This window comes from Bufo bufo, chromosome 4, assembly GCF_905171765.1.
Source record: "Bufo bufo chromosome 4, aBufBuf1.1, whole genome shotgun sequence".
NCBI classification, from domain to species: Eukaryota; Metazoa; Chordata; class Amphibia; order Anura; family Bufonidae; genus Bufo; species Bufo bufo.
Window position 1 is genome coordinate 97,489,968 of NC_053392.1, and position 72,089 is coordinate 97,562,056.

The window sequence follows — 72,089 nt, forward strand, 5'->3', positions numbered from 1 at the left end:
CCAATCCAAGAGCAGGTTAGATGGAGACCAATGGGTTAAATAGTGAAAGACATTCTGCTCCTCTTGAAGTTCCAGTCTTTTTTTTCTTTTGTTAACATTACCTAAATGATTACATGAAGACTATATTTAGTAAACGGGTTTTCCAGGTTATAGATATTGACACAATATCAGATACTTACAGTACAGACCAAAAGTTTGGTCACACCTTCTCATTCAAAGAGTTTTCTTTATTTTCATGACTATGAAGGCATCAAAACTATGAATTAACACATGTGGAATTATATACATAACAAACAAGTGTGAAACAACTGAAAATATGTCATATTCTAGGTTCTTCAAAGTAGCCACCTTTTGCTTTGATTACTGCTTTGCACACTCTTGGCATTCTCTTGATGAGCTTCAAGAGGTAGTCGCCTGAAATGGTCTTCCAACAGTCTTGAAGGAGTTCCCAAAGATGCTTAGCACTTGTTTGCCCTTTTGCCTTCACTCTGCGGTCCAGCTCACCCCAAACCATCTCGATTGGGTTCAGGTCCGGTGACTGTGGAGGCCAGGTCATCTGGCGCAGCACCCCATCACTCTCCTTCATGGTCAAATAGCCCTTACTTTCAAAGTTTTCCCAATTTTTCGGCTGACTGACTGACCTTCATTTCTTAAAGTAATGATGGCCACTCGTTTTTCTTTACTTAGCTACTTTTTTCTTGCCATAATACAAATTCTAACAGTCTATTCAGTAGGACTATCAGCTGTGTATCCACCTGACTTCTCCTCAACGCCACTGATGGTCCCAACCCCATTTATAATGCAAGAAATCCCACTTATTAAACCTGACAGGGCACACCTGTGAAGTGAAAACCATTTCAGGGGACTACCTCTTGAAGCTCATCAAGAGAATGCCAAGAGTGTGCAAAGCAGTAATCAAAGCAAAAGGTGGCTACTTTGAAGAACCTAGAATATGACATATTTTCTGTTGTTTCACACTTGTTTGTTATGTATATAATTCCACATGTGTTAATTCATAGTTTTGATGCCTTCAGTGTGAATCTACAATTTTCATAGTCATGAAAATAAAGAAAACTCTTTGAATGAGAAGGTGTGTCCAAACTTTTGGTCTGTACTGTAGGTGGGGGTCCAACACCTGGCACCCCTATGGATCACAGCAGCCACTGATGCAAGAACTTACATGAGAATTAAAGATGAGCGAATCGATTCCACTGAAGTGGAATTCGATCCGAATTTCGCGATAAATTCAAATCGCGGCAAAGCCGAATTTCCTCGTGCTTTGTGGCAGCGAATCGATTTAACCTGAAATAGTGTAAAAAAAAAAATAAAAAAATCATATTTACCTCCTCCATTTGCTCGCGACGTGCCAGCCGCCACCATCTTGATTGAAGATTTAGTCCGAAATCCCGTATGCTGGCTAGCGTGATGATGTAATTTCGGGCCGCTCGAGATTTCGCACCAGATCTTCAAGCAAGATGGCAGCGGCCAGCCCGTTGCGAGCAAATAGAGGCGGTTAGTTTGATTTAATTTTTTTATGTAAATTTTACACAGTTTTTACTCTCAAAAGCCGCGATCATGTATGAACGTGGCATCTCAGGGGTACAATGATGGGGGTGGCGGCTCTATCGCAGCTCCCAGTCATTGCACCCGCTACTTTCAAAAAAAGCTCTTTTTGACGAAGTAGTTCGTCACAAAGCAATTTTTTTTTTTAACTCGGCGAATCTAAAACTTCGCTCATCTCTAATGAAAATAAAGCAAGAGGCACAGCTCCGTTCTTAGTGTACTGGCCGTGCTGGGTTACTGCAGAAAGTAGATGAGATGATGTATGAGGGATTACTAATGAAGATAAGGCATAAGAGTCAAAATGATGCATTCGCCACGATATCTACATCATCAGTAAATTTTCCTCTCCGACATAATGGATTATCCTAATATCAGTGAGTCACATGACAAATCATCAGTGATAATAAGTGATTAAATATAAATGAGGAATATCTGGGGAGTGATTCAAGATAGGGAGCAAATGATGAGTGATCTTCCTGCTAACAACTGGGGAGCGATTAGTGACGGAGGAGAATAGATAAATGATGAGTCACATGTCATAAGCGATAATTGTGAAATATAAGGTCATTTACCGTACACCTAGACTGTACAATAATCAATATAGCGTTCACCAAAGCCATTATTAACAAGTCCTAATCCTGTTTTTTTTCTCTCTCTCTTCTCGTGTCGGATCAGAAGAACGGAAAGGTAAACGGTGATGTGAACTCAGCCTAACTTGAGATATAAAATCTGAGTCCCAGGCGACCTTAGAGCAGTGATGGCGAACCTTTTAGAGACTTAATGCCCAAACTGCATCCCAAAACCCAACACGGCAATTTAACCTGAATACTACAGTCCAATATAGTATATAGTCCATGTACTTTATCACTTAGCTATAATAGCCTGCCTGCATTCAGTGCGCTGCCTGAGCTGTTCATAGTGCGTCCTGCGCTGATGAATGGCAGGAAGAGTCTAAGGCATATTGGTACACCATAGACTTTTTCCCACAGAGAGGGCTCTGAGTACCCACTCTGCCACCCGTGCCATAGGTTTGCCACCACTGCCTTAGAGTGTCATATGCCAATTTTCAGACCAATTAGAGCACTTTTGATTCGCGTAGGACCACAAAGAATTCTTTGAATCAGGCACAAAACTGATTTTAAGAAGACTGACTAATCTTTAATCAGAAGGTTTCTTATATTCACCTATACTATTGATTTATGCAAAGTTTAGGAAAGTACAGTGACAATTTAATCAGAACTGCCTTTAATGTCAGGTCTGTAGTTGAGCTTCAGTTCTCAGGGGAAAGAGATGAAATGGATACACCAAATTTACTTTTTCTGATTGATTCTTACTATTGCGTCCTAAGATAAGTGGCGCCATTTAAACAACTAATTCACTGCAGACTTAAGAAGCCAGAAAATAAAAAAAAGTTATAAGTTTAAGCATTTCCAAAGGAAAAAAGGCAAAATTCTAAAAATGATTTATAGATACAGTATGTTGCCAGGGAAAAAAATAATTTGTTAAAAAACAAGTGGGTCCCAACCCTAGAACAGTATTTGTACAGACTAAAGCATTTGGTACAGCAAAGGATAAGTGTGCAGTAAGCACCCTAGGCTATTATATGTATTGAATGTGCAGCTGCGGTTTTGTGGCCACTATTACAGCTTACAACAGTAATCAGCGCACAACACAGATGCCCAGCGTGGAAATGACAGTAGAAAATACTGCATACGGTACATCTGTTTCCTCTTCTACTCTGTTTATGTTGATTCTGTGCCCTAAATGTCATATTATGCAGACAAGAGATGCAAAGTGATTGGTAAAAAAATTACCTGAACAGATGGAGTATAGCCGTAACTTGCATTGCAGCCATTGTGATCAAGAAATAGGATTTCCCCATAGAAGATGGCAAAGAAAGAAGAAAAAACATCAAAGAAAACACACAGGGAAAACTAAACAAGTCTTCAAGGAGTGTTTCAGGATTAGAAATGTATGGTTGCTTTCTTCGGAAAAACAGCGGCACAAGTGTTCATAGATTGTGTTTGTGTCACGAGAAGGGGAATAAGGAAGGTGCAAACTGACTCCACCCACTCCTCTGTCCCTTCCTACTTGCACTTACCCGTCCTAGGCAACGGAGCGCAACTGGGCGGCGATCCCTAGCCTGCATAAGTGTGGAGAGACAAACAAACAGACAAACGAAGAGAGGTCGAACTAGCAAGGTCAAAACCAGGAGGAGCAAGTATAACACAGGGAGCAAGCGAGGACAGGTCAAAGTCAAGCCAAAGTCAAATACCAGGAGATGCAAAGTACAATAGGAGCAAGCAAGAGACAAAGTCAAGTAACAAGCCGAAATACCAAAACTGAGTAAAATGCCAACGTAGTATACACAAGGCATAGGACCTTAATCACAGGCAACCTGTGGCCAGCAGGCTGCCTGTTTAAATAGGGTAGAGAAGGAGTCATGTGACGTGGCCAGCGTCACATGACTCATCCCCCTGCAAACTGCTGAGCGCCGAGTGCTCAGTTCGGCGCTCAGACATTTCGCCGAAAGTACGAGAGAGGAGGACGCCGACCACGCTAAGAAGGCGTGCGTGGCCGGGTCCTCTTCGCCCCCCGTTGCCCTGGAGACGAGGACGCAGGGCATGTCCATGCTCTGAAGTTATCGCAGGGCGCTGGCAGCACCTAAGGGAAGGAGCGCGAAGCCGACGTCCTGTGACAGTTTGGTATTGCAGCTCAATCGCATTCACTTCGAAGAAGCTGAGCTGCAATACTGGACACAACCTGTTGACAGGTGTGGAGTTGTATTTACAACCTCAGGAAGCGCATCAGAAGCCGCTGATGCTCCTGCGCATGACCGTATCCATTTTTGCAGTATGTAAATCGCAGATCCGCAAAATACGGATATGTTGCATCTGTCCCTATTGTAGAAATGTCTATTCTTGTTCTCAAAACGGACAAGAATAGGGCACGTTCTATAATTTGCGGCATGGACAAATGGATGCGGGCAGCGCACAGATGACATCTGTGTGCTGACTGCATTTTTTGCGGCTGCATAGAAATTAATGGCTCTGCATTCGGTCTGCAAAAAGAACCGATTAGATGCGGAGCGAAAATACAGTTGTGTGCATGAGGCCTTATTTTGGGCACCATTCTCAGATGTCTAGTTTGTTTTCTAATGTGTACTATAACTATAAGATCATTTTGAAGGATTTTTTTTGTATGGTAGCAGGGGTGGTGGAGGGATGCTAATAAAGTCAATCAAACCCATGTGATGTGCATTCCCTGATACTTTCAGCTACTCATTAGGAAAGATTTATCAAAACTAGTAGGGCAGTAAGGTTCCAACTCTCAAACTTTTTTGAAAATTAAAGCAGAATCCTGATTGGTTGCCTTGAACAACTGCTTCATTTTTTATTATTTGTGCTGGACATGGTCCTCAGAGTGCGTGAACACAGGACATTTTTCAAAAATATAATAAGGTTATGTCCATATGACTATGTCCAAGGCTAATTCAAAGTAAGGATACCCACCCGCGGATTTCACACTAAGAAATCACATGAGGCGTTCTTCCCTGTGAGCATTTTCTAAGCACATTTCAGACATAGAATATGGTGCCAAAATGAAAAAAAAAAAAATGTTCATGTGAACATATCCTAAATAACATCCATGCTCCTGGATTCTTTATTTCTCTTATGCTTACCGTATTTTTTGCCCTATAACACACCTGCCCAAAATACACATCTAGGTTTTAGAAGAAGAAAAATATTTTTCATCAGACCTCAGCTCAGACCCCCAATGTTATTCAGACCTCAGATCATGTCCCCAATGTTAATAAGACCCCAATCAGACCACAGATCAGACTCCCAATGTGAATAAGGCCTCAGATCAGACCCCAAATGTGAATGACCCCCAATCAGACCTCAGATCAGAGCCCCAATGAAAATGACTCTCAATCAGACCTCAGATCAGACCCCCAATGTGAATAAGATGTCTGATCAGATACCCAATGCGAATGACCCCAAATCAGACCTCAGATCAGACCCCAATGTGCATAAGACCCCTATACAGACCTCAGATCAGAGCCCCAATGTGAATAAGACCCAAATCAGACCTCAGATCAGACCCCCAATGTGAATAAGATGTCTGATCAGATACCCAATGTGAATGACCCCAAATCAGACCTCAGATCAGACCCCAATGTGCATAAGACCCCTATACAGACCTCTCCTGCACTGGATGTTGACGCCACTACTTACATCCAGCGCTCTTCCTGTTTTTCGTGCAGCGCACTGTGCTGTGACCCAATGTGCACAGAGTGAGGTCACAGGACAGCGAGCGGCTGAGGAAGTCCAAGAAGCGGTGAGTACAAAGCCTGGGGAGCGCTGCAATCACCGCTACTAGGTCCTCCTGTACTAATGAGTACTAAATCATTGGTATTTGCCACATAAGATGCACTGACATTTTCCCCCCACTTTATATATGCTATATATTTATACTTTTAAATTGCTCAAGTAATATGCCACACTTAAGTACCCTTTGTACACTATATTCTTATTGATTAGTATTGACCAATTCAGTGGTATGACTTTGTAAACTATATTGCTATAAGGGCAGTGTCACCGTTTTGTTTTGCTTGCAGCATTTTAACATTTTTTACCTCCATTGTTGACAGGGCCAGATGTTATTTTAAAGTGTATGGCGCATTATGAAATGTACCATATACAAATAATTTGTTAGGGTACTTTTTTGTGTTGTGTTGAGCTAGAGATGAGTAAATCGATTCGTTAGAATTGAAATTCGACCCAAATTTTTTAGAAAATTCTTACTCTTTTAGATTTGTTTTTAGATTTGTTTGGAGAGAGAAAGAGATTGAGAGCAAGAGGGTTATCCAGGCATTTAAAGCTATTTTGATTTGGGTACAACCAGTTCATATCCGAATTGAATTTCATGGCAGATTCAAACCAATTGAACTGAAACCAATTTTAGGAAGATCGTTCTTCTTTAGGCCTCTTTCACAAGAACGTGTGCGCCTCGTTGCCGTATTGCGGACAGCATTTGCGGATCCGCAATACACGGGTGCCGTTCCGTGGGCATTCAGCATCACTGATGCGGACCCATTCACTTGAATGGGTCCGCAAATCCGGAGATGCGGTATGGTGCGGAACGGAACCACGGAACGGAAGTACTACGGAGTGCTTCGGTGGGGTTTCGTCCTGTACTTCCGTTCCACAAAAAGATAGAACATGTCCTATCTTTTTGCGGAACGGCCGGATCGCGGACCCATTCAAGTGAATGGGTCCACGATCCGCTGCGGCTGCCCCATGGACTGTGCTCGTGCATTGAGGCCCGCATTTTGCGCACCGCAGCACGACCACGGGGCACACACGCCCGTGTGAAAGAGGCCTTAAATTGAGATTTTTCATTACTTTTAGCACAGTTTTTTTTTAAATGGCTGTAAGGAAACAGAGATGAGGAAGAATACAGGATCACCACCTGGGACAACTGTGGGCAAAATCTAAAGCTGCTACCTATCTTCACCACTTTATTTTATAAATCTAAAACGACTTCTCTATATTCACCATAACTCGACATAAGACCAGTGTTACTTGGCTGGTTTCATCTGCAGAGTTAAGGAGCAAAAAATTGGTGTAAGCTCACAGGTAGCATACCTATCAGATGCCAAAGAGTAGCAGGAGAGTAAAACAAACCTGAGCGAGGAGAGTCAATTGCAGCTAAAACAGAAAACAAGGGGTTAAACCTGGCGGGAATATGTCACGGCACAGTCTGACACTAGCAGCACTGATTGGATAGTGTCAAACTGTTCAGGGACACACCCTTAACCGATAACACTCCTCTGGACCTTCACTGCAAACTTCTAATAATTCATTCATAATTCCTAGTGATGCTATGGGTAGAATAACACTTTAATTTTATATTTTTTACATTTTGTATGTATAAATACCTCATGATATGCAGTTATATCATGATAATAGTACATCAGTGTAATGGTGCAGGCCCAGGAGCACAATGCGCAAAGGGTGCAGACTGAAATATACAAACTCTTAGGCTGGTTTCATGCGGGAAAGGTGCGGGTGCGTTGCGGGAACATGCACTATTTTCCCCCGCGAGTGCAAAGCGTTTTAATGCGTTTTGCACGTGCGTGTGAAAAAATGGGCATGTTTGGTACCCAGACCCGGGTTCAGTATTCTGTAAATTTTATTATTTTCCCTTATAACATGGTTATAAGGGAAAATAATAGCATTCTTTAATGCAGAATGCTTAGTAGAAGGTCAATTGAGGGTTAAAAAAAATAAAAAAAATTTACTCACCTCCTCCAATTGATCGCGTAGCTGCCGGTCTCCTGTTCTTTCTTCAGGACCTTTCAAAGGACCTGTGGTGACGTCACTGAGCTCATCACATGGTCCATCACTATGGTGATGGATCATGTGATGTATCATGTGAAAAGCACAGTGATGTCACCACAGGTCCTTTGACAGGTCCTGAAGAAAGAACAGGAGACCGGCAGCTACGCGATCAATTGGAGGAGGTGAGAAAAATGTTATTTTATTTTTTAACCCCCAATTGACCTTCTACTAAAAATTCTGTATTAAAGAGTGCTATTATTTTCCCTTATAACCATGATATAAGGGAAAATAATACAGTGAATAGACTTTCATCCTAGCAACCATGTGTGAAAATCGCACCGCATCCGCACTTGCTTGCGGATGCTTGCGATTTTCATGCAGCCCCATTCACTTCTATAGGGCCTGCATTGCGTGAAAAAGCACAATATAAAGCATGCTGCGATTTTAACACAACGCACAAGTGATGCATGAAAATCACCGCTCATGTGCACAGCCCCATAAAAATGAATGGGTTCGAATTCAGTGCGGGTGCAATGCGTTCACCTCACGCATTGCATTCGCGCGGAAAACTCGCCCTTGTGAAAGGGGCCTTAGATGCATGGGGAGACCCGCAGTGTTGTCATGCTGTCAGGAGCCTAAAAATGGCCCTCAGGTCTGCCATCATACTACATGGGTTAGACCCTGCTAGAAGTATTTCAGTGTAATATATAAGCAATCAGACGAAGTGGGAAAAAGCAACAGAGCTGTGTTTGTTTATGTATGTTAGGTGTGTGTGTAGTAGTGCTATGTTTGTCAGCTGTATACGTAGCCATGCTGTATGTGTGCATATATACACTCACCTAAAGAATTATTAGGAACACCTGTTCTATTTCTCATTAATGCAATTATCTAGTCAACCAATCACATGGCAGTTGCTTCAATGCATTTAGGGGTGTGGTCCTGGTCAAGACAATCTCCTGAACTCCAAACTGAATGTCAGAATGGAAAAGAAAGGTGATTTAAGCAATTTTGAGCGTGGCATGGTTGTTGGTGCCAGACGGGCCGGTCTGAGTATTTCACAATCTGCTCAGTTACTGGGATTTTCACGCACAACCATTTCTAAGGTTTACAAAGAATGGTGTGAAAAGGGAAAAACATCCAGTACGCGGCAGTCCTGTGGGCAAAAATGCCTTGTGGATGCTAGAGGTCAGAGGAGAATGGGCCGACTGATTCAAGCTGATAGAAGAGCAACGTTGACTGAAATAACCACTCGTTACAACCGAGGTATGCAGCAAAGCATTTGTGAAGCCACAACACGCACAACCTTGAGGCGGATGGGCTACAACAGCAGAAGATCCCACCGGGTACCACTCATCTCCACTACAAATAGGAAAAAGAGGCTACAATTTGCACGAGCTCACCAAAATTGGACTGTTGAAGACTGGAAAAATGTTGCCTGGTCTGATGAGTCTCGATTTCTGTTGAGACATTCAAATGGTAGAGTCCGAATTTGGCGTAAACAGAATGAGAACATGTATCCATCATGCCTTGTTACCACTGTGCAGGCTGATGGTGGTGTAATGGTGTGGGGGATGTTTTCTGGGCACACTTTAGGCCCCTTAGTGCCATTTGGGCATCGTTGAAATGCCACGGGCTACCTGAGCATTGTTTCTGACCATGTCCATCCCTTCATGACCACCATGTACCCATCCTCTGATGGCTATTTCCAGCAGGATAATGCACCATGTCACAAAGCTCGAATCATTTCAAATTGGTTTCTTGAACATGACAATGAGTTCACCGTACTAAAATGGCCCCCACAGTCACCAGATCTCAACCCAATAGAGCATCTTTGGGATGTGGTGGAACGGGAACTTCGTGCCCTGGATGTGCATCCCTCAAATCTCCATCAACTGCAAGATGCTATCCTATCAATATGGGCCAACATTTCTAAAGAATGCTATCAGCACCTTGTTGAATCAATGCCACGTAGAATTAAGGCAGTTCTGAAGGCAAAAGGGGGTCCAACACCGTATTAGTATGGTGTTCCTAATAATTCTTTAGGTGAGTGTATATATGGCAGGGGTGTATGTATCAGAGCTGTATTTGTCAGCTGTGTATATAGCAGAATTGAGTTTCTTAGCTGTATATGTAGTAGAGCTAGATGTGTGGGCATACAGTGGCATGCAAAAGTTTGGGCACCCCTGGTCAGAATTACTGTTACTGTGAACACTTAGGCAAGTTGAAAATGAAATGATTTCCAAAAGTTATAACATTAAAGATGACGCATTTCCTATGAATTTTAAATAAAAATATTTTTTTATTTTTATCTTTTACATTTTCAAAATAACAAAACAGGAAAAAAGTCAGAATCAAAACTTCCGGCACCCTGCATGGTTATTACCTAGTAGCACCGCTTTGGCAAGTATCAACTAGTAATAACTTTTTGTACTCAGTCAAGAGTCTTTAAACTCTTGTTTGAGTTTTGTCATCCATTTTTCCTTGCAAAAGTCTTCAAGATCTGTGAGATTCCTGGGCCATCTTGCATGCACTGCTCTTCTATCTATCCACAGATTTTCGATGACTTTCAGATCAAGGAACTGTGAGGGCCATGGGTAAACATTCAGCTTGTGCCTTTTGGGGTAGTTTTAGGTTGCCATTTCCTCAGTTTGAAATGTAATTAATATTCGGCAGTAAACAGGAACAGTGGAGGTTAAGAGAAGGTCTGGAAGACCAAGAAAGGTTTCAGAGACAGCTGCTTGTATGATTGCTAGAAAGGCAAATCAGAACCCCTGCTTAACTGCAAAAGACCTTCAGGAAGATTTAGCATACTCTGGAGTTGTGGTACATTGTTCTACTGTTCAGCGACACCTGTACGAATATATGGCCTTCATGGAAGAGTCATCAGAAGAAAATCTCTCCTGCGTCCTCACCTCAAAATTCAGCGTCAGAAGTTGCAAAAGAAGGGAAGCTATTCTTTGTTAAACCCCCTCAAAAAACAAGGGGCCACAAGCATTCTTTACTGTAAGGGCTGTGAATCTCTGGAATAGCCTGCCACAGGAGCTGGTCACAGCAAATACAGTAGATGGCTTCAAAAAAGTTTTTAATTACTTTTTAATTCAAAATAACATTGAGGCTTATCACAATGTATAGAAATCATTATCTAAACACCCTTTCCCTTTGGCCCAACCCCTTTTTAAAAAGAAGATGGACATTGATCCAGGGATTTGCTCCATGGATCGATATAGCAGGATTACAGGTTGGACTTGATGGATTTTTGTCTTTTTCCAACCATAACAACTATGTAACTATGTAACATCCAAACAGGCCTGATGCATTTTGGACCAATGAAACAAAGGGCACAGAATTTTATGAAAAGAACACCTCTCCAACTATTAAACATAGGAGTCGAACAGTCATTATTTGTGATTGTGTTGCAGCTAGTGGCACGGGGAACAAATTTACGGGTAGACGGTAGTGTTGATCACGAATATTCGAATTTTGAATTTTTATCGCGAATATAGGTACTTCGAAAATTCGCAAATATTTCGAATATAGTTATATATATTCGTAATTTTTTTTTTTTTTTTATCAGTACACATGATCCCTCACTGCTTCTAGCTTGTGGGCCAATAAGAAGGCTGCAATATACTTGACTTTAGGAGTAGTAGTGTTTGCGAATTTTGCTCTATATTTGTTTTTTTTTAATATAAGCTATATTGCTATATATTCTTGTTTTAGAATATTACGAATATTCGAAAAAACTAAGTTATGGCAATACAGAGAATATTCGAAAAAAATCGAATAGAGCAATTTAGCTAATATAGTGCTATAATCTTTTTTGTCTAATAGTTGTAAGTTGAAAAATTTGCATATTACACTATAAATATTACATTATTTGAGTAAAAAAAAAAACGTGAATTTTCGAATTTGCTAATTTTCGACGAATATTCTACAAAATATTCGCGAAATATTGCGAATTCGAATATGACCCCTGCCGCTCATCACTAGTAGACGGAAAAATGAATTCAATAAAATTCCAGCAAATTCTGGAAGCAAACATCAACTGTAAAAAAGCTGAAGTTGAAAAGAGGATAGCTTCTTGTTCTGACTCAATATCCTGACAATAAGTGTTATGCTCAATGGCTTCATGTTACAATGGCAGTCTGTATTGAACTGTATACTTACTTCAGACTCTCATCTGACAGTGTTCAACTTAACTGCTCAGGCATGTGTGAAGAATCCAGATGAACTTTTTCCAAGCTGAAATCTTGTAGTTATGCACCAAAACAGTAGGTGAAAAGATGATAATTTGGCAGAGTTGAGTTGCACATGAAAATATCAGTACAACAGATATAACAAAAATGGCTACTTTTGGCAATAAGGAGGGAGGGGGCTGCAAGAATAGGGCAACATACAGGGAGATGATAGGGACAAACTTATGCAGCAATACAAAGCAAAGATGACATTAATGATAATGAACCATGAAGACATGGGACATGACACTTCTACAAATGGATAATGATCCTAAAAACATCTCAAAATCTACAATAAACTTCCTCAAAAGGTCCAACCTGAAGGTTTTACCATGGCTCTCACAGTCCCCTGATCTAAACATCACTGAAAATCTGTGGCTAGACCACAAAAGAGCAGGGCATGCAAGACGGCCCAGGAATCTCACAAAGCTGGAAGACATTTATAAGGAAGAATGGATGAAAATCCCACAAACAAGATTTTAAAGACTCTATGCTGGTTGCAAAAAGCGTTTATAAGCTGTGATACTTGCCAAAGGGGGTGCTTCTAGGTAATAACCATTCAGGGTGTCCATAGTTTTGCTTAGGGCCTTTTTCATTTTTTTGTTATTTATAAAAATAGTTGTGTCATCTTTAACTTTATGCCTTTTGAACATAGGACGCACCTGCCCATAAGACACATCTAGGTTTTTGAGGAGGAAAATACGAAAAAAAAATTTGAACCAAACGGTGTGCTTTTGGTGGGTTTTGAACTAATGGTGGTCTGTGGATGACACTATTATGGGGGATCTGTGGATGACACTGTTATGGAGGGGATCTGTGGATGACGCACTGTTATGGGGGTGATCTGTGGATGACACTGTTATGGGGGGGATCTGTGGATGACACTGTTATGGGGGGGATCTGTGGATGACACTGTTATGGGGGATCTGTGGATGACACTGTTATGGGGGATCTGTGGATGACACTGCTATGGGGAATCTGTGGATGACACGTATATAGCATCTTATGCTATATATGTGTCATCCACAGATCCCCCCATAACACTGTCCTTGTGTAAATAGTGACCCCAAATACAGGGGGTGGAGGCCGGCAACTTATGTTGGAATCGCAGCGGGGCCCGGTGCAGTCACTGTTCTCTATTACACCGGGCCCCGAGCAGTATTTATTAAGTGAATTCATGGGTAAAGTGATTGCACCGGGCCCCGCTAAGATTCCAACACAAGTTGCCGTCCTCCAGCCCCTTTTCCCTCCCCGTTGATACATTGCAGGCCACGCTGTGCAGCATCGTGGCCGGCGATGTATCCGTGCAAAGTAAAAATGGCAGCATTCGCCCCATAAGACGCACTGCCATTTTTCTCCCGCTTTCAACCCACTTGCGTCTTATAGGTCGAAAAATACGGTAATTTCAGCAGTCATTGTGACCTGAAGTACCCATACTGTGTGTGTATATGTACAGTCGTGGCCAAAAGTTTTGAGAATTACATAAATATTGGAAATTGGAAAGGTTGCTGCTTAAGTTTTTATAATAGCAATTTGCATATACTCCAGAATGTTATGAAGAGTGATCAGATGAATTGCATAGTCCTTCTTTGCTATGAAAATTAACTTAATCCCCAAAAAAACTTTCTAATGCATTTCATTGTGTCATTAAAGGACCTGCTGAGACCATTCATGTGTGGGGTTGCTTCTCATCCAAGGGAGTGGGCTCACTCACAATTTTGCCCAAAAACACAGCCATGAATAAAGAATGGTACCAAAACACCCTCCAACAGCAACTTCTTCCAACAATCCAACAACAGTTTGGTGAAGCATTTTCCAGCACGATGGAGCACCGTGCCATAAGGCAAAAGTGATAACTAAGTGGCTCGGGGACCAAAACGTTGACATTTTGGGTCCATGGCCTGGAAACTCCCCAGATCTTAATCCCATTGAGAACTTGTGGTCAATCCTCAAGAGGCGGGTGGACAAACAAAAACCCACGAATTCTGACAAACTCCAAGAAGTGATTATGAAAGAATGGGTTGCTATCAGTCAGGGATTGGCCCAGAAGTTGATTGAGAGCATGCCCAGCCGAATTGCAGAGGTCCTGAAAAAGAAGGGCCAACAATTGTCGATAAAAGCCTTTGAAAGGTATGAAGTGTGTGTAATTATATTTCACTACATCACAGAAACAACTGAAACAAAGATCTAAAAGCAGTTTAGCAGCAAACTTTGTGAAAACTATTATTTGTGTCATTCTCAAAATTTTTGGCCACGACTGTATAATGTCATGAACATGGAGAATGAAAAAAAAAAACTAAAAAAATAAATAATCTAGCAGAACAAGCATGGTGAGACACAACAGAGCAGGAGACACATTTACTTGGATACTGTATGTACATTGCTGTTTGTTACAAGGTTTAGCAGATGACACACTAAGGGTAACAGGAGCTGACCAAATTTAGTAACCCAAAGACACCAAAAGTTAGTGACCTTGATCCCCCGCCCCACTTTATTCAACAACGAGGGAAAGGTTAGTAAGTAGAAATTTTTTTTTTCAAATTTTCTGTTGTCTAAACCTGGGGTATGTCTTATAGTCCAAAATACGATAATCAGTATCTACAGGATAGGTCATCAATATCAGATTGGCGGGGGTCTGACTCTCGGTGCACTTGCCAATCAGTTGTTTGGAGGGACTGCGATACTCACACAATGCCACACCATCTTTAATGTTTACCTTCAAGCCGCCTACATTGTAGCGACGGTGCTGTATAATTACCGCCCCCACCACCTAGACAGTGTACAGGTAAATATTGAAGCCGATGCTACGCTAAGATGAGTGCCGCCGTCCCTTCAAACAGCTGATTGTCTTGGGTCTGATATTGATGACCTATCAATAGTGTGAAACCGGAATACCCCTTCAAGGAGTTAATAACTATCTTTAAGACATTGAATTTTATATCAAAACTTTGCTTAATTTATACTTTCATCCCTCAGTGACACAATACGAACATAAATCTACAATATAATAATATCTCACTGCTCATGTACTTACCTCCTACACATGTCCCATTTGCTTTCCTCTGGTAGATTTGTAATCCGTTGCCTGAATTCTCTGCTCAGAATCACATTTGAAAAAATATATAATCTCTATAATCTGAGTTGAACAATTTTCATCCTTTAATCTGAGTTAAATCTGCTATCTAGGAAAGCCAAGCCAAGCCATGAATGACAGATCGGAATAAGTCTTTAATCTGTGATACATTCCCCACATGCTAAACTATTTCCCATAACTCCGCTCTCCCCGGTAGTAATGTCTGTGTGATAATGCTCAGATAATATATACATTTCCCCTGCTGTCACTGTTTATAGATATTAGTATTTTTCCAACATTAAAAACATGGTATAACGTGCGTTTTGACACTACACTAATGTTTTGTCCATCCTGTAGGCTTAAAGGGGTTGTCTCACTTCAGTAAGTGCCATTTATCATGTAGAGAAAGTTAATACAAGGCACTTCCTAATGTATTGTTATTATCCATATTGCTTCCTTTGCTGGCTGGGTTCATTTTTCCATCACATTATACACTGCTCCTTTCCATGGTAACAGACCACCCTGCAATCCATCAGTGGTGGTTGTGCTTTTAATTGATGTGAGTTACACATAAACATTGTAAACCAGTCTAAAGTGCCAAGTGCCATAAATACAGTCCTGATCAAAAGTTTAAGACCACTTGAAAAATGGCAAAAAATTACATGATTTTCCTATTTTATGACGTAAAGGTCATGATTTTATTAAAGACACGGAGGCGAGTATTGCTTTTCTCCTTCTTTACTGAAACCAACAGCAGCAAAGAATTAGCATAAAAAATTAAGGACAACCCCAAACAACCCCTCCCAATAGATAGTCCATAAATAGGTCCTCCTCTGTCATCTCTTCCTCTTTCTTTGATGTGGACCACTTGAATACTGGACCGAACATCCTGTAACAGAAACTCCAACCGGAAAACACGAACCGAGAAACTGGAACCAGAGCTCAACCGGAACAACGGCCAACTGGTCCTAAGAACTTCCTGGAAACCTCACTAGGTATGTAGGTATGTATCAGGAATCAACCTATGGAAAGAAAAAATAGGATAATACGAGGTAATTCTGAGAACTTAAAGTCTTACCAAACATGTGGGAGACAAGTGTCAGTCACAAATAACACAATAAATAACATAATACAGTCATCTGGTTATCTGCAATAAATAACATATAAGCAAACCAAAATAGGGAGGGAAAAAATTAGGGTGGGCAATACTCGCCTCCGTGTCTTTAATAAAATCATGACTTTACGTCATAAAATAGGAAAATCATGTAATTTTATAACAAGACACGGAGGCTTCGTATTGCAAGTTTAAAGCGACGAAATCACCGTAGAAAAAGCATGTGGAGGTGGTCTGAAATAAAATTCCCTAAACGTAGAAGCTCTAGACCAATCAGCTAAACGTAGAACATCCTCCAGACGGGCACCCGCAACGGTCATGGAGGTAGCCGAAGCTCTCCTCACCGAATGAGCCGTGAATACCGACGTATCAACTCCAGCTAGAGAAAGATTCCACTTAACCCAGCAGGAAAGAGTGACACTAGTAACCGGGAGAAAGGGTCTGCGGAAAGAAATGAACAATTGCGGGTTAGAAGGAATACGCAAGGAAGTAGTGCGGTCCAAATACTCTTTCAAACATTGCACCGGGCAGAGGGCTAGGTTATCCGGAAAAGCCGGGTATGATACCGACCGAATATTAGTCTTTGTGCGGCGAGAAATATTAAACAAGACACGGCTTGGAATAAAAGACAGAGCATCGAAATCCAAAGCTCGCACATCTGAAACTCTTTTGCATGAGATCAAACACAGCAGGGTGACCAGTTTCGCCGAGAGTTGGCGTAGAGACAAAGAAGAATTGAGGGGCCAACTAGAGAAAAATTGAAGAACCAACGTAACATCCCAAGAACTAGTGAAACGGGGTCTAGGAGGACGAGATAACCGAGATCCCCTCAGAAGCCGACACACTAAAGGGTGTTGACCCGCCGGGCAACCCGCAAAACCTTGGTGTCGAGAAGATATGGCTGAACGGAAAAGGTTAATGGACCTATACGCTTTACCCTCATCATAAAGAGACGTCAAAAACTCGAGCATGTCAGTCACAGGAGCCGAAGAGGGATCCAGATTCCGCCCCACGCAAAAGTCAGACCAACGCTTCCAGGCTGATTGATAAGCGCGTCGGGTGCCAGGGGCCCACGCGTTCTCCAGAAGGGTATGAGCCGATCCCGATAAGCCTGTGACGCCCCAATGTTCCCTGAGACTCTGCACACGAGTAGGCGAAGAGAGCCGTCCGCCACCAGCGGATGAAGTTGGTCCAGAGGTCCTCGAAGAAGATCTGGAACCGATGGAAGAAGACAGGGGTCCTCCACTAGAAGTTCCAGGAGTTGAGGGAACCATGATTGGGCTTGCCAAAAGGGAACTATCAGCACCAAGTCCGCGAGTTGGCGACGGACCTGAGAAAGCACTCGCGGGATGAGCGCAAACGGGGGAAACGCGTAAGCTAGTTGACCCGACCAATCCTGTAGAAGGGCGTCCACAGCTACCGACAGAGGGTCCGGTCTCCAACTGTAGAAGTACGGGAGCTGGGCGTTCCAACGTGAAGCAAAAAGATCCATAGAGAGAGGTCCCCAAATCGACATGATGGTTGAGAATACCGCTGGATCTAATCTCCAGTCGTTGAAGTCCGATGAGTGACGAGAACTCCAGTCCGCGAAAGTATTGTGTAGCCCTGGGATGTATTCCGCGACCACCGTAAAGCCTTTGTCTAGGCAAAAGGACCAAAATTCCTTCGCTAGATGGGTTAGGATCGATGAGTGGGTGCCCCCCATGGCATTGACATACCGTACGGCTGACACGTTGTCCATCCTGAGTCTGATACAAGCCGAAATTCTGTCGTTGGTGAAGCTGCGGATGGCGAAGGAGCCCGCCAACAGTTCCAGAGCGTTTATGTGGAGCTGAGACTCGTTGCCTGACCAGGGTCCTCCGGTGGAAACCCCGTTGCAGTATGCACCCCAGCCAAGGAGACTGGCGTCCGACTCCACGATCAGATCCGGTTGAGGTCCCACGATGGCCTTGCCATTCCACGCGTCGAGGTTGGAGATCCACCACATGAGTTCGTCCCTCGTCTCGCGATCCAACGTCACCATGTCCGCATAGGATGCAACCGCTTGCAGATGAGCGATCTTCTGCCGTTGTAATGCTCGATAATGAAGAGGAGCTGGAAAGATCGCCTGAATAGAAGAGGATAGAAGGCCGATAATGCGTGCCAGGTGACGCAGGGACATCTGAGGAAGTCTCAGGACGTGACGTAGTTCCTTGCGTATAGATCTGATTTTGGGTCCAGGGAGGCATAGGGTCTGCTCGCTGGAGTTCACCACAAAACCCAGAAATTCCATCGATCTGGACGGATGAAGGCAGGACTTCTCGGTGTTGATGACGAATCCAAGACCTGTAATAAGAGACATCGCAGCCTGTAGGTGAGTTAAAAGCTTCGATGGGGATTGAGCCATGAAGAGGATATCGTCCAGGTAAATCACAAGACAGATACCCTGACTGCGAAGCCAAGCCACCACTGGTCTCATCAATTTGGTGAAACACAAGGGGGCTGACGATAGGCCAAACGGGAGGCACGTGAACTGCCATAGGAAGTCGTGCCAGCGAAACTGGAGGAGCGTTCTGGACTGAGGAGCCACAGGGACCGTCAGATAGGCATCCTTCAGGTCCAACTTCACCATCCAGTCCCCTGGCAGTAAAAGGTCCCAGAGCAAATGAATCCCTTCCATTTTGAAATGGCGGTAGCATACAAATCTGTTCAGATTCCGTAAATTTATTACTGGTCGGAATTGACCTCCCTTCTTTTCCACTAAGAACATATTGCTGACCACCCCCAAAGAGTGAGGAGGAGCTCTCTCTATTGCTCCCTTGTCCAAAATGGAATAGAGCTCTTGGTCCATGCAAGACCGGGCCGGTTCTGAGAGTACTAGTGGATGAGGATCTGGGAGTGACAGATGAGAAACCACAAGATCTATTTGAAATCCCTGGACTGTGGCCAGTACCCACGGATCGGAGGTAACCCGGTTCCAAGCAGGTAAAAAATGTTGGAGTCTGCCCCCGATACAAGGGTTGGAAGAAACACACAGGTTTTGAGGACTTACCAAGTGGACGTCTTGATCCAAGGTTGCCTCTGAATCCTCTGGAGCGAAACTGCTGACCCCTGGATGGGAAGAAGGAAGACTGTTGTCTTTGCTCTTGGAACGATGGTCTTTGATTATAGGGACCTCGAGCGTTTCCACGCGTCTGGAAGTGGACACGGCCGGACAGTCGGCCCATGAAACTGCCGGCCCTATTAGAGACACGCCCGTGGAACACCCTACGCATGGAGCTCTGAGCTTTATCAAGCGCAGTAAAAGCTCCCACAAATTTACCTAAGTCTTTAATAAAACTATCGCCAAAAAGGACCCCCTGAGCCTCCTTACCCGTCTCCGTTAGAGCCATGTTAGTGAGTTTGGGCTCAATCTTCATGAGCAATGCTTTCCTTCGTTCAATGGATAACGAGGAATTAACGTTTCCTATTAAGCAAATGGCGCGTTGCGCCCAGCCACTGAGTTCTTCTGGGTCTATGGCCGTACCCTCAATTCTGGCAGTTTCAGCCAATTCAAATATTTTTGTCATGGGACCTAGACTGTCCAAGAGCTTGTCCTGACAAGCCCGAAGAGCGGAGTCTAGGCCCTTACGGGGGTTAAAACCCGAGTTAGAAAGGAACTGGATCATTTTAGGATCCACATTGGGCGTCTCACCCACCTTTTTCGGGATCAAGGGACGGGGGAATTCAGCCTTTAATTTATTCCGGGTTTCCTTGGAAAGAGGTTTCCTCACCCTATTCTCTAGATATTGTGCCACATGTGGAATGGGCAACCATTCGGCCGACCTTGGATGGTGGAGGCTGTCTGGATCAAACAGGGGTTCGCCCTGCGGATCAATCAGGGAACTAGATCCAGGAGGATTAGCATCTGGGCCCACACTAGAAGGGGGGTGAAGCGGTGGGGAAAACCCTTCTAATTCGTCAGCAACCCGGACCCCTTCCAGATCTACATCAGAGGTATAATGATCCTCACTAAAAACCTCCTCATCAGACTCAATTTCAGAGTCAGAGCTGAGTTCGGGACAAGCCCGAGCAGACTTCCAGGGGCGCGCTTTTTCCGCCTGGCGCGGGCAGGCTCTCTTGCGTGACCTATGCACGCTGTCTTTTGATGGAGCCAAGCCATCATTGCAATCATTTCTGGAGGTAGTCGGGGTAATATCAGCAGATGGGGTGGTGACAGGGTTTTGCGCTCTAAGCGCCTGAGAAATAGATTGTGAAATCATGGAAGAAACATTGCCCATGGCATTAGCAATTGCTGAAGATATAGATTGCTGCAAATCTACAACATGGGGCTCTGCATGGATCAGATTTGAAGCTGCAGGTCGCAGGGCAGAGGTAGTGGGGGGACCCACTAGAACAGAGGGCACAGAGGGAACATCGTTAGGTAGGGACATGATAGGAGTTAGTCACTCCTGACAGAAGCAGAGAACAAAAGGGAAAATAAGCACCTAACTAAGTTCAGGGCAGACAGGAGCAGGCACCGACCGTGTCCAAGCATGCGGTGAGATGGCGCCGACGGAGCAAGGGAGGCGGAGAAGGGGAGGAATCCGACACGCCCCCTTACACCCAAGATGAGAAAGGTGCACTAAGATGGCTGCTGAGATGACCAATCCCGGCGCCGCAAGGTATACCAAGGGAGCAGCAAGATGGCACCCGAGAATCCCGTGCTACGTGCGCCCCGCCCCCCCCCCCCCCCCCCGGCGACTGCCCCCGAAGTCCCGCGAGATGCGAGACTTCGGGCGGCAAGAAGCGCGAACGGCTAGCCGAACAGGAGAATGGCGCCTGAAGTAAGTAGAGAAGGGGGATGGTAAGGGGGAGACGGAACGGAGTGCACAATGAAGCGATAAGTATACCGGCGGAGGAATGCGCCGCAACAGAAATAATAAAACCCAGGTGGAATAAAGTAACAAGACAAAAAACTAAAAAAGACAAAACGTCAATTCACAAGAGAAAAAACTGATAAAACCTAGGGACATAGACAAGGTTAGCGGATAAACATTAAAGATATTCAAACTTTCATACATTAAAGGTAATAAAACCCTCATATAATCTAGGTTAAGAATAAAGCTAAGACAAATCGAGAGGTACTTATCTGCTGTGGGCAGCAGCAAAGAAAGAGGAAGAGATGACAGAGGAGGACCTTTTTATGGACTATCTATTGGGAGGGGTTGTTTGGGGTTGTCCTTAATTTTTTATGCTAATTCTTTGCTGCTGTTGGTTTCAGTAAAGAAGGAGAAAAGCAATACGAAGCCTCCGTGTTTTGTTATAAAATCATATTTAGCATGGCTGGATCTTAACAGGGTTCCAAGTAGAGCTTCGACATGCAACAAGAAGAAATGGGAGTGAGACAAAACATTTTTTGAGCATTCAATTTAATGAAAACAACGAGTAAACTGAAACAGGCTGTTTTTCATCTGATCAAAAGTTTAGGATCACACCTCCAAAAAAAAACTAAACCCCCCCAAAACAGAAATCCAACTTCCAAACATGAACCCAGTAATGAGTAGCTCCGCCGTTATTGTTTATCACTTCAAAAATTCGTTTCGGCATGCTTGATGCAAGCGTTTCCATGAGGTGAGTGGGAACATTTCTCCAAGTGGTGAAGACAGCCGCACGAAGGTCATCTACTGTCTGGAACTGTTGTCCATTTTTGTAAACTTCCCTTGCCATCCATCCCCAAAGGTTCTCAATTGGATTTAGATCAGGGGAACACGCAGGATGGGCCAAAAGAGTGATGTTATTCTCCTGGAAGAAGTCCCTTGTCCTGTGGGCATTGTGTACTGTAGCGTTGTCCTGTTGAAAAACCCAGTTGTTACCACACAGACGAGGGCCCTCAGTCATGAGGAATGCTCTCTGCAACATTTGGACATAGCCAGCGGCCGTTTGACGCCCCTGCACTTCCTGAAGCTCCATTGTTCCACTGAAGGAAAAAGCACCCCAGACCATTAGGGCGCCCCCTCCACTGTGGCGCGTAGAAAACATCTCAGGTGGGATCTGCTTGTCATGCCAGTAACGTTGGAAACCATCGGGACCATCAAGGTAAATTTTTTTCTCATCAGAGAATAAAACTTTCTTCCACCTTTGAATGTCCCATGTTTGGTGCTCTCTTGCAAAGTCCAAACGAGCAGTTCTGTGGCGTTCAATGAGACGAGGTCTTTGAAGATGTTTTTTGTTTTTCAAACCCTTCAGTCTCAGATGCCGTCTGATGGTTATGGGGCTGCAGTCAGCACCAGTAAGGGCCTTAATTTGGGTCGAGGATCGTCCAGTGTCTTGACGGACAGCCAATCGTATCCTCCGGCTCAGTGCTGATTAAAAAATTTTGGGTCTTCCACTTGACTTTTTTGTTCCATAACACTCAGGATCATTTAAGAAATTCCAAATAACTGTCTTACTGCGTCCCTCCTCAGCAGCGATGGCGCGCTGTGCGAGACCCTGCTTATGCAGTTCAACAACCCGACCACGTTCAAAAAGGGAGAGTTTTTTGCCTTTGCCATCACAACGTGTGACTACCTGACAGAAAATGACAATGAATCCACATCTTTGCACAGATTTGGCCTTTTAAAGGCATGTGGTCCTAAAATTTGGATCAGCTGAAAAACAGCCTGTTTCAGTTTATTCGTTATTTTCAATTAATTGAATGCTAAAAAAATGTTTTGTCTCACTCTCATTTCTTCTTGTTGCATGTTAAAGCTCTACTTGGAACCTTGTTAAGATCCAACAATGTAAAATATTATTTTTTGCCATTTTTCAAGTGGTCTTAAACTTTTGATCAGGACTGTAACATGTAAACAACAAAAAGGAGTACTGATTGTAACGAGTAATACCGACCAGAATGGTTCAAAACCCCAACGCGCGTTTCACACACAGCTTCCTCAGGGGAAACGAGCGTCAGGGTTTTGAACCATTCTGGTCGGTATTACTCATTACTAGTGATGGACGAACATCGGCCGGGACGATCACGTTCGCAAACCGCAAGTTCGCGGCGCGCCCCATTCACTTTAATGGCAGCCGAACCTGAAAAACCTTCAGGTCATATTTGCAGCCACCAAATTCTTACTAGAAGTGCACAAATAGTCCCACAACATGGACAGTGACATACCAGATGTATTATGCAAATTTGCGATCTCCATTCATTATTTTTTTCATTGCGAAATATCGGCAATATAATTTCCGCGTATGCGCATGCGCAAAATAGGCGTGGCCTACTACAGCAACTGGTTTCCACCGACCCGAAGTTGGATGTGATCCGTTTTTTTCCTATCATTTGCATGGCAAACCTGTCTTAGACTTACATTCCTTTATGTCTGGTGGTCCTCCAAAAATAGAAATGGATCACGGAAGTAGGGTTGCCACCCGTCCGGGATTCACCCGGACAGTCCGGGTTTGTAATCCTGTGCCCGGGTACAAGCCTTTCTTAGACCCAGGCACAGGATTCATTCAAACTGCAGTGTGTCCGATGGCATAAGCTGTCACTCACTGCGGCAGCCGGGTGATCAGCTGAGCGCAGCGCTCCCTGAGTGACAGACAGTCCCTCCCTCCTCTAGTCTACACTAAACAGTGATGCCAGGCAGCGTGCGCACTGCGCAGCCTCAGAGTCAGTCAGTCAGAGCGCTGCCTGTGTTCACTCACTGTTCAGCAGCTTCAGTTCACTTCAGTCTCCCTCGCTCCTCCTCTGCCTCTCAGTCCCTCCCTCCTTCTCTCTAATAAGGAAGTCAGGTCCACAGGAAGTGACATCAGAGAGAGAGGCAGGGAGCAGAGCCCCGTGGGAGAATTGAAATCATTCTTCTTCTCCAGACTAGTCCTGTCCAGCAGCCTGCCCAAGTAGACAGTAGTGCCCACTGCCCAGCCCTGTGCCCTGCCTGCAGACAGTGCTTGCAGCAGTGGTTTTTCGTTTTTCAACTGTGACGAAAAAGACAGTCCTGAGTCCTGACACCTGTCCTAGTCTGTCACTTCTAAAAAGGTATAATTATAAAACATTTGAAGTGTGTAATGTAACAGTGTTTAAACAGGTTTCTGATTCTGAATCTGTCAATCATCAGAAAAAACGTTATATTATGTAGCTGACTGACATTAGTGATGGACTGATGTCAGCAGTACATAACAGTGTGTTTTAACTCCCTGACCCTGCCGCCGTTCTATTAAAATAAAGACTTATAATATGCTAATGAGCCTCTAGGTGCTATGAGGGCGTTGCTGCAGCACCTAGAGGCTCTGTCTATTCACCCTTTGGCAGTGGCACGCCCATGTCCAGTTGATTAACGTCCGAGTTCTCCTCTTCATCCCGTAAATCCCACGCCTGCGCCGTCCCGTTTAGTATTCGGTGCAGGCGCAGGATTTACGGGACGAAGAGGAGAACTCGGACGTCAACCAACTGGACATGGGCGTGCCACTGCCAAAGGGTGAATAGACGGAGCCTCTAGGTGCTGCAGCAACGCCCTCATAGCACCTAGAGGCTCATTAGCATATTATAAGTCTTTATTTTAATAGAACGGCGGCAGCGGCAGGCAGGGAGTTATGTACTGCTGACATCAGCACATCACTAATGTCAGTCAGCTACATAACATAAAGTTTTTTCTGATGACAGAAACCCTTTAATAAAAAATATTAATTGATTGGATGACAACTATCAATAAAATGGATTTTGCACTAACATGAAATTTGGATGTCTGTATTGGATGACATGTATTATTGCACATATAAGATGCCCCCCACAAAACATGTCACTGGTTACCTGTGGCATTTTTTTATGGGGGCATGTTTTAGGTGCAATACTAACAAATGCCTTGCCCGCCCCGAGCAAGGCACTTGTTATTATTGCACATAAAATATGCCCCCATAAAAAAATGCCACAGGTAACCAGTAACATCTTTTGTGGGGGCATCTATTATTTCATTACAAAATATGTGCATAGTGTATACTTACAAAAAAATATACATACCAAAAAATTGCCGCAAGGTGCTAAAGTGTTCGGGTTTGGCTTGAAGAAAAGGTGGCAACCCTAGGCTGGAGGTACATTAGGCGGTCACAGGATAAACTGTAACTGTCGGCCAGTATAGGCCCCAAAATTTAGCCAATAGGCATTCAGCTGACAGCAAACAACTTTGTAGGATTCTGTGGCTGGAGGTACATTAGGCAGTCACAGGATAAAAATGTAACTCTCGGCCAGTACAGGCCCCAAAAATTTGCTAATGGGCATTCACCTGACAGCAAAGAACTAAGGATTCTGTGGCTCGAGGGACATTAGGCCGTCACAGGATAAAAATGTAACTGTCGGCCAGTACAGGCCACAAAAATTAGGCATTCACCTGACATAAAAGGCCTTTTATGCTGCTGTATATACTGTATATAAGGCAAGGACCATTCTTTGTTCTGGGTGGTGGTAGATATGTGTGGGCTGGCATGAGGAAATTCAATTACACATGGTCATCACAGGTGTTAAATTCCTACGAGATCCATGCCTCATTCATTTTCAGAAATGTGAGGTACTCCAAACTGTCATGAGCTAGGCGAGTGCGCTTAACAGTCACGATCCCCTCTGCTGCGCTGAACGTCCTTTCGGACAAGACACTCAACGAGGGGCAAGCCAAGTGTTCCATGGCAAATTGTGCCAGCTCTGGCCACAGGTCAAGCCTGCACACCCAGTAGTCAAGGGGTTCCTCACTTCTCAGAGCGTCCACATCCGCCGTTAACCCAATGTAGTCGGACACCTGTCATCTATGTGTTCCCTAAGGCTGGATCCGGAGGGCGGCTGTCGATGTGTTGGCTGCAAGAATGATCTCATATCCGAAGTGACCAACACATCTTCAAACCGCCCTCTTTTTGCAGGCACGGTAGGATTGGTACCCGCACCTGTTTAGCTGTGGGTGGAAATTCCTCTGCCAATGCCCGCAACAGCAGAATGCAGCATCTCTCGCAGCAAGGCCTGGAAATTCTACATTCTGACAGCCCTCTGTGATGCTGGTAACATGTCTGCCATTTTGTGTTTGTTCCGGGGGTTTAAGTACATTGCCACCCAGTACAGGTCCTTGACTTTTATGCTTTTTATACAGGGGTCCCTCTTCAAATACTGGAGCATGAAGGCCCCCATTTGCACTAAATTGGAAGGGGTGGAGCGCCCTGGTTCCTGCTCATCGCCCAGGAGAATCTCATCATCGATCTCCTCCCCCCAGCCATGGAAAACACCAGGGATCCCCGAAAAGTTTCAATCCTGCTCTTCTTGCTCCTCCTCCCCCCATACTCCTCTTACTCCTCTTCAGACTCCTGCTGACTTGTCTCAGATGGATTAGCCCCCACTAGGAATTCATTCAGCATTGCGACTTCCTCATCTTCCAGCTCCTGTTCCTCAATGGCTTGATCAATGACACGATGTAATGCACGCTCCAGAAAGAAGGAGTAAGGTACAATGTCACTGATGGCGCCCTGGCTGCGACTGACCAGTTTGGTGATCTCATCAAATGGCCACAGAAGTCTGAATGTGTCGCGCATGAGCAGCCACTGGCGCAGTGAAAAGAAACCGAGCTCCCCAGAACCTGTTCTGCCACAGAGTTCATACAGGTAGTCGTTAACGGCACGTTTCTGCTGGAGCAGCCTATCAATCATATACAAGGTAGAGTTCGAGTGCGTCGGGCAGTCACAAATTAGACGTCTGACGGGCAAGTGGTGTCGCTGCTGAGCGTCAGCAAGACGAGCCATGGCCGTGTAAGATCTTCTAATATAGCCAGAGATTTTCCTGGCCTGCCGCAAGACGTCCTGGACCCCGGGGTATTTCGCAATTAATTGCTGCACGACTAAGTTCAGGACGTGTGCCATGCACGGCATGTGTGTCATTTTGCCCTGTTTCAGCGTGCTCAGCAGATTGGCACCGTTGTCGCACACCACTTTACCAACTGTCAAATTGAGCGGGGTTAGCCACTGATCGGCCTGTGACCGCAGAGCTGAAAGCAGTGCAAGACCGGTGTGGCTCTTGGCTTCCAGGCACAACAGACGCAGCACAGCATGGCAACATCTCACCTGGCACGTCAAAAAGGTTCTGGGGAGCTTGGGGGGTGCAGAGGAAGAGGCAGTTGCTGTGGAAAAGAGGGAGTCAGCCAAGGAGGAGTCAGCCGAGGAGGAGACGGAGGATGGAGTAGGAGGTAACACCAAATCCACACGGGTGCCATGGGTTACATGCTTGACGCCCGTCAGAAGGTTTTACCCAGTGGGCAGTAAAATTTATGTACCTTCCCTGCCCGTGTTTGCTAGACCACGTGTCTGTGGTCAGATGTATCTTGGCACCGGCACTGTGTGCCAGAGATATATTAACTTGCCGCTGAATGTGGCCATATAGTTCAGGGATGCCCTTCTGGGAGAAATATTTCCTTACGGGGACCTTTCATTGTGGTGTGCAAATGGCCACAAATTTTCTAAAGGCCTCCGAATCCACCAATTTATATGGCAGTAGTTGGTGGGCTTGGAGTTCCGACAAGCCAGCGTTCAGCCGTTGGGCAAGAGGATTATCTGGCGTCATTATTTTTTTTACGCTCGAACATTTGGGCCAGATGAACGCGACAATGGCACAGTGGAAGGTGGAGTGCACCTGCCCAAACCCTACCATCCCTGTGGAACGTTCTGCCTCTTCTTCTGGCTGTCATTTTCTAAATGACCCTCTGCCTCAGTCCGTAGAGAAGAACAGTATTTGTGGAAGAAGGTATATCTCAGCCCTCAATCAGTATTTAGTACAAGAAGGTATATAGCAATAGCACCCCTCAATCAGTATTTAGTGGAAGAAGGTATATGGCACCCCTCAATCAGTATTTGGCGGAAACAGATATATAGCACCCCTCAATTAGTATTTAGTGGAAGAAGGTATATGGCACCCCTCAATCAGTATTTGGCGGAAACAGGTATATAGCACCCCTCAATCAGTATTTGGCTGAAAAATGTGTATTGCACCCCTCAATCAGTATTTGGTTGAAGAAGGCATATAGTAATAGTACCCCTCAATCAGTATTTAGTGGAAGAAGGTATTTGGCACCCATTAATCAGTATTTGGCGGAAACAGGTATATAGCACCCCTCAATCAGTATTTGGCGGAAACAGGTGTATGGCACCCCTCAATCAGTATTTGGCGGAAACAGGTATATAATACCCCTCAATCAGTATTTGGCGGAAACAGGAATATGGCACCCCTCAATCAGCATTTTGTGGAAGTAGGTGTATCGCAGCCCTCAATCAGTATTTGGTCGAAGAAGGTATATAGCAATAGCACCCCTCAATCAGTATTTAGTGGAATAAGGTATATGGCACCCCTCAATCAGTATTTGGCGGAAACAGGTATATAGCACCCATCAATCAGTATTTGGCAGAAACAGGAATATGGCACCACTCAATCAGTATTTTGTGGAAGTAGGTGTATTGCACCCCTCAATCAGTATTTGATGGAAGAAGGTCTATAGCAATAGCACCCCTCAATAAGTATTTAGTGGAAGAAGGTATATGACACCCTCAATCAGTATTTGGCAGAAAATGGTGTATTGCACCCCTCAATCAGTATTTGGTGGAAGAAGGTATATAGGATTAGCACCCCTCAATCACTATTTAGTGGAAGAAGGTATATGGCACCCCTCAATCAGTATTTGTCGGAAACAGGTATATGGCACCCCTCAATCAGTATTTTGTGGAAGCAGGTATATAACACCCCATAATCAGTATTTGGCGGAAAATGGTGCATAGCACCCCTAAATCAGTATTTGGTGGAAGAAGGTATATAGCAATAGCACCCCTCAATCAGTATTTAGTGGAAGAAGGTATATGGCACCCCTCAATCAGTATTTGGCGGAAAAAGGTGTATTGAACCCTTTAATCGGTATTTGGTGGAAGAAGGTATATAGCAATATCACCCCTCAATCAGTATATTGGGGAAGAAGGTATATGGCACCCCTCAATCAGTATTTGGTGGAAACAGGTATATAGCACCCCTCAATCAGTATTTGGAGGAAACAGGTATATAGCACCCCTTAATCATTATTTGGCAGAGACAGGTATATGGCACCACTCAATCAGTATTTTGTAGAAGCAGGTGTATTGCACCCCTCAATCAGTATTTGGTGGAAGAAGGTATATAGGAATAGCACCCCTCAATCAGTATTTGGTGGAAGAAGGTATATGGCACCCCTTAATCAGTATTTGCCGGAAACAGGAATATGGCACCCCTCGATAAGTTTTTTGTGGAAATAGGTGTATTGCACCCCTCAATCAGTATTTTTTGGGGCAACAGGTATATCACACCCGTCGCAATTAGTTACTCAAATAGCTTTTGTCCCTCTATCTAGCTGCGGTATCGCAGTAGAACTGCACACAACTGCTGCACAATACAAATACACTATAATATAATTTCTATGTTAGAAATGATATTATAAGTATATCAAACCTCTCTATATCACACCTATCGATAGCACACCTATACCAGTCCTTAAAAGGACTTTTGTGGCCCAATTAGCTAGCCTTTTGTGTCCCAAACTGTCCCTGCTCCAAAATGCAACCTCTCCCTACACTGGCAAAACACTTAGGGCCAGATTCATCATTACTCTGACAGCTCACTCCACTTTCACATATGGCTAAAGTCAGTTTTAGCCAAGTCAGATTTATGATTGGTCCTTTAATACTGTGATAAATGTCTTTTGACGGTAGCAGTTTATCTGTCAGTAAGCAGCTTTACAAAAGTCGCACGTCTTTACGAAAAAGTCGCATGTTCTATTAAAAAGTTGCATAAGATAAGCATGGTCCTCACTGGAGTGAAATTGCGCATTTTTTTGCGACTTTTTAAATAGTCGCAATAGTAAATCTGTCTAGAGATTTATTTACATAAGAAAACACGCCCACTTTCAGAAAACTGGCAAGCATAGTGCAGAGCCAATAAAAGTCAATATTTTTTGCGCAATTTAAGCGATTGCGCAAAAATTTGCGACTTTTTCACTCCCTTATTCTGACTTGAGCTAATGATAAATCTGGTCCATAATGTAAAATGGCTGCCAGATCGGGTTCTGTTATAGGTTTGGGGGGGTGTCCATGTGCTCAAGCGTCTCAATTGGCTGTCCTGTGTCACCTGTTGGATGTGTCATGAGTCAAAGTTCAGCACTATGCAAAAAAATATGGTGCGTGCGAATATCGCCATATGTTCGCATGTTTGGCCCATTTTTCCAAAGCCACTCCATTAGGGTGCATTCACATGACTGTGTGTATTTTGCAGTCCATAGACACGGATCTGCAAAAAATACGGATGACGTCCATATGACATCTGTGCTGCATCAGTTGTTTTTTTCTTGCAGACCCATTGTAACAATGCCTATTATTGTTTGCAAAATGGACAAGAATAGGACATGTTCAATCTTTTTGTTGGGCTGCGGAACAGACATACATATGCGAACAGCACACAGTGTTGAAATGATCGGGGCGGCATCTGATTTGCAAAAAATGCGGGGAAAAAATGAGGCCTTAATATGTTGTCAAGCCACCTTTCGAGACGTGTCATGCAACTTTCTGTCATATGTCACCTACCTCCCAGAACATGTATGGCTGTGGGGTCTGCAGCTTTTCAGGGCCATATACAGTTATTGCTCATAGAGGGCTGTTTTCTGGGAGATTTGCCTTCTCTTCCAGGAGTCTGGGGGATTTCACCTTTTTCTTGGCTGCCATCTGTAGACTACTATAGGCTGGCCTTGATCTGTAGCTGATACAGTAGGTACTGTACATGTAACACTCTCCCTCTCATTAATCAGACCCGTACACATGTAATCATCCTGGTTCTATAAATTCTCGTACGGCATTTAACATCATCAAAACGATAAACGCTGGTGTGGAAAATAACTAGCCAGATGTCCGGAAAAACAGACTGTGTAACGTCTTAATTTTCCTGGGCATACTGCTCATCGTTACACACTGGAACATATTGCAGTCAATAAGGGAATTAAAAAAGGGAGGAAAATATGCTGACTTAGAATCCAATGTGAATATGGTTAGGAAATTACCTGTAGAATGTTAAAATATAAACTGAACATAATTACATTATCATTGTTGCCAATAGTCCTGAATTTTCCTGGAGTCTCTCTATTATTTTACGGCATTCCAGGGAAATATTTTTAAATTGATCATTGCCAATTTGAACAATCCAATAGGAAATAGCTAATATTAATCATTCGCTTTCAGCTTCTCCCTCAGGCTATTCCCTGGGGATCAGTGCAGTGGAAAGGTGATTAAAAGACTCAGGAAGTAAAAGAATAAAAGGCTCTTTTTACTCAGTGCAAAAAGATAACTTTTTTTTTTCACAAACTACATCCAGCAGTAGTTTGTACAAAGTACAACGTCTGTCCCCAGAGGTATGGTGGCTGTCAAATTGATAGTTAATGGCATCTTAGATGTTCTGTCTTGCTGATGATTCTCCCTAGAACTTCTGGGTAACAGCTGGGTGCTGGCACTATAAGTATTCACTGTGTAAGGCAGGCTTTAAATTGGTCTGGCCTGGATTTTTTCTAGGTGATGGGTGTCTGAACCATAGTCCCTTACCTGCAGCAGGGTCTGTAAAGCTGTGGCTTGCTAGTAACTTTGCTGACTGTAAACACTGTAGCTTCAGGTATCTGATTCTGTACCTTTGGTATTCTTGCAGTCTCTCTGGAGTAGTGGTCTCACAGGAGTGTTTGATCAAGACTGGTTCCTAAGATCCTTGAACTAGGAGCAATGGGAGGTGCTTCCTTTCTCCACACTAGTAGAGATAATGCCAACCATTGCCAGTCATACCCCATCTGCTGGTGTATAGTGTAAACGGGAAAATAATAAAATACATTGCATACTAAAGAACTGCAGATACCCCAGGTACCCCATGCTGGACCGAATTGACCTATTAAAATTCATGTTTAATTTGGCAAAATTGGTCTGAAAATGCAGTATATCATACATGAAGCCATGTTTCTTTGGTCATGTTATGTGCACCCTACATGGATGGTTTTTACACAATGTATTATTAGTATATTATTTGTACTCTTTCTGAAGCTCGTATTTCGGCAATATCCGGTGCCCTGTATGGCACTATGTTCAAATTTGTTTGCAAAGAACCTCATTTGCGAAAACAAGAACAACAAAAATGGAGGAGTATCAGATTTCAGCTTTTAAGTGGTTTTCAGGGACTAGTATTGAGGAGCTATCCTTATAATGTTATAAATTTCAGATCAGTGGGCCTCAACTCATGCACCCCCCCCCCCCCCCAATCAGCTGTTTAAACTCATGGAAGGCTGCTAAACTCCCCAACAGGCACTGAAACAGCACAGCTCCGTACACTGGATACTGGCCTTAGATGTACTGCAATATGTAGGATCAACACTGCAGAACCATCTCCCCGTTCCAGACTGATTTAAAACTAATTTTTCTCTTAAACTCTACATCTTTTGTAATTTTTCTGTGGAGTTACAGACACAGCAGGGTGCTGGCCTGCTCAGCTGTTCCTGTAAGCCCAGCCACCTGGGGCTGGCATTTAGTCCCATCTCACCATGCAAACAGTGAGATGAGACAACCGCTTTAAGTGCGGGTAGATGTAATAGCATTTAAATAGCACACAATAAAAAAATATAGGCAACAGTCACATAACAGTCCAACAGTTCCGTTAGTTGGAGTGGCCCCCGCAACAAGGTCAGCAGTAACTCATAACAATAAGTTTCATGAAAAGGATACATCTCTTTTTGTAAGAGTGGGAGTTCTTCATTTCAACACTTTTATGCCTTTCTTTCAGCCAAGTTTTATAAAATCTTGGAAAACCCCTTTAATCTTACTAATATAATATATAAAGCTGAGTGTATGTATGTGTGTGTGTGTATCTATGTCCGCTAAAGGAATCCGCCCAGTCGCACCTCATGTCATGAGGAAGGACCGATATTTGTTTGTGGTCTGAAACGCGTAACCGAACATTCCTGTTTCTGTCAAAGATTTTATGCTGCAATAAAACTACGTATTTCTCCACCATCTTTTGAGCCAGATTTTCCTATATTTTCGAATTTACTATTACGCATCCGGGTGCGTCATCCGTGCTCGACTGGTGAAGGGGAAGGTGAGAGCTGCTGTGTGCTTAATGTGATTCCTAATAGCACTTAGTACCTTATTTCCAGATGTGCCTTTGTTCCAGCAATAGATGTTTTTATCGTCTGAAAATCCAGTTTATTTGGTATGCAAATGAGCCAGTAAGGTGCCGAGGCAGGTGCCCATTCTTGCAGGAAGGAGCCCAGTCACGCCTCCTGCCACAATGTGTCCGCCCACCCCTCCTACATCACATTCAAGCCATAACTCTGCCCACTTTTCCTGCTCCCAACATGAGGACAGGCTTGGGCACTAGCATGAGGGCGGGCTTGGGCTCCTTCCTGCAAGACTGACGCCCCTCTGGGCACCTTACTTGCTCATTTGCATACCAAATAAACTGGATTTTCAGAAGATAGAAAACTTCTATTGCTGAAACGAAGGCACATCTAGAAATAAGGTACTAAGTGCTATTAGGCTATGACTTTACTTCAATAGCGATTATCCTGGTAACAGATTTCCTTTAAAGCGGTAGGGTGCTGTGGATGACACTAAAGGGAGTGGAGTGCTGTGGAGGTCACAGTTCAGGGGGCAGGTAGGGTGGCCATTCAGGCCACCCTCAAAAGACAGACTTAAAAACCCCGCCCGCAGTTCCCGCTAAGACACACCCCGACTCGGTTAGGCCACGCCAACTGCCACTCCGCAGCTGATGGGGATTGAAAAAATGAAGGTAAAAATCAACTTCTGTCAGCTGCAGGGGTGGGAGGAAGGGTGACTTTCTTGCTGAAGCTCACGCTCAGACAGCACAGTGCTGCTGTCTGAGAGTGAGCTGCTCAAAAGGACATCCCTGTGTCCGTCCAGGCCCTGCGCCCAGCGGAGGACAGGAAGTCTGAAAGCCGGACTGTCTGGCCTAAAACCGGACCTCTGGCCACCCTAGGGGCAGGCTTCTGTGGATATCACAGTTAAGAGGATGGTCCACTACGGAGGTCAGTGTTAAGGGGCAGACTGCTGTAGAGGCCACTGTTAAGGGGGCGGGGTGTTGTAGAAATCACTGTTAAGGAGACAGAGTTTTGTGGAGGTCACTAAAAAAGGGGCGGCCGCTGTGGAGGTTACTGTTAAAGTGGCGGTTGCTGTGGAGGTCACTGTTAAAGAGACAGGATGCTGTGGAGGTCACTGTTAAAGGGACGGGTGCTGTGGAGGTCTCTATTAAGGAGGCGGGGAAAGGTGCAGGTCACAGTTAAGAAGACGGTCTGCTATGGAGGTCAGTGTTAAGGGGCGGGGTGCTGTAGAGGTCACTGTTAAGGGGGCGGGGTGCTGTTGAGGTCAAATTTTAAGGGAATGTGGAGGTCACTGTTAAGGGGGTGGGTTATTGTGTAAATCACTGTTAAGGAGACGAGGTACTGTGGAGGTCACTAATAAAGGGGCAGCCGCTGTGGAGGTCACTGTTAAAGGGGAGAGCGCTGTGAATGTTACTGTTAAGGGGGAAGGCCGCTGTGGAGGTCAATGTTAAAGGGGCAGGCACTGTGGAGGTCACTGTTAAGGAAGGAGGGGACTGTGAGGTCACTGTTAAAGGGGCAGTCGCTGTGGAGGTCTCTGTTAAGGGGGCCGGGAATGGTGGAGGTCACAGTTAAGGGGACTGTAACTTATGGTCAGTGTTAAGGGGTGGGTGCTGTAGAGGTCACTGTTAAGGGGGGCGGGCCCCTGTGGACATCACTGTCAAGAGGGTGGGGTGCTGTGTAACTCACTGTTAAAGGGGCAGGCTTCTGAAAGGGTAAAAGTTAAGGGGGTATGCTCATGTGGAGATCCCATTTTAAGGAGATGGGGCACTGTGTAAGGGGGTCAGTGTTAAGGGGTGGGGTGCTGTAGATGTCACTGTTATAGTGGATACTAGTGATGAGCGGGAGGTGCCATATTCGATTTCGCGATATTTCGCGAATATTCGCATGAATATTCGTGTTATATTCGTCGAAATCGAATATTCGCAATTATTCCAATTATCGCGAAATTATTTTTTCGCATATTGCGAAAATTTATCTTGATAGTATAAGGCAACGTTCCTATGCTAATGACTATGGCTAGGCTAATATGTGTATTTTACGAAATTTCGTAATATTGCTCTAACTTCGTCTCTTAGAATATTACGAATATTCTAAAAGACGAAGTTAGAGCAATATTAAGAACATTTGCAAAAGTCGAAATTGCGATGCGAGTAATATAACACGAAATAGTCGCATAAAGATTTAAACTTAGCACAGCTATATTCCATATTCTAGCCTAATATGGAATATAGCTGTGCTAAGTTGAAATCTTCATGCGACTATTTCGTGTTATATTACTCGCATCGCAATTTCGACTTTTGCAAATGTTCTTAATATTGCTCTAACTTCGTCTTTTAGAATATTTGTAATATTCTAAAAGACGAAGTTAGAGCAATATTACGAAATTTCGTAAAATACACATAGATTGTATTTAAGCTAATATACTGCTATAGTAATAATTTTTAATAGTGTACATATTTTACAAAACTTAAGTTCAGAAGAGGCAAAAAAAATTACAGGAAAAAAAAGGGATTATAGCACTATATTAGCTAAATTACAATCTATATGTGTATTTTACGAAATTTCGTAATATTGCTCCAACTTCGTCTTTTAGAATATTCGTAATATTCTAAGAGACGAAGTTAGAGCAATATTACGAAATTTCTAAAAGACGAAGTTAGAGCAATATTACATTTGAAAAAGTCGAAATTGCGATGCGACTAATATAACACGAAATATTCGCATGAAGATTTCAACTTAGCACTGCTATACTCCATATTCTAGCCTAATATGGAATATAGCAGTGCTAACTTAGCACAGCTATATTCCATATTAGGCTAGAATATGGAGTATAGCAGTGCTAAGTTGAAATCTTCATGCGAATATTTCGTGTTATATTACTCGCATCGCAATTGCGACTATTGCGAAATTTCGTAAAATACACATATAGATTAGATTGTAATTTAGCTAATATGGAATATAGCAGCAAGTTGAAAACGCCACTGACTGGAGCAGCCAGGAAGCCAGGAATCCAAAGGACAGATAAGAACAACTTTAGGGAAGTGGGAAAGAAAAAAATATAATAAAAAAAAAAAGAAAAAAAACGAATATTCGATTTCGCGAATATATAGAACGATATTCTAAATATTCGCGAAATCTCGAAATTGCGATATTCGAGAAAAAAATTCGCAATTCGAATATTCGCGCTCAACACTAGTGGATACTGTCGATATCTTTTAACGACACACACAAACATTAAATGAAATAGATGAAATATACTCAAGCGAAGCCGGGTCCTTCAGCTAGTACTGGAATATTTATGTCTATTGCATTATTATCTGATATTATACTATAATACAAGTATTAATAATAGTCAACATGAACTGCTATTGAAACGTAATTAACTAATGTATCAATATGTAATGTATTCACTGTATACTATCATACTGTATGTATAGATGTCTCTAGTAAATTGTGTTATTTAGTTATTATTTCACATTAATAATGAGGTATTACTTTTTGACAGATGTTGCAAAACTGGATATTTTTCAGCACTCTGCTTTATAATAATATAATTGATATTATGTAGCAGATGGTGCGACTATTGTAATTACAGAGTATAGGAAGTAGCGGAAATAGAGCCTAAAAATACAGTTATTATATGGTTTTACCATTCCCATCATCTCTGGTGTAATTATTGTTAAAAAAAAACAAAAGCTCTTAATCCATAGTGTATGCCCCCAACATGTTCTGTCACTAGCTGCTAGCAACGTCCGATAAAAAATTTGGATGAAATGGAAACGACAATGGTTTTATGATAACCATGAAAGCTCCCCTGCACTGTCTGGTCACTGAAGTTGAGGTCTAGACTTCATCCATCACATCCCGGACACTGTAGCACTATAATGATATTTCTATGTTGTTATAGAAGTGCTCCCTTTTTTTGCCCATATACTGCAGGCCTTAAAGGGATTCTGTCACCTGGATTTTAGTGACAGAGCTTTTAACATCATCACATCAGTCTGCTCGTTTTGTATTAAAATATACTAGTATTACTACCCTAAGTGTTGTCCTTTGTCTAGAAAATTGCTTTTATTAATATGGTAATTACCAGAGTAAGGTGCCCTCCGGACGTTGGTGCCCAGCCATGCTCCTTCTCCTGGAACCCAGCACCGCCCCACTGCTAATTTATTCACTCCTCATTGTCGGCTGGCGCATGTACAGTGCATCCTGTGAGGCCGATTCCAGGCGCTGACATGTGTATCCACGGCGCGTGCGCGAGCTTATGGCTCAGCGAACGCATACCCCTGAGGGTCATTTTGGGTTAACCAATGCCCCTGCGGTTTTTCAACATTTCATTAATTACATCTTTCATCATCTGGTGGGCAGGTTTGTTGTGGTGTATCTGGATGATATACTAATTTAAATGGAGAAGTGTGTATTTGCCGTTCAAGAAGTGCAAGTCCAGGGTTACCTACTCTCATCTTTAGGTTTTCGTATAGATCCTGAAAAGGTCCGTGTGGTGTTGGACTGGGATCGACCCGAAAATCTGAAAGAGCTTATGCGATTTTTGGGGTTCAACAACTACTACCGTAAATTTATTTTGAACTACTTGACTGTGGCTTGACTGTGGTTAAACTTTTAACGGACATGACTAGGAAAGGTTCGGATGTCTCAGTTTGGTCTGATGCGGCATTACAAGCCTTTTTTATCAGTAAAGAAGTGTTTTGCTTCTGCTCCTATACTGGTGCAGCCGGATGTGTCACAGCCATTTATTGTGGAGATGGACGCATCTGAGGTAGGGGTAGGAGCAGTCTTGTCGCAAGGTCCTTCACCTAGTAAATGGCGCCCGTGTGCTTTCTTCTCTAAGAAACTCTCGGCTGCTGAAATAAATTATGACGTAGGCAATAGAGAGTTGCTGGCCATTAAGTTTGCTTTTGAGGAATGGCAGCCTTGGTTGGATTGAGCGGCTCATCATATTACGGTAATTACCGATCACAAAAATCTGGCTTACCTGGAGACAGCTAAACGTCTGAACCCCAGGCAGGCCAGATGGTCGTTGTTTTTAACCAGTTGACAGAATCCCTTTAATAAAGAATAAAGTAGAGGCTCTTTTGTACCCCAGTTTTAGTTGGTGTGCAAAGTAGAGGTTGTCCACTAGTGATGAGCAAATTTCTTGAAATTCATTTGAGTCTGATTTTAGCCAACTGGTCAGAAGATTTGATTTGTGTACAAATGAATTTGAGTACTTCAACTTGCCTGAAAATTTGTGTATGACACGCTGAGGTCTCATAGGACTTTTTTTTCTCCTTTGTCTTTTTCTCTCGGTACCTCCTGTTACAGAGGTTAAAATATCTGAGAGACTGGCTACACGCGGGGTTAACTGACAGTCTCTTGATTCTCAGGGTTGTTACTTGGTAATGACCACACCTCTTGTCAGGTGTAGCTGTGGTCATTACTGCATTCCCTATTTAGTTTGGTCTCACACTTCATACCATGCGGTTGATATTCTCTGCTTGGATTTGGAAGAGTTGGTGTGTGGACCTTTCCTGTATTCCTGCTCATCCATTTTCTTTAAGTTAAGTTGTACAGCTCTTTGTATTTGGTTGTTCCCCTGTGCTTGCTGTTACTAGGCCTCAGGGAGACGCTGGTTCTTTTCCCACCTTCAGGGTCTATATATACTGACAGGAGTCAGGGCCAGGTTTAGGGGTTTCCTAGGAGGTGTCCTTTCCCCTCTCCCTAGCCTTGAGGCCTAGTTCTGTGTCCCTCCCCTCCACCTTTTTTCGTGACACTTTTTTTTCTTTTTTTTTTTACATTTCTCTCTACACTCCTCCCCTATTCAAGCTCTTTAACGCAAAGACAGCAATAGTAAATAATGTCATAGTGACAGTGACATATATATATCTAAGGGTTCAACACATGGTTGATGGTTAACAAACAACCTGATTAGTAACATACTACAATGTCAGATTTGTTATGCCTTTTAACATTTAAACCATTCCAAATATTGTCCCCTTTTGGGGGCAGATTCCTGCCAGTGTTTATGCATACATGGTGGTATTGTATAAAGCAGTGGCTTGTTCTGAAAAAGCGGTTCAAAAAATTTGTCTTATTGGCGGTCAGATGCTTGCCTTTGTTTATACACATTTGGCAGAATAGGAAAAAGCAATGGCTTGTTCTGAAGAAGTGGTCCAAAAATTCTCCCTTTTTCTGAAGTACTGGAAGTAGACGGAGCACAATCTGCGGCAGCTGCAGCAATACAATTTGGAACGTGATGGACAGGCAGACAGCGGCAGTGACATCATTTGGCCAGCAGTAAATAGCCACTGTCAGCAATGGTATTTCATTGGCATCAGCCAGAGGTAATATATGTGAAAGTCCTCACGGATCCATGCCTGATTAAATTACACAAAGGTAATACTTTGTACACTTGTGGAGCACAATTTTGTCAATGATGCAACTTGGCATACCGAATACCCTATCTAATAGTACACTGGAGGCTGCACAAGACAGTACACCAATAGCAAACTGGGTCAGTTCCCGACACTTTTCCAGTCTGCCTCCTCAGAAGTCCATGCGGTCAGGAAACAAATATGTGTTGCACAAAGGGCACAGTCCAGGTACAACTGAACCTGGTTGTTCAGGCGGTGCATATCTGTATGCTGATGTGCATCAGGTTTGCAATGCAAATTAATACTGGTCCATCATGTCTAGCAAACTAAATTGGCTGCTGCTGGAGCTGCTGTGGCCTCTGCTACTTGTAGCGGTAGCTCTGGCAGAGATGGAAGGGGGGGGGGGTCAGTAACTGTGGGGGGAGGGGATTCCTGGTCAGAGATGTGACCAGCAAGTGTCTTCTAGGCAAAAGCTGCAGCAAGCTGTGTACAGGATGTATCCTGGTAATACCATAATTTTGCATCCCTTATGGCAGGCATGTCCAAACTGCGGCCCTCCAGCTGTTGCAAAACTACAACTCCCAGCATGCCCTAATAGCTGTAAGCTATCCAGGCATGCTGGGAGTTGTAGTTTTGCAACAGCTGGAGGGCCGCAGTTTGGACATGCCTGCCTTATGGTATCAGGAAAACATTTCCCAATTTTGCTTTAATAATGAGGGTCTAAAAGTGGAGTTCAGCAAATTGGGTTCGGATTGCTGTATTGGTCGATTCTTTTAAGACTACCTTAATAATATGGGCTCCGTCTTAATGTAAAATGTATGTCCTTCAGAGAGGTCTTTGTGAAGTTTCTGCAAATATCGCAAGACTTACTTGGTCTCACTTCTATCATGTCAGTTCGTTTATTGGCACAAATTACTGTATCAAAATATGGAGTTGAACTCGGCTTCGTTGATAAGGCATGAAGCTGAGTTCGGCTTAGTATTTTGATACAGTTGTTTATGCCAATAAACAATCTGACGTGATAGAAGCGAGACCAGGTAAGTTTCGCTATATCTGCAGAAACTTCCGAAAAGACCTTTGCGAAGGACATACATTTTACAGTAAGACAGTAAATATTATTAACAAAGACAGTAATATTATTAACAAAGTTTTTAAATGAAATGGGGTTGGATACAACAATCTGACCCCGATTCACTCAATCCTATCTAAAAGCATGGGTAGCTAGTAGTCATTACTTTGCTTGATGCTAATGATATGCTTGTGAGCACGTAAGCAACCAAGCATGCAGCTCGCCAGCATGCCCACAGACCCAGTTCTTCAGTGACTTCATAGTAAAAACAGGAAGTTCGGGAAAGGGAAGGAGGTTACCACCCCATTCACTTCAATATACACTCAAAGCTCTGTGAAAGAGCTGGACACTGCAAAACTTTTCAGCTTTTTACAAAACCTTCATCTGTGTGTAAAAGGTATTCTCAGGGCCGGTTTTAGACAATATGTGGCCCTGGGCAAAATCAAAAGTGGGGCCCCCAAATCTTGTAATAATGTACCAACAACACAGATGTGAAGAGCACACCATGTGATGTCCACATCCGTAGTTCCATTCCGCGGCCCTGGAAAAAAGATAGAGCATGTCCTATTCTTGTCCGTAATTGCGGACATAAATAGGCATTTTCTATCGTAGTGCTGACCGTGAGCAGTCTGCAAAATGCAAAACAGGAGGTCACTTAGTATTAGGCCTTTTTCACACGGCCGTTCTGTGCATTGGGGGCCGCAATTTACTGCCTCACATTAAGGCCTCATGTCGCGGCCCGCAAACAGCCGGTCCGCAATATGCAGGCACCAGCCGTATGAAAACAGCTGGTCCGCAATATGGGCCACGGCCGTGTGCATGAGGCCTTAATGTGAGGCACATGGGGAATTGAGAAAAGCATGTGCCTCACGTTAAAAATGGCAGTGGCAAGATTGGGGTTAATGAGTCACAATAACCCCAATGTTGCTGGCCCACCTGGTACCTATGTTTTTGCCTGAAGGGTTAAAAAATAATTAGCTATATAATCTGTATGAAGGACAGGAGGTTGGGTGACATCATATTGAAGGGTGACTATATATTCATTTACCTCATGTCTGTATAAGGAAAAGCTCTTAGTCTGCATTATTGTAATGAGAGCTGCAGCTATTCTTGTATGTATGCATGGATGTATATAAGGCCCAGTATGACAAGCAATAAATAGAACTGTTACTGACATCATACTGCATTTGTCACTGACAAGTTTTCCAGACGTCTGTCTTTGGGGACAAAGGAAGGAATCAAGGTGCATTGAGAAGAAAAATAACACTTTCATTGCCTGCCTTTATTTTTAGGCAGGCTAATAATTTGTATACAGTATGGACAGTCTGGGATATCTGAGTCCTTCTGCTACACCCTGTGGGGTCAGGGGGCTGGGCTGCTAATGACTGGGACTGGCAAATAGCAATTGTGGTTGTGGTCTTGTGAAGATGCTGCTGCTTCACTGGGCACTCTCTGGCTAGCTTGCCTCACCTCAGAAACAGCCAGCAGAGGACCTTGGTTCATTTGTATTCCCTCCCTCCTCGTCTTTTAATTATAAGTGTTTTTCATTGGTGCTTCAGCTTCAGAGGTCCCTCCCCTTGTGATTTCATTGGTGGCAGTGGCGCATCATAGTGGGGAAGGGAGGGACGCTCTCTTCCTCCCTTATCACTGTGCGGCCGACAAATACAAGGAGCATGGCTGGCAGTTGCGCAGACTAGTTGGCCGCGTCTCTGCACTGAGCTCTCTTCTGCTGAACGCTCGCTGGCTGCCACGGACGTTCAGCTGAAGAGCCTGAAGCAGGGGGCCCCCTTCCATGTTGGGGGCCCTGGGCAATTGCCAAGTTTCCCCCCCTAATGCCGGCCCTGGGTATTCTATACAATACTAGGGCACTGACACTATAGTAAGTGCTACCGAGCTTTTACTGAATATCAAGGTTACACACGCACAGAGAATTCTATCAAACAGTGATAACACCTCCCCCGTGTACAGTTATCAGTGACTGACAGCTATATGTGTATACACACTTACACAGAGAGTGTTATCAATCAATGATAACACCTCCCCCGTGTACAGCTATCAATGACTGACAGCTATCTCTGTATACACACTTACACAGAGAATATTATCAATCACTGATAACACCTCCCTGTGTACAGCTATCAATGACTGACAACTATCTCTGTATACACACTTACATAGAGAATGCTATTAATCAATGATAACACGTCCCTGTGTACAGCTATCAATGACTGACAACTATCTCTGTATACACACTTACAAAGATAATGCTATCAATCACCATGTACAGCTCTCAGTGACTGACAGCTATCTCAGTATACACACTTAGGCTACTTTCACACTAGCGTTCGGAGCGGGTCCGTCTGATGTTTCATCAGACGGATCCGCTCCTATAATGCAGACGTTTGCATCCGTTCAGAACGGATCCGTCTGCATTATAACTTAGAAAAATTTCTAAGTGTGAAAGTAGCTTGAGCGGATCCGTCCAGACTTTACATTGAAAGTCAATGGGGGCGGATCCGTTTGAAGATTGAGCCATATAGTGTCATCTTCAAACGGATCCGTCCCCATTGACTTACATTGTAAGTCTGGACGGATCCGCTCGCCTCCGCACAGCCAGGCGGACACCCGAACGCTGCAAGCAGCGTTCAGGTGTCCGCTCACTGAGCGGAGCGGAGGCTGAACGCTGGCAGACGGATGCATTCTGAGCGGATCCGCATCCACTGAGAATGCATTAGGGCCGGACGGCTGCGTTCAGGGCCGCTTGTGAGCCCCTTCAAACGGAGCTCACGAGCGGACACCTGAACGCAGGTGTGAAAGTAGCCTTACACAGAGAATGCTATCCGTCACTGACAACACCTCTCCTGTGAACAATGGAGTCAGAAAGAGGAGATTTAAATGTATAAATTACAAGTTTGTATAAATTATAGTAACAAATTACAGTATATGTCTGCTCAGCTCTTTAAAGGAAACCTATCACCATTAAAATGTGATTTAAGTTACAGACATCATTTTATAGATTTTTTTTATATAAAAGAGGGAAGGCTGTCAATCACTGATAGGACCGCCTCCTGGACTTCAAAGCCCAGAATGAGCAGGAATTTAAATGAATAAATTACAAGCTTTACTGAATCTTTTCCCATAAAACTCTACCTGTATATCAATCTGCTCAGCGCCTCCTGCTCTATAACATGATGTCTGCCGCTCAGACACGTGACAGGTTCCCTTTAACATGCTACATGCAGATTGCATTTTGTGGAGACAGATTCTCTTTAAAGAGAACTTGTAACCTCTCCGGACATGTCTGTTTTAGCAACTATTTATTTTACTCACTTATCTAACGCTGACATATTCCATAGCGCTTGAGACATTATCCTCACTTGCTGTCCCCAGTGGGGCTCACAATCTAAATTCTCTGTCAGTATGGGAAGAAACCAACACAAACATGGGGAGAACATACAAACTCCATTCAGATGTTCAGATAAAATTGTATTAGTCGGATGCACAGGGTGGTTGACACACCAAAGAAGGGTGCTCTCAATCTTACAGCGTCACCCCGCTGTTAAAGAGGAGAAAATGAGAGAAAATGACTGGGCACACCTAAGGATATTTAGTGACTAATGTTTATTAAGTTAAAAAGACAAATAAGTTGCGAAAATTGAAATATCAGATATATAGGTACGACAGTAAAAAGTAGGACAGTAAAAGGTTTATAACGCTTCCATACTTTGGGCAATATTTCATATAGAAAAGTTCATATAAAATATCTGTATAAAAAGTTCTGTGTATTTGTGGTTGACGTGTAGACCAGTCACTGGGTAGTAACGGTGCCGCCCGTGACCAGTAACTATACCTCAGACACAAATGGACAGATAAAATCAATGCAAGGTAAATAAACTGATATAAAAGCAGCAATCTGATAACGATAAGAGTACAGTACAAACAGTGATTAGTTGATAAAAAGCTTTGTAGGAGTGTAAGCCGCGATCAGATATTGAAAATGTAGTGATGAACTTGACATAGGTATTCACTGACCTGGAATGGTCATGGGAGTCCAGGTAAATCAAATGTCACTTAGGAATAACAAACTAGCCTTGGTATGGCAAAGGTGCAGTAATCGTAAGCTTTAGCTTACTCCATAGCTGACTCAGCGGCGTCCCGCTTTCAGTCAGAGAAGGATCCGACAATAGGATGGTAATAGATTAAGGAACAGTCTTACCGGTGTTGGAGGGTTTCTCACGTGTAGAAGAAGCCTCTGCCGTCTATCGGAACTTTGTTCCCGGATTTTTCGTTACGGTCAGGTGGATCCCACAATAGGTAATCTGGGTCGCCTGTTAGCCATTTGGCTTGCTGCACGTGGTCCCGCTTGTTTGGATGCGGTTGCAGTGTCACAGCTCTCCGGGGGAAAGTTTCAGTCCGGCTTTTCTTTATAAAAACGGTACGAGCTTGTTCCTAATTAGGATCGATGTGGTGCACTCACACCGGTAAGACTGTTCCTTAATCTATTACCATCCTATTGTCGGATCCTTCTCTGACTGAAAGCGGGACGCCGCTGAGTCAGCTATGGAGTAAGCTAAAGCTTACGATTACTGCACCTTTGCCATACCAAGGCTAGTTTGTTATTCCTAACTGACATTTGATTTACCTGGACTCCCATGACCATTCCGGGTCAGTGAATACCTATGTCAAGTTCATCACTACATTTTCAATATCTGATCGCGGCTTACACTCCTACAAAGCTTTTTATCAACTAATCACTGTTTGTACTGTACTCTTATCGTTATCAGATTGCTGCTTTTATATCAGTTTATTTACCTTGCATTGATTTTATCTGTCCATTTGTGTCTGAGGTATAGTTACTGGTCACGGGCGGCACCGTTACTACCCAGTGACTGGTCTACACGTCAACCACAAATACACAGAACTTTTTATACAGATATTTTATATGAACTTTTCTATATGAAATATTGCCCAAAGTATGGAAGCATTATAAACCTTTTACTGTCCTACTTTTTACTGTCGTACCTATATATCTGATATTTCAATTTTCGCAACTTATTTGTCTTTTTAACTTAATAAACATTAGTCACTAAATATCCTTAGGTGTGCCCAGTCATTTTCTCTCCATTCAGATGTTGCCTTTGGTCAGATTTGAACCTAGAACCCCAGTGATACAAGGCACTAGTGCTAAGGCAGGGCCATGGCTAAGGAGTCCGAAACATGTAGGCTGCTGTTTGCATTTGTACAAAATGTTTTTAATTGTAACTGAATAAAGAAGATATGTTTTATGGAAGTGCTGGAGAAGTGGATGCATTTTTCTGCAAGTTCTCTAGTCCTAACCACAGAGCCACTGTGCTGCCCACTGCAATAACAATTCTAGATCATCTATTCTTATGGCGCTATGCTTTATTAGCTCTGCTAGACCTTATGGACGAATTGCTAGCACTTTGCAATGGACGTCCATCTGGGTGTTACCAGTTGGCAGTGTGTTCCTGCACACTCTGACACTATCAAATCAGTGCTGCCAGTGTCAGACTCCCAACTGGTAACACCCATCTGGACCTTCATTAGACCTTCGCCTGCTGGCAATTCATTAATGACTTTTGGTAGGAATGATAAAGGAATGGCACAACATAGAGGCAAAAGAATAGATGCTCCAGACTTACTATTACACGGAGAGTGCAAGTAATTACTAAAACAGTAATGTCAGAAGAGGTTACAAGCCATGTTAAAGTTTGCTGTACAGACTTTCTGGAACATGAAAAAGGATGGTGCAGATCCTGTAACAGACTCTTCTGGAGCCCAGGAAAGCGATCTAACAACAGCTTGATTTATAGTATCGCCAATGCAAACAGAAGAGTGTTTACTTATCAGATGAGACCAGCTGATATCTCCCAATTTGCTGTCCTCAACAAGTTTTATTTCGAGACAAGTCTTGGGACATTTATTGTAAGCAATTAGTATTCACAGACATGGTACTCAAGGGCACCTTCTAATTAAAGGAATACCTCCTTTTGACATAATGATATGTACCTCCTATGGATTAATTAGTAATGCAAACATATGCAACTACAGGACACACACGGCTAATTAGTTCTTTTACAGAAAACACATTGTCATTCCCTTTTTCGTACTCATTTCACACACAAAATTACTCATGTTGCGGTCCTCTTCGCGTCTATTTTACTAGTTAACACGAAAAGTTCAGAGTATATGTAAATTACTCTTATGCATTGAATTGGGAAATTGCTACTTTGTGTTTCAGCTCTCTTCAGTTCAATTTCAGAGGTTGTCCTGGCAGACTTTGTTTCTGGCGCTGCAGTGATGACATCACCAATAGAGATGTCGCGAACATAAAATTTTCCATTCGCGAACGCGAATTTCTGCAAATGTTCGCAAACGGGCGAACCGCCATAGACTTCAATAGGCAGGTGAATTTTAAAACCCACAGGGACTCTTTCTGGCCACAATAGTGATGGAAAAGTTGTTTCAAGGGGACTAACACCTGGACTGTGGCATGCCGGAGGGGGATCCATGGCAAAACTCCCATGGAAAATTACGTAGTTGACGCAGAGTCGGGTTTTAATCCATAAAGGGCATGAATCACCTAACATTCCTAAATTGTTTGGAATAACGTGTTTTAAAACATCAGGTATGATGTTGTATCGATCAGGTAGTGTAAGGGTTTCGCCCGATTTACAGTAAAAGACCAAACTCTGACAGACCAAACTCCCCGTTTAACGCACTGCAAACAACTGCAAACAGTCCATTTGCACAACCGCAAACTCCCCATTTGCACAAGGTTGGATACCAAGCTAGCCATGTCCCGTTCCTTGTCCTCACTGGCGTCATTGAAGGTCTCTTCCTCCACCCAGCCACGTACAACACCAAGGGTCCCCGAAAGGTGACAACATGCCCCCTGGGACGCCTGCTGTGGTTGGTCTTCCACCTCCTCAAAGCCACCTTCCTCCTCTGACTCCTCTTCTTCAGACTCCTCTCTCTGCGTTGCCGCAGGTCCAGCAATCGACGACGACAAGGCTGCTTCTGGTGGTGATGGTGACCACAACTCTTCCTCTTCATGCTCATCTACGGCCTGATCCAGCACTCTTCGCAGGGCACGCTCCAGAAAAAACGCATATGGGATGAGGTCGATGCCTTGGGTTTGACTGACCAGGTTTGTCACCTCCGCAAAAGGACGCATGAGCCTACAGCCATTGTGCATGAGTGTTCAGTAACGCGGCCAAAAAATACCCAGGCTGTCCTCTTTTTTTTTAAATTAAAAAAATCTGTTCTTATCAGTTTAATCTCAGTTTTGTCCCCTATCAGGGGCCGGTGTATGGAATAGATTTTAGGAACGGGGAGATGGAAAAAGATGGTTGGTCGGTCCTCTGACTTCCAATTTTGGGCACTGCGCGTCCGCCGTGCAATGTACTGTGCCACCCTATATGAGTGGTGTGTTAAGTAGTACTATTCCTATCAGTTTAATCCCTGTTATGTCCCCTATCAGGGGCCGGTGTATGGAATAGATTTTAGGAACCGGGAGATGGAAAAAGATGGTTGGTCGGTCCTCTTACTTCCAATTTTGGGCACTGCGCGTGCGCCGTGCAATGTACTGTGCCACCCTATATGAGTGGTGTGTTAAGTAGTACTATTCCTATCAGTTTAATCCCTGTTACGTCCCCTATCAGGGGCCGGTGTATGGAATCGATTTTAGGAACCGGGAGATGGAAAAAGATGGTTGGTCGGTCCTCTTACTTTCAATTTGGGGCACTGCGCGTGCGCCGTGCGATGTACTGTGCCACCCTATATGAGTGGTTAAGTAGTACTATTCCTATCAGTTTAATCCCTGTTACGTCCCCTATCAAGGGACGTGTATCAAATAGATTTTAGACAACCGCAAAGAGTTGTCAATAGTTGACACACTCATGACATAAATTTTATTCCTGTATGCGTCAATCTTGGTGTGGTGATGACTGTTCTCGTGCGCATGTTTGGGAGATTGCAGGCGATGGGGTTTTTTCAAAGCCTATGGTCGTGCTGAGGTAGTTCAGTGACAGTTAAATGACCCAGAAAACAATGATTCTGCAGTGTGGGCCCATTGTTGGCCTAGTAGGCTTTAATGATCACCTTAGATGATCACAAAGAAAATTTGTGTTTTTTCTATGCAAAATTATCCAGCCGATCGCTTTTGGTCTGTTCACAATGAAGCAATGACCTTATCATCTGGGGTGTGCCAACATTGCCATTGCCAAAACACTCATAGAGGTGATCGCTTCATTGTGATACGCAAGCCCCTTCACCACAACAAGGTAACGATCACGAAGGGGAATTGACACATGTATGTGCCTTTTGTTTTGTTTTTGCAGCCACACTGCAGCACCAGAGGCCAGAAAAATTAGGCATGTACACATGCCTGAAAAATTAGGTATTGTTGCAGCCGCTGCTGTTGCAGCCGCTGCTGTAGCAGCGGCTGGAAAAATTTATGTTTTCCAGGCAGAAAGTGCACTAAAACATTGCGGCTTGAACCCTAGTTGGTGGCGGAGAAGTCACTCAAGTCATCCGGCATGCAGAGATTAAATACAGCAGCGTGTGGACCATTTTTAGCCCAAGGCACCTCATCAGGCCTTTTTTAGTCAAATGCATCCCCCACTGTCAGTCCCTTCGGGATCCATGCCTCATTCATCTTACTAAAGGTGAGGTAATCTAGACTTTTTTGACCTAGGCGACTTCTCTTCTCAGTGACAATACCTCCTGTTGCGCTGAAGGTCCTTTCTGACAGGACACTTGAAGCGGGGCAGGCCAGAAGTTCTATCACAAATTGGGATAGCTCAGGCCACAGGTCAAGCCTGCACACCCAGTAGTCAAGGGGTTCATCGCTCCTCAGAGTGTCGATATCTGCAGTTAAGGCGAGGTAGTCTGCTGCCTGTCGGTCGAGTCGTTCTCTGAGGGTGGACCCCGAAGGTCTGTGGCGATGCGTAGGACTTAAAAAGCTCTGCATGTCCTCCATCAACAACATGTCTGTAAAGCGTCCTGTCCTTGCCGGCGTGGTCGTGGTAGGAGGAGGATTACTTTCACCTCTTCCCCTGTTAGATTCCCGTTGTGCTGTGACATCACCCTTATACGCTGTGTAAAGCATACTTTTTAACTTGTTTTGGAACTGCTGCATCCTTTCCGACTTCCGGTAACATTTCAGCCACTTTCTGCTTATTCCGGGGGTCTAGTAGCGTGGCCACCCAGTACAGGTCATTCTCCTTCAGCCTTTTTATACGAGGGTCCCTCAACAGGCATGACAGCATGAAAGACCCCATTTGCACAAGATTGGATGCCGAGCTACTCATGTCCCGTTCCTCGTCCTCACTCATTGAAGGTCTGTTCTTCCCCCCAGCCACGTACAACACCACGGGTACCAGATAGGTGACAACGAGCACCCTGGGATGCCTGCTGTGGTTGGTCTTCCTCCTCCTCAAAGCCACATTCCTCCTCTGACTCCTCTTCCTCAGACTCCTCTTCCAGCGTTGCCGCAGGTCCAGCAAGCGATGCTGATAAGGCTGTTTCTGGTGGTGATGGTGACTACAACTCTTCCTCTTCCTCTTCACGCTCATCTACGGCCTGATCCAGCGCTCTTCGCAGGGCACGCTCCAGGAAGAAAACAAATGGGATGATGTCGCTGATTTTGCCTTCGGTGCGACTGACTAGGTTTGTCACCTCCTCAAAAGGACGCATGAGCCTACAGGTATTGCGCATGAGCGTCCAGTAACGTGGCAAAAAAAATACCTAGCTCCGCAGAGGCTGTCCTAGCACCCTGTCATACAAATACTTGTTGATGGCTTTTTCCTGTTGGAGAAGGCGGTCGAACATTAGGAGTGTTGAATTCCAATGTGTCGGGCTGTCGCAAATCAAGCGCCTCACTGGCATGTTGTTTCGCCGCTGAATATCTGAAAAGTGCGCCATGGCCGTGTAGGAACGCCTGAAATGGCCACACACCTTTTGGCCTGCTTGAGGACGTCCTGTAACCCTGTGTACTAATGCACAAAACGTTGTACGATCAGACGATCAGATTCAACACATGTGCCATGCACGGCACATGTGTCAACTTGCCCAAATTCAATGCCGCCAACAAATTGCTTCCGTTGTCACACACCACTTTGCCGATCTCCAGTTGGTGCGGGGTCAGCCACTGATCCACCTGTGCGTTCAGGGCGGACAGGAGTGCTGGTCCGGTGTGACTCTCTGCTTTCAGGCAAGTCAACCCAAAGACGGCGTGACACTGTCGTATCCGGGATGTGGAATAGCCCCTGGGGAGCTGGGGGGGGGTGCAGTTGATGTGGAGCAAGACGCAGCAGCAGAAGAGGACTCAGCCGAGGAGGTTATGGAAGAGGATGGAGTAGGAGGAGTAGAGAAGGTGGCAGCAGGCCTGCCTGCAAGTCGTGGCGGTGTCACCAACTCCTCTGCAGAGCCACGCATTCCATGCTTGGCAGCCGTCAGCAGGTTTACCCAATGCGCAGTGTACGTGATATACCTGCCCTGACCGTGCTTTGCAGACCAGGTATCAGTGGTCAGATGGACCCTTGCCCCAACACTGTGTGCCAGACATGCCATGACTTCCTTTTCCACAATAGAGTACAGGTTGGGGATTGCCTTTTGTGAAAAAAAAATTCGGCCGGGTACCTTCCACTGCGGTGTCCCAATAGCTGCAAATTTTTTGAAGGCCTCAGACTCCACCAGCTTGTATGGTAAAAGCTAGCTGGCTAAAAGTTCCGACAAGCCAGCTGTCAGACGCCGGGCAAAGGGGTGACTCTGTGACATTGGCTTCTTACGCTCAAACATTTCCTTGACAGACACCTTACTGTGGGCAGATGAGCAGGAACTGCTGAAGGTGAGAGGCAGAGTGGCGGGTGGTTGAGAGGGGGAAAGGAGGACATCAGTGGTTGACGTGGCTGAAGATGCTGGACCAGGAGGAGGATGGTGGCTTTGAGTTTGTGTGCTGCTTGTACTCATCATGTGTTGATCCCATAAGCATTTGTGATGTGAGATCAGGTGCCTTCGCTAAGCAGTTGTACCTATGTGGGTGTTGGACTTCCCACGACTCAGTTTCTTTTGGCACAGGTTGCAAATGGCATCGCTGTTATCAGAGGCAGACACACAAAAAAGATGCCACACTGCTGAGCTTTGCAATGATGGCATTCTGGTGGTGGCAACAGCATGCATTGATTGGCGTGCGGTCTGGCTGACCCCGGGTGCCGATACATGCTGTCTGACTGTGCCACTAGCTCCTTGCAACGACCTCCCCCTGCTTCCAACTCGTCTCCTCCTCCTCTCTGTCTCCCCATCTGAACTTTCCTCCTGTTCTTCTTCTCTTCGAGCGGGCACCCACGTGACATCCACGGACACATCGTCATCATTAACTGCTTCACTTGTATCTGACAACTCAGCAAAGGAAGCAGCAGCGGGTACAACATCATCATCATCACACCGTACGTCCATGTGTGTAATGCTGCCTGACTGAGACATATCCCTGTTATCTACATCCTATGGCAATAATGGTTGAGCATCACTCATTTCTTCCAACTGATGTGTAAATAACTCCTCTGACAGATCAAGTGAAGCGGCTGTGGTGCTAGTGTTGGTGGTGGCGGCAGGTGGGCGAGTGGCAACTTAAGAGGTGCCCGAAGCTGAGCTGGAGGAGGATGGTGCGTCAAGGTTCCGAGCGGAAGCTGTAGAAGATTGGGTGTCCTGTGTTAGCCAGTCAACTATGTCCTCAGAACTTTTCGAGTTCAGGGTACGTGGCCTCTGAACACTGGGCATTATTCTAGGGCCAAAGGAAATCACAGCACCACGACGGCCCCTGCGGGGTGGCCTGCCTCTGCCTGTCATTTTTTTTTAGATTAGTGGTACCATGCATGCAAGGTACTGTGCCACCCGATATGAGTGATGGGCAGTGGGTACAGTACAGTCTGTGAGCCTGACACACACTGGCAGGAAACTGCAATTATATTACAGAGAAAAAAATTTATTACTTTTTTATCTGCAAGGTACTGTGCCACCAGATATGAGTGGTGGGCACAGTACACTCTGTGGGCCTGACACACACTGGCGGCAACTGCAATTATATTACAGAGAAAAAATGGTATTACTTTTTTATCTGCAAGCTACTGTGCCACCAGATATGAGTGGTGGGCACTGGCAGTGGGCACAGTACACTCTGTGGGCCTGACATACACTGGCAGGCAACTGCAATTATATAAAAGAGAAAAAAATGTATTACTTTTTTATCTGCAAGCTACTGTGCCACCAGATATGAGTGGTGGGCTCTGGCAGTGGGCATAGTACACTCTGTGGGCCTGACACATACTGGCAGGCAACTGCAATTATATTACAGAGAAAAAATTGTATTACTTTTTTATCTGCAAGCTACTGTGCCACCACATATGAGTGGTGGGCACTGGTAGTGGGCACAGTACACTCTGTGGGCCTGACACACACTGGCAGGCAACTGCAATTATATCACAGATAATTTTTTTTTTACTTTTTTATCTGCAAGCTACTGTGCCACCAGATATGAGTGGTGGGCACTGCCAGTGGGCACAGTACACTCTGTGGGCCTGACACACACTGGCAGGCAACTGCAATTATATTACAGAGAAAAAATTGTATTACTTTTTTATCTGCAAGCTACTGTGCCACCAGATATGAGTGGTGGGCACTGGCAGTGGGCACAGTACAGTCTGTAGGCCTGACACACACTGGCAGGCAGCTGAAATTATATTACAGAGAAAAAATTGTATAACTTTTTTATCTGCAAGCTACTTTTCCACCAGATATGAGTGGTGGGCACTTGCAGTGGGCACAGTACACTCTGTGGGCCTGACACACACTGGCAGGCAACTGCAATTATATTACAGAGAAAAAATTGTATAACTTTTTTATCTGCAAGCTACTGTGCCACCACATATGAGTGGTGGGCACTGGCAGTGGGCACAGTACACTCTGTGGGCCTGACACACACTGGCAGGCAACTGCAATTATATTACAGAGAAAAATTGTATTACTTTTTTATCTGCAAGCTACTGTGCCACCAGATATGAGTGGTGGGCACTGGTAGTGGGCACAGTACACTCTGTGGGCCTGACACACACTGGCAGGCAACTGCAATTATATTACAGAGAAAAATGGTATTACTTTTTTTTATCTGCAAGCTACTGTGCCGCCAGATATGAGTGGTGGGCACTGGTAGTGGGCACAGTACACTCTGTGGGCCTGACACACACTGGCAGGCAACTGCAATTATATTACAGAGAAAAAATGGTATTCATTTTTTATCTGCAAGCTACTGTGCCACCAGATGAGTGGTGGGCACTGGAAGTGGGCACAGTACACTCTGTGGGCCTGACAGACACTGGCAGGCAACTGCAATTATATTACAGAGAAAAAATTGTATTACTTTTTTATCTGCAAGCTACTGTGCCACCAGATATGAGTGGTGGGCACTGGCAGTGGGCACAGTACACTCTGTGGGCCTCACACACACTGACAGGCAACTGCAATTATATTACAGAGAAAAAATTGTATTACTTTTTTAACTGCAAGCTACTGTGCCACCAGATATGAGTGGTGGGCACTTGCAGTGGGCACAGTACACTCTGTGGCCCTGACACACACTGGCAGGCAACTGCAATATATATATACAGTATATATATATAAAAATAATAAATAAATTTAAAAAAAGCAGACTGATGTACTAGCCCTAAAAAGGGCTTTTTGGGGTGCTGTCAGGACGCTGTCCTTACAGCAGATCAGATGAGTCTTTGAGGACTGGAGTGGACACAGAACACTGGCCTAGCTAACTATTTCCCTATTAATTCAGCAGCAGCACTCTCCCTGCTCTAACTAACACTGCAGCTTCAGAATGAATCTAAGATTGATGCTGTCCTTTCTTTTTGATAGGAGGTGGAAGGGGCTGGGAGGGAGGGTATGCTGATTGGCTGGAATGTGTCTGCTGACTGTGAGGTACAGGGACAAAGTTTGCTCAATGATGATGTATAGGGGCGGACCAAACATCGCATATGTTCGCCCGCCGCGGCGAACGCGAACAAGCGATGTTCGCCGGGAACTGTTCGCCGGCGAATAGTTCGGGACATCTCTAATCACCAACTACTCAACTTGATCGTTGCAGCTAATTACCGACCTCAGAGGTCACGTGGGGCAGTTGGGCAAGTTATCAGTGCAGCCAAACAAAACCTAACTACCTCACATGACTGCTGAGTCCAGTAAGTGGCGGCAGCTGTCACATGAAGTAGTCAGTGCAATGTGTCAGGACCACAGGAATAGTAGATAAGGAGCAGCTGGGGATTGAGCAAGTGAGTAAGGCTGATTTCTTTTTATTTCAGTGTATTCCTTACTGTCAGTAACATTTTTAAAAACTCTTTTAAAGTGCATTTTTATCCAATATTTATAATTGACCCGTTGTAAACAAATTAAAAGTTACATAAACATGCAAACTTTTTAAATTAGATTTGTTTTACCTACAGAGATGTTGTTTTGATGTTTATTCATTTGGGGTTTCCATTTGTGCAAAGAGGGGAAATAGAAATTGTGCACCATCTTGTGCACCAAAATGCGAAGAAAAGCAGATTCCCATTCCTATTCCTCTACAACCCCCTAAACCACTAAAAGCCCATGTTAAAGAGGACAATGTGTAGTGTACGGGGACTGTAATGCCTGTCACTACAGAAAGGTCACTTGGTGTGCTGTCGCCCCCCCTTATCTATGGGGAAGTTGGTATAAGTCATCTTCATAAAATGTAATGTAATGTAATGCTATGTACTTCCCTGTTACTGTAAAATGTGCATGTACAGGCCTGCTAGGGGTGTCATTCTAGCTCTTAGTCACTAGAGGGAGCTAGGGAGTCCTAGGTTATATAAGGCCCAGTCAGGGAAGGAAAAGTCAGTCTAGAGTTGGAGTTGTGGTTGGAGTCTGAAGTCTGTAGTCTAGTCTAACCAGAGATTAGGCTATGTCAGAGTCAAGTCCAGGCCTGAAGCCTGTGGACCAGGAGAGGGTAATGCAGTCCCTGTAACCGGGTTCCAGATCCAAGGAAAAGGTTCCCCTCCTGAATATATATATGCAGAAGCAGGAACACCACAGCTAATCAGCCTGAGGAAACTGAGAGAGAGAGACAGAGGCAAGTCAAGAAAAGCAAGAGGTACTCAAGACTACAGAGGAGGTACTTGATAGAGATAAAACCAAGGAGATACGCCAGAGCTAGGGCATTGGACCTTGGAGAAGAGTTTCTATGTTCCAGGATCAGTCAGGAATAGAGTGCAAGCTGCCTGTACTGCAAGTCCTGTGTTTAACACTCTAAAGTCACCTTGCTATATATATATATATTGCCTGCATCAACTGTATTGAAAATCAACTGTCTTCAAAGGAACTGCGCTTCCGTCAATGTCCCTAAATGATGACTACTAAAGTTTGAATTCTGTTTTAACATCACGTGGTTCCTCAGTTATTCCTGCTATCAGCAAACGGCGTGCCACCGTTTAATTGGCACTGGCGTCACGAACATTTCTCATCATCACCTGCCCTTGCAGAGAGTCAGCCGTCTCAGGTTAGTGTCTATTGCACTACAACACCCAGGAACATTTCTAAACCTAACTTGAGTACGCTGCACCTCTCTTTTGGCGTCACGAACAGGATACGCACGCTTTCTAGTGCAAGAAGCGTGAACTTTGTGCCTTATACAGTTGCCCTGTGACCAAAGTGACAAATTGCCTGTTTTATTAAAGTGAACTTTGTGGACCGAAAAACATACTAAAAGTGTCCCTAAAACCTCCAAAAAGCGCTGTGCAGTGTTGCGCTATCAAGAGGAAAGAAATCGCCACATCGGAGTGTGGTTTTGTGGACTTTTCATCATCCTGCTTGCTGTCAGTGAATAGACAGCGCTTCTACCAAAGATGGCCGCTGAGGCTACTGAAATAGCTGCTGCGTCATCTTCATCCCGAAAAAGCGGGAAAAATTGGCGCCTTTTTGAGGAAATAGCGGGAAGGAGTTCAAGGTCAGGCGCCACTGCTTATCTGGACATTTGCATGTCGGCCAGCATGGACTCCGCCTTCCCCATACTGGAATACCTGGGGGGCGGCCTACCAGTGCAATGGGAGGATCTGGCTGATCTTATTGGCGCCACCCTATCGCTCTCCAGAGAAGGATCGAGCATGTTGGAGAGTGAGCAGAGCTTTGCTGCAACGTCCGCGCCTGAAATATCAAAGATGGATAATGTTGGTGTAGAGCCTGAGGACGCTCCACCGGCCTACTCTCCGGGACCGGAGAAACCCGCCTGCCCGCCACGGGAGAAAGAACCAGAGCCCTGCTATGGCTCTTGGAGAGACTTCTTTCAGCCCTCTTTCAAGTGGTCCTCACTAATGGCAGAGATCCGGGAGGCCGCTATAAAGCGGAATACAAAGACTAAAATATATTATGAGGAACTGACCAAGACTATCCATGAACGACACACCAACACCCAACCCCGCCTGGAAAGGAGAAAGGGAGTGGTGGTGTCCTTTGACAAAACCCGTGGCTACGGGTTCATCCAAGATTATCTAACTGGCAGAGACTTATATGTTAACAGAAGATCTGTCAAGAGAGACTACCTCCCTTCCTATCAGCACAGCCTCCGCGAGGGAGAGGAAGTGGAGTTCACCCCTGCCGAGAGCCTGAGAGGCCCTTATGCAACTGCCGTGACCCGTCCCAAGCGAGAACCTGAGGACTGGGAGGCAGAAGAAGACTACTCTGGCTGCGAGCGGGAACCTGAACGCTCTCCAGAGCCGGCCCATCACTCCTTCCAAGAGCGGGGCTCCTTCATTGGGCCTAATGTCTTCTGGCAGCCAACCGTGTTGGAAAAATGGGTGAGCCCCTATCCTTCCCCCGAGCTGCCTCGTCGGGAGAAGACCGTACAGGACATGGAGAATTTGAAAGGACTTCGGGTTACCTTGGAGAATATCCGGAAGGGTAGGAGACCCGATGCGCCACCGGAATCTGCAGAGGCCGCGTCCGAGCCATCGTTGACTGTACCTGCGCCGGCGGCGCCAGCCGAGGACAGCGATTCCGACACAGAGAGCATTGGTGACCAGATCGTCCGGCTGGAGGAAAAGTTGCGGGAGCTGCGCGGGATTGCCACCGCCAGGATCCGGACGCCGCCTAAGGAGGATGAGGTAAGGGTGCCTGTCACCACCCGTAGACCACCTTCTGTCACCCCCGCTCCGTTGCGGCCCCAAAGAGGACCCGCTATTGCTGTGAACTGCTGCACAGAGCCCACCGGACCGCTTGCGGCGGCGGTACCCAATGCAGCACCACCCACAATCATTATGCCGGGACCGGTACGGTCCACCCGAGGGTCTACCCCTAGGCCCATGGGGCCAATACCTATTAGGGGCCCCTTTACCTTGCAGCTGCCCCCTGACACCGTTATGTGGGCACATCCTCCTGTAGAGGACTACTACAGGCCGTACTTGCCAGCAGAGCCGGGTAATTATGACATACCCCTGTGAATCAGCCTGCTAGGCCTTTGCTTTATTTCACCAAAGAATGATGTTGTTAACCCTTCCAGGACAGGAGTCCTATGTTTTCTGGTCCTTTGTTGCTGCTGCCAGTTCATCCACGGCTCAGTGGTAGGTGTCACTCACTGAAATAATAAACTTAACAAAGCCAAGGTTGTTTCCAGGATCTCCTGCCTGCTTTTGCTATTTTCCACCACGTTGTGCCTGTTCCGTTGTTGCACCTTTTACCCTTACCCCCCTTTTCAGGTTGATCAGGGGTATTACAGCACTTGTTTTATATTATACAATTTTATTGTGCAACTTGATACTAAGGAACCGTGCCCGGAGATAGACTCAAAAGAACCTGAGCCTCTGAGATTTTTGCTCTTTTAAAAGGAAATGTGCCCAGAGATGGACTCCACCGCATGAGAGCCTCTGTGATTTATAGGAAAATAACCGGGGTACGGACTCATATTTGTTCTTTGAGCCTCCAATAACTTTTATACTGTTTTACCGTTTCTTGCTGTTCTAATATGGACTTATTCATTGTCATGGACTATCCTGGTATTAATGTCACGCTGTGCCAGGTCAGCGCCCCAGTCCCATTCACTATCCTGAGAGAAGAGAACGACGCCCCTTGTCATCACCCTTCACCTTTGCCAATTGGACCTGATATGAATGTAAATGCAGATGAATGACATATATGTATGCCTGCATGTGTCTTTTTCTGTTTCAGGTAAAGATTCCAGTTGGGCGGGCCCTGATGGAGTACGAGGTCGTACTCAGCTTAAAGCAGTGGGGTATGTAGTGTACGGGGACTGTAATGCCTGTCACTACAGAAAGGTCACTTGGTGTGCTGTCGCCCCCCCTTATCTATGGGGAAGTTGGTATAAGTCATCTTCATAAAATGTAATGTAATGTAATGCTATGTACTTCCCTGTTACTGTAAAATGTGCATGTACAGGCCTGCTAGGGGTGTCATTCTAGCTCTTAGTCACTAGAGGGAGCTAGGGAGTCCTAGGTTATATAAGGCCCAGTCAGGGAAGGAAAAGTCAGTCTAGAGTTGGAGTTGTGGTTGGAGTCTGAAGTCTGTAGTCTAGTCTAACCAGAGATTAGGCTATGTCAGAGTCAAGTCCAGGCCTGAAGCCTGTGGACCAGGAGAGGGTAATGCAGTCCCTGTAACCAGGTTCCAGATCCAAGGAAAAGGTTCCCCTCCTGAATATATATATGCAGAAGCAGGAACACCACAGCTAATCAGCCTGAGGAAACTGAGAGAGAGAGACAGAGGCAAGTCAAGAAAAGCAAGAGGTACTCAAGACTACAGAGGAGGTACTTGATAGAGATAAAACCAAGGATATACGCCAGAGCTAGGGCATTGGACCTTGGAGAAGAGTTTCTATGTTCCAGGATCAGTCAGGAATAGAGTGCAAGCTGCCTGTACTGCAAGTCCTGTGTTTAACACTCTAAAGTCACCTTGCTATATATATATATATATATTGCCTGCATCAACTGTATTGAAAATCAACTGTCTTCAAAGGAACTGCGCTTCCGTCAATGTCCCTAAATGATGACTACTAAAGTTTGAATTCTGTTTTAACATCACGTGGTTCCTCAGTTATTCCTGCTATCAGCAAACGGCGTGCCACCGTTTAATTGGCACTGGCGTCACGAACATTTCTCATCATCACCTGCCCTTGCAGAGAGTCAGCCGTCTCAGGTTAGTGTCTATTGCACTACAACACCCAGGAACATTTCTAAACCTAACTTGAGTACGCTGCAAATGACAAGCAAATAGTGATGATCGAGCACCAAAGTGTTCGGGTGTTCGGGCCAAACACATTGCTATATTCGTGTGCTTGGCCGAGCACCCGAGTATTATAGAAGTCAATGGGAGACAACCAGGCACCCCCTGCTCTGAAGAGGGGAGGGTGACTGGTCCATTGGAAAAGGTCAGAAAGTGACAGAAACACCACCGAAATGGATCAGGAACAGCATGGGGACGATGTCTGGATGCATCTTGGACTCCCAGGTCGCTGCTGGGAAATATGTTTTCCGAGTTGTACGCCACTTTTACAGACTGACAAAAATACGCACAACCCCCCTCCAAAAAAAAACTATTTTACAGGAAAAATTGTTAAGAAACATTCTTTCCTGTATATTCAAATTGTATATAAAGTGCAAATGCTGCAAAAAATGACAAGCAAGATGCACTCCGATACAACCTGTATATCACATAAAGGAGGGCCTCATTCACATTGTGGTACAATTATTCAGGTAGTGGGACTCCTACACTCATAAAGTCTATGCACTAAGTGAAAGGGCTGCCAAAAATTACAAGGAACTGGCACTCCAATACACCTTTTATTACACATAAAGGAGGGCATCATACACACCCTTGAAAAATTATGATTGATGGCCTGCTGGTGACCCTCAAAATCATTTGGACCAAAAACATTAGGGGGCGAAGGCCTGCTGCCGCATTGATAACTCTAGATAACCTCTGGGCGATTGCACGTCCCATGATGGCGACAATCCATTTGGATGTCTGCCCTATCAGCTTTCAATGTTCTTTTCTGCGCCTACCATGGTGATCACGGGTATTAGGGAATCAGGGTTCGATGCCGGAGAGGCAGCCTGAGAAAGGAATACGACATCCAAGGGAGGTCAATGGCTGAAATCAGATTGGCTGTTGTTGCCTTGCCACTTTTTTTTCCTAATTGTGAACCACCCAGAGAGGGTGGGTCAAGTTATTAAAGCAGAAACATTGAAGGAAGGCAGCAGGCGCGCGGCAATTACCCACTCCCAACTCGGGGAGGTAGTGACGATAAATAACAATACAGGACTCTTAAGATGCCCTGTTATTGGAATGATTAATAAAAAAATTACAGGGAATGTCACTGCAATATTTTGGATGAGGAAACGTTATACAGGAGAGGCCCTGCTGCCGCTTTGTTGACTCTAGATAACTTCTGCCTGATCGCACGTCCCCGTGACGTCCACGATCCATTTTGATATCTTTCCTATCAACTTTCGATGTTCTTTTATGCGCCTAACATGGTGACCACCGGTAACGGGGAATCTTTGTTCGATTTCAGAGAGGGAGCCTGATAAACGGCTATGGCTACTACTTCAAAGCAAGGCAGCATGAGTTGCAGGCCTGCAGGTGAGCTGACCCTGTAAAAGATTTGAGTTGCAGGCCTGCAGGTGAGCAGACCCAGTAAAAGATTTTAGGTGCGGGCCTGCTGAAGAGCTGACTCTGTTAAACATTATATGCGAGGGCCTGCAGTTGAGCTGACCCTCTAAAACATTAGGGGCGAGGGCCTGCTGGTGAGCTGACGCTCTAAAACATTATATGCGAGTGCCTGCTGGTGAGCTGACGCTCTAAAACATTATATGCGAGGGCCTGCTGGTGAGCTGACGCTCTAAAACATTATATGCGAGGGCCTGCTGGTGAGCTGACCCTGTAAAACATTATATGCGAGGGCCTGCTGCTGAGCTGACCCTCTAAAACATTAGGGGCAAGGGCCTGCTGGTGAGCTGACGCTCTAAAACATTATATGCGAGTGCCTGCTGGTGATCTGACGCTCTAAAACATTATATGAGAGGGCCTGCAGTTGAGCTGATGCTCTAAAACATTATATGCGAGTGCCTGCTGGTGAGCTGACACTCTAAAACATTTTATGCGAGGGCCTGCTGGTGAGCTGATGCTCTAAAACATTAGGGGCGAGGGTCTGCTGGTGAGCTGACCCCCTAAAACATTATATGCGAGGGCCTGCTGCTGAGCTGACCCCCTAAAACATTAGGGGCGAGGGTCTGCTAGTGAGCTGATGCTCTAAAACATTATATGCGAGTGCATGCTGTTCAGCTGACCCTATTAAAAAAATTAGAGTGGAGGGAATATATACAATCTGGATGAGGAGGAGGAGAAAACAAGATTCAACCATATACTCTTTTTTGTGGTGGAAAAGGTGCATGGGAATACAGTACAGTAGATTAAGTACATTATAAATGATAGATTGAAATTGCCTTTATGTTCATCATCAGCTCAGCTCTCCTCTGGTGGAGTTGAGAAGTCAGGGGCAATCCAGGCCTTGTTCATTTTCATCTGAGTCAACCTGTCAGCATTGCCAGTGGACAAGCAGATATGCTTATCTGTTATAATGCCACCAGCAGCACTAAATACACGCTCAGACAAAACGCTGGTGGCAGGCCAGGACCTCCAAGGCGTAGAGCACAAGTTCATGCCCCGTGTCCAGCTTGGACACCCAGTAGTTGTAAGGCACTGAGGGATCATTTAGTACGCTGACACGGTCTGCTATGTATTCCTTCACCATCTTCCAAAATGTTTCCCTCCTTGTACCACTAGTGGTACGCGCTTCAGGGTGAGGTTGCTGGTGGGGTGTCATGAAAGTGTCCCATGCCTTGAAGAGTGTTGCACTGCCTTTGTTGGAACTGCTGTGTGTTCCCCTTGTCTCCCTTCCTCGGTTGCCTAAGGAAGTACGGACTCTGCCGCCAGATGGAAAATTTTGGAGCAATCTCTCAACAATTAATATTGCTCTACTTTACTCATCCTCTCCACCACAAGAATGAGAGATGAGAAGTTCTCTTTGTAGCGGGGGTCGAGAAGTAATCCGTGTTATCTAAAATGCGTATAACGCGTGGTCGCGGGAAAGGCCGCCTAACATGAAGTCAGCCATGTGTGCCAGAGTACCAACAGGCAAGACGTCAATGTCGACATCAGGATGACTCTCCATCTCCTCATCCTCCTCCTCTTCTGCCCATCCACGCTGAACAGATGGAATTAAAGTTCCATGGGTACTACCCTCTGTAGCAGAGGCAACTGTCTCCAACTTCTCCTCCTCCTCCTCTTCATTGTCCAATTCGCACTGAGAAGACGAACTGAGAGTGGGCTGGCTATCACCCTGTGTAATGTCCTCCCCTATTTCCTCGTCTGCCACATTCAGAGCGTCGTCCTTAATTGTGAGCAGCGATCGTTTGAGTAGACACAGCAGTGGGATGGTTACGCTGATAATAGCGTTATCACCACTAACCATCTGTGTGGATTCATTAAAGTTTTTTAAAACCTCACAGAGGTCTGACATCAATTCCCACTCTTAGCTTGTGAATAGCGGCAGTTGACTCTAAAGGCGACAACCAGGTTGCAGCTGGTACCCCACAACTGCCCTCTGCTGCTCACAAAGCCTGGCCAACATGTGGAACGTAGAGTTCCAACGAGTGCTCATGTCGCACAACAGTCAGTGAGCTGGAAGCCGCAAGCGCTGCTGCAGCGTTGACAGACCGGCTGAAGCTGTGGACGACTTGCTGAAATGGGCACACACGCGGTGCACCTTCACTTATAGCTCTGGCAAATTGGGGTAGGTTTTGATAAACCGCTGAACCACTAAGTTTAGGACGCAGGATAGGCATGGGATGTGTGTCAGGTTGCCGAGCTCCAAAGCCACCACCAAGTTACGGCCATTGTTAGACACAACCATGCCTGGTTGTAGGTTGAGTGGCGAGAGCCACAGCTCGGTCTGGTCCCTTATACCCTGCCACAGCTCTACGGCAGTGTGCTGTTTGTCCCCTAAATAGATCAACTTCAGCACGGCCTGTTGACGCTTACCCACAGCAGTGCTACACTGCTTCCAGCTACCGACTGATGGCTGACTGCTGATGGAGGTGGAAGTGAAGGAGGAGGCGGAGGAGGAGAAGTGGAGGTTGGAGCCAGTAACATAGCTGCTGGCGGAGACCCTGATGGACGTAGGGCCCGCAATCCTGGGCGTGGGTAGCCCCTGTGCCATCCCAGGGTACGACTCACTCCCGACCTCCACAACATTCACTCAGTGTGCGGTCAGGGAAATGTATCATCCCTGGCCACCAGCACTTGTCCATGTGTCCGTAGTTAAGTGGACCTTCACAGTAACTGCATTGGTCAGGGCACGGGTGATGTTCTGGAACACATGCTGATGTAAATAGTGGCAGCTGGGGACTGCGTACCGAGGGACGGCCGCCGACATCAGGCTGCGGAAGGCCTCAGTGTCCACAAGCCTAAATGGCAACATTTCAAGAGCCAGTAATTTGGAAAGTTGCACATTTAGTGCTATGGCCTGTGGGTGGGTATTTGCGCTTACGTTCAAATAACTGTGTTATGGACATTTGGACGCTGCACTGGGACAGGGAAGTGGATGTTGTTGCTGATGGTTCATGCAAAGGTCCAGGTGCAGGGCAAGGAGCATCTAGGCCTGCGCCTTCAACAGGGGATTGGCCAGCAGGGGAAGAGGAGGCAGTGGTGTGACCCGCAGACCCAGATTGTGGACCCAGGCGTTCGACCCACTTATTAGGGTGCTTGGATGCCATGTGGCGGATCATGCTGGTGGTGGTGAGGTTGCTAGTGTTCACGCCCTGGCTCATTTTGGTAAAGCACAGGTTGCACTTTCCTCAAAAAAGCACCATACTGCGGAACACCTACCCCTTGGCAAGGTAGATTTACGCATGGGGGTGCTCGGTTTAACGGCCTGTTTGGTGTGGGTCAACTTCTCCCTTTTGCACCCCCACTGCCTCTTCCAGCCTGTTGCGCTGCTGCAGATCCCTCCCCCTCTGTACTGCTGTCCTTGCTCGGCTTTTCACCTTCCAATGTTGGGTCAGTGACCTAATCGTCAACCACCTCCTCTTCCACTTCCTCACTTTGCTCATCCTCCTGACTTAACCTAACCACAACCTCAGTGATTGGTAACTGTGTCTCATCATCATCCACCTCATGAACAAATGATTGCCATTCACCACCGTCATCTTCTTGAGACTGTGAAGGCTCAAGAGGTTAGGAATCAGGGCACAATATCTCAGGGCCCTCTTTAAGCATGCTGGGCGCGAGGGCCAAATGTAATAGTGGCGCTGGAAAGAGCTCTTCGGAATATCCAAGTGTGGGATCACTCATTTGGCAAGCCTCTCCATGGGAGGAAGGATGATTAGAGAGAGGATTTGGTTGACCAGACTCTTGGGTACAGAGACTGGACTTGGTGGAAGAGAGGGTGGTGCTTAACCGCCTCACGTCCGCCCATAGGATATAAACGTCCTATGGGTGGACGTCTATTTCTGACAGCACGTTTTAAAACGTCCTGTCAGAAATAGCAGCTGCACGCTAATCGTGCAGCTGCTGATCGGGTTGCCCGCTGTCAGTGACAGCAGGGCAACCCTAAGACAAGGCAGGGACAGTGCCCAGGTGTCCCTGCCTTCACGATCGCTGCAGACACAGCGCTCACCGAGCGCTGTGTCTGCAGAGCAGGAAGCGCTGTGCGCTTCCTGTTCCGGCCCGGCGGTCATGTGACTGCCGGGACCGGAGAGTGCAGGGGCTGTGTGAGGTCTCTCAGAGACCTCGATCAGCCCTGCTGTGAGGCTGTACAGTGCAGGATTGCTGCTGTACAGCCTCTATAGGGGTGCATTTGTCCTGTAACTGGGGCTACTATGTCAGCCCCAGTTACAGGAGAAATCAACTGTGAAAAAAAAAAGAAAAAGTGAAGCAAATGTCCCCCAGAGGTCTTGTATGACCTTATGGGGGACGAAAAGTGTAAAAAAAAATAAAAAAAATAAAGGGTTGAAAAAATCAAATAAAATAAAGTTTCACATGTAAAAAAAAAAAAAAGTTCCCAAGTTAGGAATAAAAAAAAAAAATTAAAAATAGAAAAAATAAAGTAAAATAGACATATTTAGTATTGCCGCGTCCGTAAAAACCAGCTCTATAAAAATATCACATGACCTAACCCCTCGGATGAACACCGTAAAAAATAAATAAAGAAAACTGTGTCAAAACAAGCAATTTTTGTCACCTTGCATCACAAAAGGTGCAACACCAAGTGATCAAAAACGCATATGTCCCACAAAATGGTACCAATAAAACCGTCACCTCATCCCGCAAAAAATGAGCCCCTACATAAGAAAATCTCTCAAAAAATAAAAAAACTATAGCTCTTAGAACATGGAGACACTAAAACATCATTTTTTTGGTTTCAAAAATGCTATTATTGTGTTAAAGTGAAACAAATAAAAAAAAGTATACATATTAGGTATTGCCGCGTCCGTAAAAACCAGCTCTATAAAAATATCACATGAGCTAACCCCTCGGGTGAACACCGTAAAAAAAAAAAAAAAAAAACTGTGTCAAAACAAGCAATTTTTGTCACCTTGCATCACAAAAGGTGCAACACCAAGTGATCAAAAACGCGTATGTCCCACAAAATGGTACCAATAAAACCGTCACCACATCCCGCAAAAAATGAGCCCCTACATAAGAAAATCTCTCAAAAAATAAAAAAACTATAATTTTTTGGTTTCAAAAATGCTATTATTGTGTAAAACTTTAATAAATGAGAAAAAGTATACATATTAGGTATCGCCACGTCCGTAACAATCTGCTCTATAAAAATGTCACTTGACTGAACCCCTAAGGTGAACGCTGTAAAAATAAATAAATAGAAACTGTGCTAAAACAACCAATTTTTTGGTCACCTTGCCCCATAAAGTGTTATATTGAATGATCAAAAAATCATATGTACCCAAAAATAGTACTAATAAAACTGGCACCTTATCCCCTAGTTTCCAAAATGGGGTCAATTCTTGGGAGTTTCTACTGTAAGGGTGCATCAGGGGGCTTCAAATGGGACATGGCATCTAAAAACCATGTGGAGTTCCTTTCCTTCTGCGCCCTGCCGTGTGCCCATACAGCAGTTTACGACCACATGTGGGGTGTTTCTGTAAACCGCAGAATCTGGGTAATAAATATTGAGTTTTGTTTGGCTGTTAACCATCGATGTGTTAGAGAAAAAAATTGATTAAAATGGAAAATCTGCCAAAAAAGTGAAATGTAAAAATTTGATCTCCATTTTCCTTTAATTCTTGTGGAACGCCTAAAGGGTTAACAAAGTTTGTAAAATCGGTTTTGAATACCTTGAGGGGTGTAGTTTCTACAATGGGGTCATTTATGGGGGTATCCACTATGTAGGCCCCACAAAGTGACTTCAGACCTGAACTGGTCCTTATAAAGTGGGTTTTGGCAATTTTCTTAAAAATTTGAAGAATTGCTTCTAAACTTCTAAGCCTTCTAACGTCCTAAAAAAATAAAATGACATTTCCAAAATGATGCTAACATAAAGTAGACATATGGGGAATGTTAAATAATAAATATTTTATGAGGTATCACTTTCTGTTTTAAAAGCAGAGAAATTGAAATTTAGAAAATTGCGATTTTTTTAAATTTTTGGGTAAATTTGGGATTTTTTCATAAATAAAGGTGAAATATTTTGACTCAAATTTATGACTATCATGAAGTACAATGTGTCACGAGAAAACAATCTCTGAATGACTTGGATAAATAAAGGCGTTCCAAAGTTATTACCACATAAAGTGAGATATGTCCGTTTTGCAAAATTTGGCCTGGTCAGGAAGGGGGCAAAGGGCCCAGATGAGAAGTGGTTAACCGACTGGAAGCATTATCTTCAGCAATCCAACCGACCAACTATTCGCACTGGTCCGACTTGGACAGTGTTGTCCTACGCCGCCCAGCTAAGTTGGACATGAAGCTGGGTATGGTGGATGTTTTTTTTTTTTTTTTGGGTGCATTAGCAGCAGGCACAGTTTCATTGCGCCCACTTCCCCGTCTCTTAGTGCTCGCCTTCTTCATATTAATGGTTTTGTCACTAGATGTGGCGCAGATTGTTTTACAGTCCACTAGAGACACAGTATTATGATGCAGGACAGTATATGTCACAGAAACCCACAGAATATGAACACTAGATTAGGCCCAGATTATTGAAATTTGCCCATAAGAAACAGTTTTCGGGTAGAGTACTGTATATGTCACAGAAAGCCACACACTATGGACCGTAGATTAGGCCCAGTGTCACACCGGTGACAGGTTTGAGAAGGTCTGAAAGATTATCTGCTCATTAGTGATCTGACAGTATCTTTTGGTTTCACTTTGTCTGTGTGTTGCTTGTATGTCCACACCTCCTGTTCAGGTGTGGATCATGTGACCTTTACCTCCCCCTATTTAGTTTGACTTCACCCATCACTCCTTGCTCTGGATAGCTTCATTTGGTGTTGGAAGAGCTGGAGTGGGGTTCTAGTTGAAGTCCTAATAATCCATCATCCTTAGAAGTTAGGTGTTCCACTTGTTGTGTTTTGTATTCCCCCCCCCCCCCCCCCTCAGTGAGATGCTGGTTCCTTCACCAGGGAAGGAGCGGGTTGTCTCTGCCCTGTCATTAAGTCTAGGGCATCTAAGGCCACCAGGGTTTTCTAGGTTCCTGTGTATGGGCATCTCTACCATTCGAGAGGTGCCCATACGGATAGGAGTTAGGGCCAGGAGCAGAGTTTCATAGGTGGTGACCCTTTTCCTTCCCTAGCGGTGAGGCCTAGTGTCTTTTCCCTTCCGTCTTGTTGTCTTTTGGAGTTCTCCCCTACTACATACCTGACATTATCCAGAGCCCATACCGCCATTTTTGTTCTGATCTGTGCAGCTATGGATGCTATGACTGCACTGGTCGAAAAGCTGCAGAATCTGACTTTGGAGGTAGCAGACCTCCGTGCGATGGTTTTGCAGATTCAGAGCCCACAGGCTGCTGGTTCCGTTGGTGGGCACCAGGCCTGCCCTAAACCGAAGGTAGCTCTCCCGGACAGGTTTTCCGGGGGTAGTGACAATTTAATCCTGTTCATGGAGTCATGTAAATTATACTTTAGGCTTCGTCCATACTCTTCTGGTGATGAGTGTCAACGTGTGGGTATGATTATTTCAATACTTAAAGAGGACGCCCAATGTTGGGCTTTTTCTCTGCCGACCGGATTACCGTCCCTCCGGTCGGTAGATTAATTCTTTAGAGCCTTGGGTCTTATCTATGGCCGAGACCAAGTTACGGGGTTTGCGGCAGGGAGAACGTTCTGCGGAGACCTTTTGCTCTGAATTTAGGAGATGGGCTACGGATACAGTGTGGAACGATTCTGCTCTCCGTAGCCAATTCTGCCAGGGTCTCTCTGAGAGACTGAAAATTGGAAGCAGCTATGTCCCTTGCTGTACGTCTTGATAGATGCCTGAGGGAGAGATCTAGGGGTCCTCACCTTCAGAACGTACTGTCCAATAAGGGTACTGCTTCCTTTGACACTTATGGTGGAGAGACTCCGGTGGTTGTGCCTTGTGATGAGCCTATGCAGTTAGGAGGAGCTACTCCTGGAACTACTGGCAAAAGCTTGGGTCATGTGAAATGAGTCTGCTTTTGTTGTGGCAAGAAGGGACATTTTGTGAATATTTGTCTGAACTTGCAGCATCAAGGTGTAAACCAAAGAAAAAAAAAGTTTCATCCCCAAATTACTATTGTGTGTAGTGTGGGTGGGCAGCAAGAAAACCTACTTTTGTCTTTTACTGGTAGTACCCGTTTCCTCCTGTCAGCCGAGGTGGCGCTAGAGTCCAAAACTGTGAAAATCAAAGCTTTTATCGACAGTGGGGCAGGAGTTAACTTGATTGATGGACAGTTTGTACGCATTCACGGGTTGACTACTAATGCATTAGAGAATAGTATTTCTGTCTTTGCAATTGACTCAGCACCTCTCACCCAAAAATGCCTGTCGCAGGTAGTGAATGACATTCATTTAAGAGTGGGTGATTTGCATCAGGAATCTATCTCCTGTTATGTGTTGGAGGGTCTGCCTGCTCTGTTGGTGTTGGTCTTACCATGGTTAAGCAAACATAACCCTAACATCGATTGGCAAGCGAGACAGATTCTCGAGTGGAGTGATTTTTGCATGGACAACTGTCTTAATGCATCGTTCTCTATGGTGACCACTAAAACTGTACCCTCGTTCATTTCAGAATTTTCTGATGTGTTTTCTGAGAGTGGTAATCAGGAGTTGCCTCCGCATCGGGAGTATGACTGTCCCGTCAATCTTATTCCCGGAGCTAAATTGCCCAAATCTCGGTTGTATAATCTTTCGGAACCCGAAAGAAAGGCTATGCGAGAGTATATCACCGAGAGTTTGGCAAAGGGACATATTAGACCATCCAAGTCCCCAGTGGCTGCTGGATTTTTCTTTGTACAGAAAAAGGATGGTACCCTGAGACCATGTCTGGACTTCCGTGAGCTCAATCGTATTACCGTCCATGATCCTTACCCCCTTCCTTTGATTCCGGATTTGTTTAGTCAGATTGTTGGTGCCAAGGTGTTCTCTAAATTGGATCTGAGGGGGGCATATAATCTGGTAAGGATCAAGGAGGGGGATGAGTGGAAGACCGCATTTAATACCCCTGAGGGTCATTTTGAAAACCTGGTCATGCCCTTTGGGTTAACCAATGCTCCTGCGGTTTTTCAACACTTTGTCAATGACATCTTTCATCATCTGGTGGGGAGGTTTGTCGTTGTATACCTTGATGACATACTAATTTATTCGCCTAATATGGAGACTCGTCAGGATCATGTGAAACAGGTGTTACAGATCCTAATAGAGAATAAGTTGTATACTAAGATGGAAAAGTGTGTATTTGCTGTACAGGAAGTGCAATTTCTGGGTTACCTTCTCTCATCCTCAGGTTTTCGTATGGGGTTTTTGGGGTTTACCAACTACTACCGTAAATTTATCTTGAACTATTCATCGGTGGTTAAACCTTTAACCCCTTCACGCAACATCACGTACATGTACGTGGGGGAATGTGGTGCCTCACCGCATTCCCACGTGCATGTACGTGATCGGCTTTCACTGTCAGCGCAGGGAGCGAAGCGCTGAAGCTCCAGTGAAGCCGGCGTGCTGGGGTTGCTAGGCAACCAGAGAAGCCGGCAGGAGCTGTATTGGAGCTCTGACCCGCCCGCGATCGCTGTGATTGGTCCATTACTGCAGAGGGACCAATCACAGCGCATCGGGGCAGGTAAGAGGGGGTTAGGGAGGGACTATGTGCTTCTCCTTCTCTGATCGCCCCAATTCCTGTCAGGGAAGCGATCAGAGAAGGAGATAGTGTGAAAATATTCCCCACCTATGACGAGTATACTCGTCATGGCGCACTGCTACTTAGCGCGCCATGATGAGTATACACGTCATGGCATAAACTGTCACCATGTCTGCAGACATGGTGACAGCGCTGAGATCCCGGCTGTCACACACAGCCGGGCACCTTAGGTCAATGCCGAGGGGGGTCCTGTGACCCCCCCATGTCGGCGATCGCTGCAAACCGCAGGTCAATTCAGACCTGCGGTTTGTAGCGGTTTCTGATCGCCGCGGTCCCTGACCGCGGGGATCAGAAACTTTACTATGCCCAAAATAAAGCTTTTTCACCCCCCCTGCACCCCTGAATGATGTTATGTGGGCGGGTGGTGCAGGGGGGGTGTCGCAGGCGGTGGGGAGGTGCGGTAAGCTGCGGGAGGCGGGCGGTGCGGCAGGCGGGATCGCGATCCCCCGCCCGCCTCCCTTTCAATGATCGTTGGCTTCTAGTGGGGATACCAGGGTGCCAGCACATTGCTGGCACCCTGGTATAAACGGCTGACATCTGCGATGCGATGTCAGCCGTTTAACCCTTTCCATACAGCGGTCCGTACGGACCGCTGTATGGAAAAGGTTAACAGCGCAGGGAGCTCTCTCCCTCTCTCATCGGGGGGCAGCTGTGCCTTTGCAGCCCCCCGATGGGAGAGGGAGAGAGCCCCCAGAGAGCCCCCCT